The 70,634-nt window shown below is 38.4% G+C and overlaps 1 protein-coding gene and 2 pseudogenes across 2 annotated transcripts in view; all 3 read right to left on the bottom strand.

Moving 5' to 3' along the window:
* Window positions 1-2,617, bottom strand: part of LOC137712970 (cellulose synthase-like protein G3) — a 5,007-nt gene extending 2,390 nt beyond the window's left edge. The window contains exons 1-2 of the mRNA XM_088683848.1: window positions 1,849-2,617; window positions 120-269 (exon numbers count right to left, since the gene is read on the bottom strand). Coding sequence (XP_088539974.1) covers window positions 120-269; window positions 1,849-2,439 — 741 coding nt within the window. The 5' untranslated portion in view covers window positions 2,440-2,617. The remainder of the gene's footprint in view (window positions 1-119; window positions 270-1,848) is intronic.
* Window positions 2,618-43,059: 40,442 nt separating this feature from the next.
* LOC137713783 (cellulose synthase-like protein G3) lies at window positions 43,060-53,971 on the bottom strand (annotated as a pseudogene). The gene is made up of 6 exons (XR_015955572.1): window positions 52,810-53,971; window positions 52,500-52,566; window positions 45,239-45,297; window positions 44,682-45,125; window positions 44,112-44,459; window positions 43,060-43,876 (listed from the first exon to the last, which is right to left on the bottom strand). The product of XR_015955572.1 is annotated as a cellulose synthase-like protein G3 (transcript).
* Window positions 53,972-60,061: 6,090 nt separating this feature from the next.
* LOC137716940 (uncharacterized) lies at window positions 60,062-60,697 on the bottom strand (annotated as a pseudogene).
* Between the last annotated feature and the right edge of the window lie 9,937 nt (window positions 60,698-70,634).

The following is a 70,634-nucleotide window of genomic DNA, read 5'->3' on the forward strand; positions in this document are numbered from 1 at the left end:
ACGGTTACTTGCAAGATTGTTAATTGCGTGATAAGTTTCAGTTAAAAACAGCTATCTTATGATCATGCATGTTCTAATCACGAGGACAAAGTGCTATATCACTTGAACGAGAAAAACACCTGAATGACAGCAGGATGATCTTGCCGTGTAAATCCATCTGTCCATTTGCTAAAAGCTTGAATTTCCCGTTCTCCAGTTAGATATTCCTGGTCGACTTTGCCTCTCTCCATTACATTGTTTACCTTCACTTTCATGCCTTGGTACATAATCTTGTGCCATGATTCAGAAGAACATGTAATTACTTAATTAATTAGCTCTTATTGTGGTGGGATTGATAATTTCGATCCATAAAGTAAACCCATTTACACAAACCGGAAAAAAAAAAGTATTGATATGTGTACTCACCTGTTCTATTTTCTCACTTGAATTTATAATTTAAATACAAATGTCAAATCAATATAAAAAAATAAGACAGGTAAGTGGTTTAGTATACCAAAAAAAAAAGGCTGAGTAATCTTGAACTCTACATTGCCCGTGTAAACGATGTTGGTTGTTTATGCATGAAAGGGAAAGGGAACAAAGGTGACAAACAAGTATTTTCTCCATATTAGCTGAGGCCATGGATGGAGGGAGGTAAGGCCCAGTAGGGGCACATGCCCCCTCTCATCTCTTTTTTTTTTCATTACAAATTATTCAATTAATCATTCTTTTTTTTTTTTTTTTTTTTTTTTTTTACTTTGCAGATTATTCAATTAATCATATTAAAATAGTGAAAATCCTCTTTTAATTTTTAAATGCCCCTCCGTCTTGTATATTTTTCTTACACATTAATGTCTAAATCTTGTTGAGTTGCATGTATTTGGTTAATTAGTACAAATGAGCATTAGATTGTCAACAATTAAAGACAAAATTAGACAATAGAGTAATAAAATTAGGCATTTTGTAATTAATTTTTTCAGCATTTGTAAAAGAATTAGCTTTATTTATCCAAAAAAGGAGCTCAAATTTTTTAAGCTGTCCCCTCTTAGTTAAATTTCTGACTTCGTCCCTAGCTGATGCGTGTTTTATTTTCTTTACCGATAGCTCACATAAACAAAAATTAAGGAGATTGATACGCATGATGAGAATCGCAAAGGGAGAATTATTATACAATACATGCCCCACCCTTTTTTCTTTTTCCTGTCTTTGTCCCTATATGCCTTATAAATACATATTATCCCTCGTCGCTATCCTGCTGAGTATATAGATGGGTACGTAATGTGTTGGGTTTCTATAGGCTTTCGAAGCACTCCTTTTAATTTAGGAAAAGGCTCGATTCTTCTTCAAAGTTACCTATGCTATGTTTGGATAAGTAGTTAAAATCAAATTTAAATTAAATTTTGAAGAAATCAATGTGTTGCAAATTTATGGAGAAAGTTAATAAATAACTAGATGCAACACATTAGCGAGAACTTTAAAACGACAACTTTCAAGGTCTCATAAAAGGCATTACTTTGAAAGTTTTTTGTGTAGTCTTTTTGTGGTACATTTTTTGGTCAAGTTTAGTATATTTATAGTGCTTGAGTAGTAACTTAGTAATCTTTAAGTGCATGGTTCATTAGTATCCTTGGAGTGCATTTTTAACAATGATATATGTTTTTGAATCTAGAAAGTCCCATCCAAAGTTATCATCCCTGACACTATATATGGTCTAGGGATGATTAGAAATTAAACATTATAACTTAAAAGAATATTGTCACGTGTGTGTGTGTGTGTGTGTATGTATGTATGTATGTATGAACTGTAGCTGAACATACTTTTAGCTAATAGTTTCGGAAAATTGATATATATCACTAGAATTTTTTTTACCTTTATCTTCTCGGCTTCAGGAAACCGAGAATGATCCGTTTCAAAATAAGCTTCCGGGCAGCGTTCCACTATGTTGTTGTTCCTGCAGAAAGGTAGCCAGTGGCTTGCAAATTTGGCAGCCTCCATGAAAGCAAAGAGAGTCAGAGCTGAGCCGCCATCGTCTGAAACATACACTGATACCTTCTCGGTTGGATAGTCATAAGCCATGACCGATAAGGCTGTGTTCACCACGTTCATTGGTGGCTCCTTGTAGGGATCAGCTGTGCATATGAACACGTCCAAAGCAGGAAAATCAGGTTCTTCAACAACCCTTTTCAGGTTTTCGGGGAATTCAGTGCGATAAATTGGTTTCATGCGCAAAGATTGTGTAGTGGTGTACATGAAAGCAAGAAGAGTGTCGGAGATGAGGAAGGTGAGGGTGATGAAGAAAGACGTAAGGGTTGTGGAGTGGAGGAGGGAGAGTGTATGGCGATAGAGCAGGGCTAAGATGGCACTAAAGTGAACCACCACGAATACACGGTTCGTGGTAGTTCGAAGAGAGGGCTTGTAGGTGTGAAGTGGTGGGAGCCCATCATGGGTGGTGGTGGGCATGGTGGTGCAAGTGGAAACTCTTTGAGTTTGAGCTTTCCCTGTATTTTGGAACTCTTAGGTTATAGGCATGGCATTAAATTTATGGGAATAGGGTTTCCTATAAATGATTAAGGTTTTTAGTCTTTGGCACGTAAATAAAGATTTTGTTGTTTTTTTGGTGCTTGGTAAATGGTAATCTGCCAATCTCTATCTACTGCATACTTGTATTACTGTTGGGACTTATTGTTGTCCAAACCAATAAATAGATATAGATAAAGCATTTCTCTATCAACCGACTAGTTCTTTCTTTCCTTAAATTAATAAGGAGAAATTAGGTTCTCATCATTGCTTTTGCTACTCCATTGATTAAAATCCTATTCCTTTTCAATTTTTGATCAAGGTTCTTGGGTATTAATAACATTATTAATTATTTCAATAATAAAATATTTTTTGTTGTAGGCCTATTTGATTGAGTGATCTAGGGTTAGAGAGAGAGAAGGGTGCGGCAAGCGTTAGGAAAAAGAGAGATTGATTTAATTGTGAGGTGTGTTTGATTCACTCCATTGTGCTTTTATTTATAGTAGTTGAAAGGGTAAAACCTTTTCCTTTAGGATTACAACATTCAATAGGTAATCTAATCCTAATAGGAATATATAATACTTTCCCAGATTCCCTAGGATTTACACAATCACATTCCTATTCTAAATATGACTGCAACACTCCCCCTTGAGTGTGTAAATACTCAACAAACCATCGCATCAGATCTTCAGCAGATAAAGTAGAATAGTTGATGAAGTCATCAGCACAATGGGTGATCGTGAGTCTCAAATTTACTTTGAAATATGCATTTGTAAAAACTCACAAAAACCTTGCTATGGTAAAATCCAAGATAGGCAAAACCCATAGACTAAGGAGAAAAGTAAGAAAATATGCATAATGTCTAAAACACTCGTCAAACTGGACGAAGGTAGTGAACTCAACGGAGTATGATCATCCCAGGATGGGTGCCTCATTAAAACCTAGTTAGGTAGCAAAAATTCAGTGGGAAAAATGCTCCTAATTGTAGGGAAAAAGAGTACATTAAGATCATGTGAGTATGCTTAAAGATACTCTCCCTGAGTTAGACATAACTTCTAAATAAGAGAACTACAAGTGATTCAACTCAGATAATTTATGCATACTGATTCCTAGGACAAGGTTCTAAAATGTAGACTTGGGCAATGACTTGGTAAAGAGATTGGCCAAGTTGTCTTGGGAACAAATTTGCTTGACTTCAATGTTCTGATGCTGCTGCTGGTGGTGTGAGTAAAAGAACTTTAACGCTATGTGCTTGGTGTTGTCTCCCTTGATGTATCCCTTCTTCAGCTGCTCGATACATGCTGCATTGTCTTCAAAGATCGTTGTAGGAAGGTCAACGACTGATGTAAGACCACTAGTGCTTCGAATATGTCCCATAACTTCTCTCAGCCAAAAACACTCACGCGATGCTTTATGCAGGGCGAGAATTCAGCATGGTTTAGACGAAGTCGCAACTAGCGTTTGCTTGGTAGTCTTCCAAGATTAGTGGTGTCTCTAACGGTAAAGACATAACCCGTTTGAGAACGTGCTCTATGTGGGTCAGATAGATATCCAGCATCTGCGTAATCAACAAGGCAAGAATCAATCTGAGGACCATAAGGGGCGGCAACACTCAAAGATTTGCGGGTATAGAACAAGCCCAAATCCGTTGTACCCTTGAGGTAGCGGAAAATGTCTTTAACACCATTCCAGTGTCTGCGTGTGAGCGCATTGCTGTATCTAGCCAATAGATTCACAACGAAAGAGATGTCAGGTTTAGTGCATTGAGCCAAGTACAATAAAGCCCCAATTGCACTCAGGTAAGGAACTTCGGGTTCCAAAATCTCTTCCTCATCGTCATTTGGACGGAAGGAATCTCGTTTAGCATCTAGAGTTCGAACGACCATGGGTGTACTCGAAGGCTTCACTTTATCCTCATTAAAACTGCGCAACACCTTTTGGGTGTAGTTCGATTGATGTACCAAGATTCTATCCGAACAATGCTTGATCTCCAAGCTGAGACAATATCGAGTTTTCCCAAGATCCTTCATCTCAAATTCCAATTTCAAGTGTGCAGCAATTTCCTTAGGCTCTTTGGGAGTCCCAATGAGGTTCATGTCATCGACATAAACTACAATGATTGCAAATCCGGAATGTGACTTCTTTATGAACACGCATGGGCATAGTTCATTGTTTATATAACCCTGACTTGTCAAATATTCACTCAAACAGTTATACCACATCCGCCTAGATTGTTTTAACCCGTAGAGTGACCTCCTCAACCTAATTGAGAGAATGTTCCGTGGTTTAGAACTATTTGAACCAGTCAATGGAAGTCCTTCTGGAACTTTCATGTAGATTTTCGTATCTAGATCCCTATAGAGATATGCGGTTACCACGTCCATAAGCTGCATATTCAGTTTTTTGGAAACTACCAAATTGATTAGGTAGTGGAATGTTATAACGTCCATTACGGGGGAATACATCTCCTCATAATCAATCCCAGGGCGCTGAGAGAAGCCTTACGTTATGAGGCGTGCTTTGTATCGCACTATTTCATTCTTCTCATTACGCTTCCTCACGAAAACCCACTTGTAGTCAACAGGCTTCACGTGTGGTGGTGTAGGAATGATAGGTCTAAACACTTACCGTTTCGCAAACGAATCGAATTCGACCTGGATTGCTTGTTTCCAGTTTGACCAATCGGTTCTACGGCGTCATTCATCGACGGAACGTGGTTCAATGTCATCGCTAAGCATGATGTCAGTAGCTACTGAGTACGAGAATGCATCGTCGACGATCATCTCATTCCTATTCCAAACCTCATCCAATACTGTGTAGTGGACCGAAATCTCACGATTCTCAGAAGGTCAGCATATTTCATCTGAAACATCACCGTAATCTAGAATAACCTCATGTGTTGAAACGGATGAGTGAGCGATGGCCAGATTCAAACTAAGGTCACTAGTTGGTGCCATTTTCCTCTTCCGGGGTTGTGAATCCTTTAAACCAGGGGGTCTGTCACGCTTCAAGGTCGAAGCAGATGATTGCCTAGCCGCTGATGTACCTTGCCGTGTGGAGGGTGCGGCCTCCCCACCTTCAGGGACAATCTGGCCTTCCTAGACGGGCAGTTGACGTACGCGGGGTACATTTATCCTTGCAGGTGTGTTTACAGTGGGTGTATGTGATCTTGTCACCTTTGCTAGATCATTAAAAGCATCCGGCATGCTTTGAGCAATGATCTGAAGATCTATAATTCGTCGCACCTCAGTTTTAGACTGGGCAGTGCAGGAATCTAAATGAGACATAGTGGGAGCATACCACGACAATTTACGGCGTTCTACGAGAATGTTAGCATGATTATCTCCTTCTAACGATGGGAATACCGTCTCATCAAAGTGACAATCTGCAAAATGTGGGGTAAAGAGATCTCTTGTCAAGCGTTCTAAGTATCGAACAATTGATGGCGAATCATAACTGACATAGATTCCCATTTTTCTCTGAGGACCCATTTTGGTACGTAGTGGTAGCGCTATTGGCACATAAATGGCGCACCCAAACACCCGTAAATATGAGACGTTAGGCTCGTATCTAGTGACCAACTGTAACAGTGAATGTGGTTGGGTAGCGGTGGGCCTTAGGTGGACCAACATAGCTACGTGCAATATTGCATAGCCCCAGGCAGATACCGGCAGTTTGGTTCTCATAACCAAAGTCCGAGCTATCAATTGAAGGCATTTTATGAAAGCTTTTGCCAGGCCATTTTGGGTGTGAATATGGGGTACAAGATGTTCTACATTAATCCCTACTGACATGCAATAATCGTCAAAGGTCTATGACGCAAACTCTTCAGCATTATCCAGTCAAATCGACTTAATCGGATAATCAGGGTGGTGAGCCTTTAGCTTAATGATTTGAGCTAGAAGTTTAGCAAACGCAGTGTTGCGTGTGGACAACAAGCAAACATCTGACCATCTTGTCGATGCATCAACCAACACCATAAAATATTTAAATGGTCCGCAGGTTGGTTGGATAGGTCCGCAAATGTCCCCTTGAATCCTCTGAAGAAATTTAGGGGGGCCGTGAATAATCTTTGTATAGGAGGGTTGAATATTCAACTTCCCTAAAGAACTCACTTTGCATGGAGGAACTCCAACATAGGGATGTAACTTATGCTCATGAGAAGATTTGAAGATACGGCGCATCATGTCACATCCAGGATGTCCCAAATGGTCATGCCAAAGCAATAAAGTGTGCTAGAACTCAGGCATAGGGCCGACCATACTGTGGGCTTCTATGCCGCGAATGGTTGTGATGTACAACCTACTCGGCAAGCGTTCTAACTTCTCGTGAATATGCTTCTGGCCATATTCATATGAAGTGATACAAAGAAATTCAAAACCATGATCTTCAGTGGTTTCAAGATGATATTTATTATCTCGAATATCTCTAAAACTCAGCAACGTTCTTCCGGAACGTGGAGAATAAAGTGCCTCTTTAATGGTCAGAATTGTACCATTAGACAACATGATACGTGTCTTTCCGTATCCTTCAATCAGGTTGGATGAGCCTGAGAGAGTTGTCAAAGGAGCTTTCTTGGGTATTAAGTTAGTAAAATAGCGTCGTTCACGCAAGATGGTGTGCGTAGTTGCACAATCTGCCAGACAACTAACTTCCCCACTAGTCATACCTAGAAATAAATTGATTGAATTGGTCAAATGCATAAGTCCATTCATTCAATTAAGAAATTCAAGAGAATAATATCCATTCAAATAACAATCCATAATTCAAAACAAACCAAAACCAAACAAATTATTCCAAATAAATAGAAAAGTTGTTCAAAATTAAACCATAAACCTAGCAAATTAGGGGGGTAAGGCCGGCCACTCCTAGTGGGTTTGGCCACTAGGGGTAAACACCCTAAAAACATGTCTAATTTATTCATCCATAAGCGCTAACGCCTCTTGAAAATCCGATATCTCCATGGATGTAGTTGCATCTTCTGGATGATCCACATGTGCAAAGTGAGACTTACGACATGAATGATACTTGGCAATAGCCTTAGGGGAAGCTCGGCATACGCGTGACCAATGATCCTTTGATCCACAATGATAGCAATGTCCAGTTCAGTAGAAGCAGCCTGAACGGGAGCTTTGCCTTGTTATTGAAGTTTGGGACCTTAAGGGAAAGTGGTGGATGCTGTTGGGTCGCAATTTTTCCCTTAGGTGCGGCACTTTATTGACCGTAGGCCTGTGGTTGGGCTTGCCGCCCATTGCCAACACCACAACGATTCTTTCGTCGCTTATGGCTGCTAGAATAGGTCACATGCGCTTCAGGCGAGTCGTTTGAGCTAGTGGGTTGAGCTTGATGATTCTTCATCAAAAGCTGGTTCTGCTTTTCAAGAAGCAAAACAGAGATCAAATCCAAAAACTTGGTGAATTTCTGTGCCCTATATTGTTGATGTAGGACAATATTGGTGGCATGGAAGGTTGAATAGGTATTCTCTAGGAGATCTGATTCGGTTAGTTCCACTTTGCAGAATTTCAACAAAGAACGGATCCTACAAACTTTAGAGTTATATTCATTCACGAACTTAAAGTCTTGGAAGTGAAGATGCTGCTAGAGCAAGCCAGAGGGTACGTGGGTCCTCCTTAGCTAGATACTCAGTCTGCAATGCATCATGGATGTGTCTTCGAGTGAAGATCATTGCAGTAGCCTTCTAAGCTTCGTCAATAGGTTTGTCGGCAATAGGTATCTCGATGGTGGCTCTAATGCCCTTTGCAATGAGATGAGCTTCACGTCTTGAACCCACTTTAGATAGTTTCTTCCAGATACTTTTAAAGCGGAGAAATCGAGCTTGTTCAAGTTCGACATGTCCCTAAAACAGAGGGAGAAAATGTGATTAGTCATATGGTAAGCCATAGACATGTATCGTAGAATATACAGGTTCTATAAACATGTAGTGGTTTAATTTATGCATGAAAACTACGGGTTTCATGTGGTATGTTTTGAATGAAAACTTCAGGTTTCAAAGGCACTAAATTTGAAACTGCAGGTTCAATTTAGTTTCATGAATGATTAGTTCATAATGAGAGGTTCCTGCAAGAAACACAGAATGCAATATACTAAGTGTAGTGGATTTGAGTTGTCTTCGGGAACTCAAGTGTGAGAGCTTCGTTACTACGAAAGTATGTGACAGTTCAAAGTATAAAAATAAATTATTGAATCATTAATGTCCAAAAGTGATCTTTAGGTCGATAATTTTGGATTCATTATCAGATTAATGGACTGCAAGTCACTTTTAATTAATTCAATAAATCGGGCCATACAGGGTCGATTATAGAAGCTAAATAATATTAAAATAATATTATTGGATCGAAAATAAAGCCCCAAAAATAATATGGGCTTAGTGCCGTGGGAATAGGGCACGGGTTGGGTGCCTTAAATATAAGGCGAGGCCCAAAAAGGACCTTGGGGTGGTCTGTAGGCCACGGTGAAGGAAGGAAACCCCAACCACAAGCTGGGTTTCAAAATTGGACCGTGAGCGGGGGATGGAAACAAGCCCAGCATACGTTGGCTTGTGGGTGAGTATGCGGGAAGGCCCATCAAAGATTGGGACCTGGGTCTTGGGCACAGGAAGCTAAGCCTAGAGCATGGGCTAGTTGCTGATGATGCAGGCCGTGACACAGGGGGCCCAACAAGCTAAACTTGCGGGCTGTGGACCAAAAACTAGGGCTGCAGGCCCATGGTTGTGGAGCAGCAAGCCCTACAAGGGTTACACAAATAGTCCAAAGGCATCAGGGTGATGCCATCGCACGGTGAGACCAAAAACATACCCAATTTTCGAACCTAGGGTTTCAGAAAAACCCAAATTTGCTTCTAATTTAATTTTATATTTTGACTCACAAATTCCACATAACAATTTAATTGTGCAATGCATGAAACAAATATATATATTGACAAATATATGAACATATACAATATATATATATATATATATATATATATATATATCGAAAGGAAAATATAAATATAGAAGGGTTCATGCATCATGTGGAATGTTTTCATACTTCGTGGACGTTTCAAATATCTTTCTTTATTTTAAGCGTACTTGATTAGCAGAAAACGAATAAGCCTTTGAATGTGGTGGACGATAGTCTCCTTCTACGATACGTCAATTCCTCAACTTTTGGCAAGAGCGTGCTGATAACATGTTGTAGGCCTATTTGATTGAGTGATCTAGGGTTAGAGAGAGAGAGGGGTACGACAAGCTTTAGGGAGAAGAGAGATTGATTTAATTGTGAGATGTGTTTGATTCACCCCATTGTGCCTTTAGTTTGTACCCATTTTTAATTTGTAATTCTTTTTTAACTTGTCCCAATTTTCTTTTCAGTTTTAATTTGTACCCATATATTAATTTCTTTTTGTGCCCATATTTTTTAATGTTTATTTGTATTTGTATCCATATATTTTTTTTATTTGCACTTTTTTATTTTGCTAAATGTACCCATGCTAATTATATGTACCCATTCATGTAAAACTTTTTAATCTTAAAATGTAGTCATTCTTAAATATATCGATTTGTTTTATGTAAAATGTACCCTTCAATTTTTTTCTAATCCGTTTTTAAACTTATATGGGTACATTCTTTTTTCTTTGATTTAAAATGTATCCATATTTTTGAAAGTTTATTTGTATTTGTACCCATATATATATATATATATTTTTTTTTTTATTTGTACTTTTAATTTTGCTAAATGTACCCATGCTAATTATATGTACCCATTCATGTAAAACTTTTTAATCTTAAAATGTATTCATGCTTATACATACCAATTTGTTATATGTAAAATGTACCCCTTTTTTTTATATATAAAATCTATTCAAAATTTTTCTAATCCATTTTTAAACTTATATGGGTACATTTTTTTTCTTTGATTTTAAAATGTATCCATGTCAAGTTTAATCGAAGAAATTTATTAATGTTATTAAGCCTAATATCTTTTTTTTATTTTTTTTATTTTTTTGTGATTTTGAAGAATGTACCCATGTTTTTATACAAGAATTTTTTTGGTTAATTTTGATGAATGTACCCATGTTTATATATACACACACACACACACAATAGTATATTTATATTTTAATATTTTTAATCCCACAAATTATGGTTTTTTTATTTAAAATCTCATTTATATTAACAACTAAAATTTCTAATTTTTAATTTAAAAAATATAGTAACGTACGTAGAAATAAATTATCACATTAATTTTAGGGACCTCGATCAAAAATAAAAAACCAACAAGGTTTCAATCAAAGAATATTCATAACTAAGAACTGCATTCAAAGTCTCCCAATTAATAATCATGAGGGCGAATCAAAACAATATTAAATGAATTATACTCAAACTTAATTAAGAAATTAGGGTTAGCTCAATGGTGAGAGTCGTTACAGTGATAGGTAAGAATACTCTAGAAATTCCGGTTTAAAATCCTGTTTTTGTTGTGGCCTATATTTAACTAATAGGGGAAGGGGGCCAGCGGCACAGATTAGGGTTGTGGAGAGGAATGTGTGTTATTCTTCCTACGTAGTGCCTTTATTTATAATAACAAGAGAGAGAAGAAATCATTCTCCTCTAAGGAATACAAGTCCATATAGGAAAGAATAACTAGAATTAAATCAAATCAAATCTAGGATTTACACAATCACACTTAAACTAGAAGTTTACAACACTCCCCCTTGAGTGTGTAAATACTCAAGTAGATTCGACATCATGTAGAGGTTGAGAAAATCGACTCGTCGACACTGATTCCAGGAACATGCTATTCTTAATAAGGTAGGAACTTGCATAAGGAAGTAAGTCTTACAAAAAACCCTATGGCTATGGTAAAAACCCGCGTATGGACAAAATCCATAATCTAAGGAAAAATGCGTGAGAAATACAAAGTCAAATGAAACGTCTACGGGACATCATCAGGGATATGATCAACCGAAGGTGGGTGCCTCGTTAGGTAGCAAAAACTTAGTGGGAAAAATGCTTCTAATTGTAGGGAAAAGAGTACATTAAGATCAAGCAAGTATACTTTAGGATACTCTCCCTGAGTTTAACATAATTCCAAAGAAAATTAGCAATGTTACAACTAAAAAATTTTAAGCATACCAATTCCTTGAACAAGCTTCTGAAACCTCGCCTTCGATAGTGATTTGGTGAAGAGGTCAACCAGATTTTCTTGTGAACGGATTTGCGTGGCTTCAATCTTCTGATGCTCTTGTTGTTAATGTGAGAAGAAAAACTTCGGCGCAATATGCTTGGTGTTGTCTTCTTTGATGTAACCCTTGTTGAGCTATTCGATGCATGTTGCGTTGTCTTCATAAATCGTTGTTAGGACATCAACGATGGGGTAAAGATTGCAGAAGCTTCGACTATGGCCCATAATTGCTCTCAGGCAAAAGCATTCCCGAGTTACTTCATGCAATGCTAGAATTTCAACATGGCTAAATGAAGTGGCAACTAAGGTCTGTTTAGTTGACCCTCAAGAGATTGCGGTGCCACCAAAGGTAAAGACATAACCCATTTGAGAGCACGCCTTGTGCGGCTTAGATAAGTATTATGCATTGGCATAACCAACAAAGCGAGAATCGACTCGAGATAAGGGGGTGTGACATCACTCGAGAATCATAGGGATAGAACAAGCCCAAATTCGTAGTACCCTTAAGGTAGCAGAAAATGTCTTTAACAACAGTCTAGTGTTTGCGTATTGGTGCATTACTGTATCTTGCCAAATGATTAATAGCGAAAGAGATGTCGGGTCTAATGCATTGAGCTAAGTACAATAAAGAGCCTATCGCACTTAGATAAGGAACTTCAGGCTCCAAAATTTCTTCATCATCCTCCTTTGGGTGGAAGGGATCTCGTTTTGCATCTAGAGATCGAATGACCATAAAAGTACTCAAAGGCTTCACTTTATCCTCATTAAAGAGGTGCAACACCTTCTGGGTGTAGTTCGTTTGATGTAATAAGATTCTATCCAAACGGTGCTCTATCTTGAGACTAAGACAATATCAAGTCTTTCTAGATCTTTCATCTCAAATTCCGACTTTAGGTGCATGACAGTTCTTGCGAGCTCTTCAGGAGTTCCGACAAGGTTTATGTCATTGACATATACTGCAACAATCGCAAAACCAGAATGTGACTTCTTAATGAACACACAAGAGCATAGTTCATTGTTATATCCTTGACGAGTCAAATACTCACTCAGATGGTTATACCACATTTTTCTGGATTGCTTCAAATCGTAGAGTGAATGCCTTAGCCGAATTGAGAGGTATTCTGGGGTTTGGAAATATTTGATCCAGTCAATGTAAGTTATTTGGGAACTTTTATATAAATTTTCGTATTAAGATCCCTATAGAGATACGTAGTTACTACATCCATCAGTTGCATACTTAGTTTTTCAGAAACTACCAAGTTGATAAGGTAGCGAAAAGTAATCACATCCATAACGAGTGAATAAGTTTTGTCATAGTCAATCCCAGGGCGTTGTGAGAAGCTTTGTGTAACAAGACGAGCTTTCTAATGCACAATTTCATTCTTCTCATTATGCTTCTGAACAAAAACCTACTTGTAGCCAACGGGCTTCACATGTGGAGAAGTAGGAGCTACAAGTCCAAACACTTTAGGTTTTGCAAGCGAATCGAGTTCGACTTGGATTGCTTGTTTCTAGTTTGATTAATCGGTTCTACATCAACATTCATGAACGGAACGGGGTTTAATGTCATCGTTCAACATAATCTCAGTACCTACTGCATATGCTAATACATCGTTGACGATCATCTCATTTCTACACCAAACATCATCCAAGCTAGCATAATAGATCGAAATCTCATGATTCTCGAGAGGTGGATTCGTCTCTTCAAGGATGCTTCTATAATCTAGAATTTCCTCATGAGTTGGATAGATTGAGTAGGCGACAATCGGATTCACGGTAGGCTTTTTAGGTGCTTGTGTCGTTGGTTTCCTCTTCTGGGGGTGTAAATCCTCTGAACCAAGAAGTCTGCCACGCTTGTGTGTAAAGGTAGATGATTAGCTAGCCGCTAATGTATGTGGATCGCCAAAGTTGGCGTCCCAGGCCTCCAGGAAGGAAGTCCGTCGTACATTTGGTACATCCATCTTTGCTGGAACATTTGCAACTGGAATATGTGACCTTGTCACTCGCGCTAGATCGGTGAAAGCATCTGGCATGCTTTGAGCTATGTTCTGAGGATCTAATATACGTTGCATTTCAGTTTCAGACTGAGTGGTGCGGGGATCTAAATGAGACAAAGTGAGAGTCATCCATGATAATTCACATCATTCATCAGGATCGTTGACGTTCTTATCTCCACTTAAAGATGGGAAGACTGTCTTATGGAAATGACAATCCGCAAAACGAGCGGTAAACAAATCGCTTGTCAAAGGTTCTAAATAATGAATAGTCGAAGGAGATCATATCCAACATAAATTCCCATCCTTCGTTGAGGCCCTATTTTTGTATGTAAAGGCAGCAGAATCGGCATATAGATCGCATAACAAAAAACACGCAGATGCGATATGTTGGGTTCGTATGCGGCAACCAATTGAAGAGCGCTATATGGTTGGGTTGCAACGACCCTTAAGCGGACCACCATGGTTGCATGCAATATTTCATGGCCCCAAGCAGCGATCAGGAGCTTGGTTTGTATGACCAACAATCAAGCAATCATTTGTAAGCGCTTAATGAATGCCTCTGCCAGGCGTTTTGGGTGTGAACATGAGGTACTAGATTTTCAACTTCAACCCATCCGACATGTAATAGTCATCAAAAGTTTTAGATGTGAATTCTCCAGAATTATCCAATCGAATATATTTGATGAAATAATCAGGGTGGTGAGCCTTGAGCTTGATAACCTAAGCCAACAGTTTAGAGAATGCAGCGTTCCTTGTGGACAACAAGCACGCGTGTGACTAACGTGTGGAAGCATCAACTAAAACCATAAAATATCTAAATGGTCCGTATGGAGGGTAAATCAGTCCACAAATGTCCCCCTAAATCTTTTATAGAAAAATAGGAGGATTCGAACGAATCTTGTCATAAGAAGGCTTAATAATAAGCTTTCCCATGGAGCAGGTTAGATATGTGATTCCTTGAATCGAACCTAAACTTCAGGTTAGTGGATACCCATGTGATGATTTGAGGAAACGGCGCATCGCTATTCGTCCAGGGTGTCCCAAACGATCATGCCAAAGTGTAATTTTGTGCGTGGTCCCAGAGGTAGGGCAGGCCACATAATGGCTTTCTGTAGGGCGCATGGTCGTAGTATACATACCATTCAGGATACACTCCATCTTCTCTAGAATATGCATCTGGCCATATTCGTAGGAAGTTATTCACATAAATTCAACTTCGTTTTCTACATAGGGTTTTAGCGTGGTAATTATTATCTCTAATGTCCTTAAAACTCATCAACGTTTTTTCAGAACTCGGAGAATAAAGTGCCTCATCAATGGTCAAAATTGTACCATTGGAAAACATTATACATGCCTTACCGTATCCTTCGATTAGGTTGGATGGGCCTGAGAGGGTTGTTAGAGGTGCATTCTTAGGTATGAAGTTAGTGAAATAGATGCGTTCATACAAAACGGTGTGCGTGGTTGCATTATCTGCCGGATAACTAACTTCCCCACTAGTCATACCTAGAATGAGAATTAATTTGAATCGATCATATTCATAGAAGTTCTAAAAACAAATATGCATTGAAAATAATTTTAAGTATTCAAGGATGGTAATTAATTAAAAACTTAATATCCAAAAATAAATCACCAACAAATTATCCAAATATAAAGGAAATTTGTTCAAAATTAAACCAAAAAACAAGGGAAGGTTCGGCCACTAGGTGGAATTCGGCCCCAATATCTAAATTTCAACTAGAAAAATAGTTTATGTCTAAGATTCTAATCTTCTATAGGGGCAACAGCCTCTTGAAAATCAGAAACCTCCATCTTGGTACTCTCTAGTTCGTCCACTTATATAAAGTTTGATTCAAACTTCTTACAACGAGAATGATATTTAGCTATAACCTTCTAGGGAGCTTGGCAAACACGAGACCAATGGTCATTTGAACCACAACGATAACACATATCCGCATTTATGGTTTCAGGTGCTTTGCCCTTATTCTTGAAGTTTGGGGCCTTGGGAGCGAGGTTAGGGCGTTTCTAGGCTTTGTTTTCTCTCTTAGATGTGCCTTGGCTCTGTTGACCTTAATGGGGTGGCTTCTGGCCGCCCTTAACACGCCTATTTTGGCATTTTGGTTGTTTATTTGTGCTATAGTGTGATTTAGGCACGACAATCGCCCCAATAGATCTAGCTTGATGATTCTTCATCAACAACTGATTTCGTTTTTCAGCGAGAAGTAAACCAGAGATCAAATCCGAAAATTTAGCTAACTTATGAGCTCTATATTGTTGCTACAGGACAATATTAGTAGCAGAGAAGGTCAAATAGGTCTTCCCCATGAGATCTTCTTTAGTCAAGGTCTTGTTATAGAACTTGAGAAGTGATCGGAATCGACAAACTTCAGAATTATATTCATTCATAGACTTAGAGTCTTCGAAGCATAAATGATGCCAGTTATGTCTTGTTTCAGGTAAGAAGATGTCATTTTGGTGATCAAAACGATCAGCCAAAGTGACCCATATTGCTCGTGGATCCTCCTTAGCAAGGTACTCGGTTTGCAATGCATCATGAATATGCCTTCGGATGAAGATCATTGCAGTGGCTTTCTCAGCTCCGCCAACTGGGTTGTCCGTCTCATCTTCAATGGTGGGACGCAAATTCTTTGCAGTAAGGTGGAGCTTCACATCTTGGACCCACTTGAGGTAGTTTATTCCAGAGATCTTAAAGCGGTAAAGTCGAGTTTGTTCAAATTCGACATCTTCCTATCACCAAATAGATAGACAAGATGTGGTTAGTGTAATGGATAAGAATATCAATCCATTCACATAGGAGTAAAACATTCAGGTTCTAATAGACATGTATTGGTTTAAATTCGCATGAAAAAGCTTCGAGTTTTCATGGGTGATGTTTTTAAGGAAAACTTCAAGTTTTCAAACAAAAACTTCAGGTTTCGAAATAATTATAAACTTCAGGTTCATATGTTCTTGTAGACAAACACAAATATATATACAAAAATATGCAACAATAAAATATGCAAATAGAACTTTAGATCTATAGTTATAATTGAAATAATTATTTGGACTTTAGGCCAAATTTAAAGTGTGGGTGAAAAAATTATAAAACCCAATTTGTCTAAAAAATTAAACAATAAAACTCGGGGTCCAAAAACATAGACCAAAACCCAAGAGTGGGTTGAGCAAATTTGTACAGTCGTCTAGGCCCAAAAATTGGGCTTCGATAAACACGGGCTAATTAGGCCTCAAATAGAATGTGGGCTGTAAGCCTAATAGCAGCAAACGGGTTGCAAGAAACCGAGTCCAATAAACAGAGGCCTAGATGGGTACTAATCAGGTGCAGCGTGGTATAGGTGCACCGGTTCACTAGCTGCAGGCTGAGATCGCATGTATCGCGGGTGCAGGGACACCATAGCCTTCATGCTGGTGCCATGTGTTGGGTCGAGCCATGGTCTTGGGCCGATTCAGTCATGAAAAGTTTTTTTTGCTTTTTTTTTTTTCACATGCTGAGAGGGTCAACCCAATTGGGCTTGGTGTGGTCACCGAGAACAAAGATCCGCGCCGTCGCTTCAGGTGGCCGTGTTCTGGTCAAAAAACTCGAAACGAGTTGTGATTTTTGACATGGAACCTAGATGGTGTGACAGAGAAGGTCTTGACGTCCTAAAACCAAAGAAAAACCTAGGATTCAAATTGGGTTTTCGAAATCCGGGGAAATTCATACGAATCTCGACCAAAAACAATGTCAGCGATGACTGAAAGTCGTCGAGGATGGCAGCCGTAGTGGCTGGGCATGGCTGCAGGCCATGCATGTGACGCCGTGAAGCATCGGGGTTTTTAGGCTAGGTTCCAGAGGCTTAGAGCTTCAGGCTTTGGCTGTGGCACGAGTTTGGGTTCGAAGAACCCTAGAATTTTTTTTTTCCTTATTTCCATATTATAATTCAATGTATATTAACAAATAATTTGATGCATGAGCATATATAGGATGCAATTTGGTAGAAAAATCTAGAATTTTGACACAATCATCTTGAAAGGCACACGAACATCCTCCAATTGGAATTGCTATCCGTTTGATCACTTTTTGCTTCAGAGGAAGTCAAATGTCCTACATTGAAAATATAATCCAAAGTATCAAAATTCTACCGAAATAACCAATAAATTAATTCTAAGATTAGGGTAAAATATAAAGTATAATATCGACTCATCACAATTCATGGCAAATATCAAATTCACATCATTCAACAATTAAGGATATAATGCATACACAATTTATGTAAAATCTAAAATTCAAAAAACGTACAATTGGATCATCCATTATGGTGAATGTTCATGCTATCAGGGCTGCAAAAACATCGAGATAAAAACTACTGTTTTGAAAGAACCTGATTGCGTGATGATATTGATGAACTGGTTTGATGCAAAAAAATTTCTTCAATTTCGGCTTTCCATCTCCAATGCTTGTTTCATGTTTAACACAAAAATTTAAATTGAATCAATAAAAGTATATGAATCAATAAAATTAAAATTTAATCAATTAAAAATAATTGAAACGTAATACTCCCCTGATTGAAGATGAATAATTTTCACGTTAGATTTCTAAGCGCAGCTGTAGGAGCATGCTGATAACATGTTGTGACCTATATTTAACTGACAGGGGAAGGGGGCCGGCGACAGAAAGATATGTATTTGTAGGGTTGTGTAGAGGAATATGTGTTATTCCCTATATGCAATGCCTTTATTTATAGTAATAAGAGAGAAGAAATCATTCTCCCCAAGAAATACAAGTCCATATAGGAAAGAATAACTAAAATGAAATCTAATTTAAGATTTACACAATCACACTTAAACTAGAAGGTTATAACATTTTTGTAAATAAAAAGGTTTTATCCAAATTATACTTTGTCAGGATAAAATGTTAGCTCTTGACTTTAAATTGACTAATTAATATGGTCTTCGTTCTCTTATTACGTGAGCCATACATGCATTTTCGTACGCAAAAATGCATGAGTCACACAGAGCTGAACCTTCAATACCATTTTATTTTGTTTATTTAGGGTTACATCTCCTGACTTCCAGATAATATCAAATAACATCTATATTCCTAAGGAAAAAGAAATAACACATATGCTTTGTTTTTTTTTGTTTTTTTTTTTAATTTTTTTTTATTATATTTTATTTTATGAAGAAATTGGCTGAAACTTCTCAAAATTATCTAGGGTTTTGGCCCTTTTTGGTATGATGCATATCACTACTGTATATACAACATCAAATACCAATAATTCAAACCAAAGACCTGGCAAGATAAATATAGAAATTAATGACAGTTCGTGAGGATGGAGGCAGTTTAGGCCCACTGAGGGTAGCTACTCCACTAAAATTTTCCGTGGAGGAAATAAATCAAGATGCTTACATAACTTCAATTTATCATAATTAAGTACTTTAACTGATTAGTTGAAAATTTTAAATAATATTTATAATAAGCTATCATTATAAAAAATTGTCTACAAGTTGGGCTAAGAAAATTTGAGAAGAAAAGAAAAACAATAAAAATATAGAATAAATTCTACTATCATGAATTTTTTTCTCAAGTCTGGAGGTTAAGGTCTCTCCTACTAAAGGAAATTTTTATCTCCGTCCCTGACTGATTAGGAAGAAAAGTTATACACAACTCATATATATTTGGAATTTTAGAGATTTGCTAATGCTACTTCGTGGCATATTGTATTTGGAATTTTGTTGAATTCTTCGCAAAATATATTAAAATCCAGATCTAGCAACTAAAAACTCGAAGTACATCGGATTATTATAAACGTTCCGACAGTTTCATCCTTGTAAATTGTATATGTAGAAAATGAAACGAATTATTGATGATTGATGAATGATGTATTGCAGGAAAAAAATTGAGTGTCTCGGGAATACAGTCAAACAATTGGTTGATTTTTTTTTATTTTTAAATATTCAATTACGTACGTGTATTATGACAGCTGTATCGAGCCATATCTTTGGCACACTGAAAAAATCTCTCCTACTGTAGTGTCATGGCCAAAAAAAGAGAGAGAGAGAGAATGGGAAGTAATGGATGCTAGTCGTGGGTAGCTAAGCATGACTTATTTTGTTGGCTGTTAGAAATTTCAGCAGAAGATAATATCATCAACTTGAGCTCATAACAAGAAATTTCAGATCTGTATATCTCTATCCATCTATATACATAAGATTCCATTGTGCATTGGAAAATGGTAAACCTCCTCCCAAGTCATTTGCTCCTATTGTATCAATCGACCTCACATAATTTGGACCATTCTCAGAAATGGACACGATGTTAGCATAATACATTGCTTTTATTTAATTAGTGCATGTTAGCGTGATATTGACAATATTAGTCAAGCGCATGACTTTCTTTCTGGGCAATATTCAAGAACGTATGATAAATATCTAAATTTGTGGGCCGAGTGATTAAAAATTTATTAATCATTGGATTTGTTATTAATATAAACTAGGGTGGAAGGTTAATTTAGTTTCTGAATTATCACTGAGTGAAAATTACGTTCATAAGATATTTTTTTTTTTTAGAAAAATCAGTCTTTAAATTATAAAAATTTGCTAATTATATCCCTAATATTAGATTCGAAGCTACTATATTCAATTTTCCGTCAATTTAAGTCATGTTGCTTGCATGTGATGCACATTGGAGGGTAGATTGGTAATTTTCTTATAAAAAAGGTATATGGAGTTAACTTTGGAGGGCAAATTAGAGGTTGGATTCTCAACCTTTATGAAATGTTAAGGACATATGACGAGAAAACGACGGTATTATATTCTAAAGTATGTTAAGTGACTTAAGTTGACAAAAAAAATTAGATAGAATAGCTTTAAATATAATAGTAGGGATGTAATTAGCAATTTTTAATGAATTTATGGATTTATTTTACCGAAAAATAATTCAGAAATCTAATTTTCACTGAGATGATAGTCAGAGACTAAATTGACACTTCACCCTATAATCAAAATTTCAAGAGAGAAGGGTATCCCGCTGATTCAAATGCAAAACAACCTTTGGCACTTAGTGAGCGTTTGTAAAAATTCGGTTACTTGATATTCAAGATCGGAATTCCTTGCTTTGCCTTGGTTTTTTTTTTTTTTTTTTTTTTTCCCTCTAGACCTTACAATTTTCTTATTAAACGACACATCATGTGAAGCAACATAAACAAAAATTACTATGAAACGTCGTTTGCCAAATTTAGACCCACATGAACAAATAATCCAATTCTCGTTTTTGTACGTCGGCTATATTAGATGAGGTCTAATGATTTCTGAATATACATGTCTGTGGCAGAGTGGTACTGCTCCCACTCGCCAGTCCTCCATCAATTATTATTAAAAATAATTTCCGCACGTCGTCTTTCTTCTTTCTCACATTTGCTTAATTTCTATTATTTAGTACTCTTTTGTTTTAATCAATCGAGAAGTCTGGATGAACTAGAGTGTACTAAAATAACTTTTTGTCAATTATTGAACAAGACAAATGGCGGGCGGGCCGATTTGATGGCGGCGTGAACAATTGGACATTGCTCAATTTAAGGCGATAGAAATTGAACTGTGATAGCAATGTGACCATATCTGTCGTTTTAAAAATTGGCCATCCTCAGCACACGGTACAAACACAAAAACAAGAGGACGTGATGTCGTTTTTTCACGCTACGTTGTATTTTGGTAGTTTTACCTTGAAATGATTAGTTAAATATAAAATATCTAATCTGAGGGAAAGTGAAAAGTTGTTTAGAAAGAGGAATATTTCAGACATCCTAGCTTAATTAAGAATATTTGAGTATTTTTGTATAACTTTTTTTTTTTCTTTTTGTTTTTGGTTTTTTGAAAAAAAGGGGACAACTGATGGCAAGCCATGATTATCCACATCTTACGAGGACCGGGAAGACTTACAGAGGCATTTCATTGTATAACTATCATTTTGGAGTAGCTTCCAGCGTACGAAAATTAGATCTCTACCGACAATTTGAATGACCTATTAAGTTTTTAGTTTTTTTTTGTTAAGGGAAGGATAATAATGAATTAGATGATCAAGCTACACATAAAACTTGGTCATTGGTTTACCAAGGTAGCTTTACTCTCCAAACCCGCACACAATATTAAAAAAGAACCAAGACCTCAAGAATTAGCTATCAACTACAAAATTAGTTTACTTCCTTTTCGTCCAGAGCGATTAGAAATGGTTAACTCCCCTATAGAAAAACCTCTCTGTCCACTATTTCTGAAATTTTATTAAATAAAAAAAGAACAAAAAAAAAAAAAATACAAGTGAGGGGACGAAGCCAAAATCCGCGAAGAAAAGAACAATACAACATCAAAAAATGAAAACTGGATGAAGAAAGAAGAAAAATTCCTCAAACTACAATCCCAAACCAAGCCAAGGAAAACTGTTTATAAATCACTAGATGATCAACTCCATAATTAACTAAGCAATTTGTCACTTGAAGTTGTGATACATATTAATTTGAGAAGCGGAAGCCAGGCAAGCTAGCAAAGTCTGAAAACAAAGCAGCATGAATTACCAACTTAGGAGAGTCATGCCAAACTAAATAAGGAAAAGATAGACCTATGTTAGCAAAGTTATCTGCAACAGCATTCCCTTCCTGAAAGATGTGTGAACAACAAAAATTCATCTAATGAATGCGGGCCTAAAAAGTAAATCATTGTGTGCGAAGAAATCAATGAGGATCAAATCATCCAAACCGAGAATATAAGCAATACTAGAAGAGTCACTTTCCAACCAAAGACACGCCAACCCCTCTGAAAAGAAAATTTTACAATAATAATAATTCTATAAAGTGCAGCAAAAGAAAAAATTGTGATGACCAATACCATGACAATCCCTAAAACGCCCAACAAGCAGCAGGATCAGGATTTTCCTTCGACAAACGATCTATATTAAGTTTAATCCAAGGATACCGAGGATGAGACCATAACATAGGAAAAATAGTAGGGGCCTTGAGAGAAATATGTTGAATCCCTAAGAAGAAATTATACAAGTATCTAAACCTTGAGAGTATCTTGTAATAAACCTCTCGCCGTGGACGAGGTCAGAAATAATGGACATGCAAGGATGATGGAAATATATTGAATGACCCTGAAATTAAACTTATTACAACCTTTCTAAACAACTGAAATAGTAAAAAAAGACTTGCAAAGACTCAAAGATTGTGCAACAGACAAGAAAAGCAGTTACGCACAAAAGCATCCCAAAAAAAATAGCCAAAGAATCTGAAACAAGCAAAGATGTACCAAATTAATACGCTAACCACTTCCAAAGTTGCTTAGAAAATTGGTAGCTAGAAAAGAAAAAAAAAAATGAGAAGTACATTCCTCATAAACATGACAAAGACAACAAATGGATGCCAAAGAAGTATCAAGTCGTTGCATTGTAACATCGCTAGGAAGTTTGTCACGAAAAAAAGGCCGAGTCAAAATAGATAGTCGAGACGGAATGAAAGACTGCTATGTAACTTTTGCCCAAGTACAGTCACTATGTCTCATTTGAATTAGATCATAATCAGAAGAGAAGGAAAAATTCCTAGAAAGAGATGGCTTCCTAAATCAATTTGTCATTAGTCGTTGTCAAGGGTACAAGATGATGCAAAAATTCATGAGCTTGAAAAATCTATAATGACCAACTCAAGAAGAATTGTAAAAGAAATGACTAGATATAATGAAGGGCTAATAATCAGCTTGTTCATCCATTTATCAAACTAAAAACAAATTGGTCTTCCATCTCCAATAATCCAACTACTATTAATATTCATAACAAGTACATCACCTTCAAACCACGCTACACAGATGACTACAAATAGACATTTTATTTTGTAACGCATGAGAGAAAAAATTTGGTGAGCAAAAGAACCTCACAAGGAAGAAGATTGTGAAGTAACCCCATCCAAAATTGACCAAAACCGTCAAGTTCAAAGTAGTTAAATAACGAGACCACCTTTAATTTTAGGCCCACACACCATATTCCCTTTAATAATTACCAATTTACGAGAAGCGAAATCTCTAGACCAAATAAAGTATCGTAAAGAGGAGAGATGCTTCAAAAGGCAAGCCATCCACTAATATAATGAGAAACTATACAAAACTAAACTTTAATAAACTGACTGCACTAATTGAACTCATCCAGCCATAGAAAGAAGTTTTCCTTTCCAACCCGAGAGACGGGCTTTAGCCTTATCAACCAAAGATTAAAAGTGAATTCTCCTTGGCTTACCACGAAAAATTAGGACACCAAGATACGTGAAGGGTGCAACACCTAAACGAAGCCCAAAATGTCTGGAGACAAAAGTCAAATGATGAAAAGAGGTGAACCCAAGATAAAAAGTGCTCTTACGTGCATCAATAAATTGTCCAAAAGCATGATCATACTTGATTGAGTGGGCCTGCCAGCGGGCCCCACCTCTGATTTCTAGTCTGCTACTCGCGTCCATGCACGAGTGAAGGCCTGATAGGAGCATATTCATGCGACTTAAATGGCTTGTTCTCGTACATTTACGTTATGTTTCTTTAGTTAGTTTAGTCCTTTATGCTTCTTTTGTGTGTTTTCAGGATAATAAGACGTGTTTGACGAAAGGATGCATTGTGGAGTGTTTTGGAGCACTATTGGGCTAAGGATGGATAGCTTATGCTTGGAGCCCAAGTGTTGGATGAAATTGAAGGCCTTGTAAGCACTTGAGGACACAAAACAATGGCCCTAACCCAATTACATTCACCTTGCCTTGGGCTTAACACAAACACCATTCCTTGCCATGCAAGGGGGAGCAATTTGGGTCCATTTCATGTACTTAAACCCTAGCCCAATCCACAATCACTTCAAAGCCATGCAAAACCTTTCAACACCCTTTAATCATTCCCCTTTAAGTTATGATTTTATTTCCTAACCCTACATGTATTATTTATTAGCATCTTCACATGCATTCACACACACTTCACACAAACAAACAATTCAATACCGTGCATTTCCACAATCTCATTCAACACATGCATTCCCTTCACATTCACCCACATGCACATTCAATCATTCACTCATGCACCCTTTATTCTTTAATCCAATTCAGCCATTTAATCATTCAACCATGCATCACAAAACACCACTCATTGCACATACCTTCCCCCTCTAATTCACATGCAAAAACCACCAACACATGCACCCATCTACATTCACTTTCTTTTGCCGAGCACTTCCCTTTCATTTCAGCATTTCCCCTTTTCATTTCCACCTTCCCACTTCATCATTGCACCACAAATCAACACATGCACCCTTTAATTCATTTAACACATATAATCATTCAACCATGCCGTGGCCTACACACACATGCATCCTGAAATCCTTTTTGCCGTGCCTTCCCCTTAGATTTTCAGCAACTTCTCTTCATCATTGCACCACAAATCATTCAACAAATGCATCCATAATCATTTCTCCAACCTAGCATTCCCATTCTTTAATCCAATTTCAGCAAACACATGCTTTCCAATCTAGCATTCCCATCATAATTCCACCACCAATTCAGCCACAAAACATCATCATTGCACCACAACATTCCTCCTTTACCGTGGCCTTCATTCCCATTTCCAGCATGCATTCACATGCATTTTCAGCACCTACACATCTCACTCACATGCACATTCACCCCTTTCTCTCCCTATAAAAACCCTTGCATTCATTCATTCAAGGACATCTCATTTCATACACAACACACCACAAACACTTCCATTCCTTCTCTTTGTCGTGAGTTCCCTTGTAATCCAAAAACCATCTTTCCATTTCCATCACTCCTCACTCCATTCCACACTTCCATTCCCCCAAACCAACTATCCTTAGACCTTATGCTACAATAAAGAGGAAGAGAAGAGGGCCTAAACGTTCATACAATTCAAGTTTGAGTTGTTGGAATGTTTAGGTGTTTCTTTGATTTCAATGTTTAATTTTAATTCTCTTTGTTTTGTATGAGGAACTAAACCCCCCCTTAGCTAGGGGGTGATTCGAAATATATGTTTATGCTTGCATTTTGATTTGATTACTTCTAATTGCATTTCATAAGTTGTGGATTCAATTTGTTTAACTATTTGATTGATAACCTATTTATGTATGTTTATTGAGAGTGCACGCTTAATTTTCATTCATGAATATGACGCTAGAATATAAGTGAGTTTCACCTAATCGTTATGAACTTATATTCACAAGTAGTGGAGGTTGCTTATAAACAATCGCGTTAAACGAATTCTTGGCATAAGTTTCATGCGTATTCCATAGTAACGAATGCCTCGTCAACACTTATAATTTTCATAGAGCGTAATGATTCTTGCTTGTATCTCTATTATGCAATCATGTAGGGGATTTGTGGGGAATGTTTTGAATTGTTGTATGCGCTAACCCATCCAATTCAATAACGTTAGGAAGATTTGAAGGTTAATTAGTGCATCACGGTTAACTTGGGGTGTTGAGAATTCATGGTTTATTGAAATGCAATTGGAAATCGTTTTATTATGCAAGTGTAACATATGTGGAGATGAACCCCTTAGCTATTCTATCATCCATTCATTCCATTTTATCATATTCATATTTACATTCTGTTTTAATTAGAATCTGTGCATTAGTTTTAATTTCGTAAAAACTCAATCCCCCTTTACTTTCTTATTCTTTAGTGCTTAGAATCTGTTTAGTTTATGTTTTAAAGCATTTTGAGTTTTTGGTTTGTCTTAGTATTTTAAAGTTTAGTTTTGCATTCTTTGAGTCTAGTATAGTGTTTTAAACTTTGTTTTTACGTTTTTGAGTCAAATCCAAGTGATTAACAATCCCTCATAATCCCCGGTCCAGAACGATCCCTACTTACATACTTACTACAATTGATAAAAGAGAGTTTAATTTGTGTGCGTATAATTTACGCATCAAATTTTGGCGCCGTTGCCGGGGATTAGAAAATTTGCTAATCCCTTGGATTGTTTGTTTCTGTTATGTATTTTAGATTTAGTTTTTTTTTTTTATTTATTTGTGTTTTGTTTGTTGAATTCAAGTACTAGATGGCACTTGATAATGCTTCTCTTTTGTCACAACTCATGGAAAGGTCCCAAATGCAAAGAGTTGATATATTGAATCTTCAATCAAGGAATAACGTGTTTTCCAATACTTACAATTCGGATTGGAGTGATCATTCAAACTCTATGTGGTGGGAACCTCAAAATGCTCAAAAAGGAGGATATTGGCAGCCACCACAACCTCATATTCAATATGCCCAACCAAACTTAAGTTCGTCAATAGATTATAATCAAAAGCTTAACGAATTAATTTGTTTGGTGCAGGGCTCACAAAATCAAGACAATGAGGCTCGACAAGAAGACAAAAGGTTGGACCACTTGGAAAAGAAAATTGGGCAGATCGCGGAGTTCGTAGGACAATTTTGCGACCAAGGCAAACTCCCTAGTTCAACCATTGTAAATCCGAAGGGAGAATTTGAAGCACCTTTGCTGGAAGCACTTATTGCTCCTACGCCATCTAATTCAAGTAAGGTTGTTCCAATTAGTTCTAACCCCATTCCACCTAATATCCCTATTCCTTGCAGGTTCATGAATTCCAAGGAAGAAGAAAGTGAAAAAGACATCTTGGAAGACCTTCCAAAGGTGCAAAGTAGGGAATTTCATGAATTCATCAAAGAGGATATACTTGAGACAACAATGCCCAAAGAAGTTGAATTTGATGACATTGGACAAGTCATCACATGCAATCTGGCCAAGTCCAATATCCCTGAAACTTTCAAAGGAGTGGTGTTTGTCATTGAGTTCTTGTCAGACAAAACAAGTAAGTCATTTTTTTCAAATTCCATTACATTTTATACTAACTTGTTGTTTTTTATGAATCAGGCACCTACATTAGAATTCAAACCAATGCCGGTTCACTTCAAGTATCACCTTCCATTCAAGGACCAATTCCATGCCGTTTGATTTTATTTATGTTAAAAAAAAAAAAAAAAAAAAAAAAAAAAGGAAGAAAGATACTAAACATGGAGAAAGATGGAGCCTTCACAGAGGATGTTTACGTGAAGCCCCACTACGAGGTGTCGAAGCAGAAGGAATAGAAGCGGACGGCATAGGAGCGGAAGGCATAGAAGCAGGAGGCATAGAAGCGGAAGGCATCGGAGCTAGAGCATTCCAGGCCTCAATACTTGGCCAAACGCTGGATGACCCAGGAAAAAGGTGCCTCTGGAGATAAGACGCAAGCCTTTGACGGTCACTGTGAATTCGACCCTCAGATTCTTGCAGCTCATCAAGCTTCCTCTTCATGCTCGCCGAATAGTTATTTGCAAGCACATGCAAACTTCTATTCTCGTACTTAAGCTGTTTAATTTCCTGCTTAAGACTTTCCACCTCTGCCATCAACGATTCCACCTGACGGGAGCGGGCAAGCAGGCGTAGGCCCATGTTGGACACAGAGCTCGCACACTGAACACTAAGTGCGAGGGACTCTTGAACGGCCAACTCATCGGACCGTCCTGACAGCAGCCTACTATCTTTTGGAGTGAGGAGGTTCCTAGCTACTATTGTAGCTGTTGTGGCGTCCTGCATCACAGAGTCTTCACCTGAAAGAGGACCGTTAGAAGATAAAAAATAAGGGCGCCATACATTACCTTGACGGGGCGCAACCGGATCGCTGCTGAGACTCAAATCTAAGCTAAGGTTCGATGAGTTTGCCATTTTTTTCAAAAGTATTCAAAGAGAAGGGGTGGATGGAGTTAAATTTCGAAGGGCCGGAGACGATTTTCAAGAATGGGAGATCTTCAGAGTGTGCATGTTGGCGGTGATCGATAGCTCTATAAAAAGCCAAGGCGACGCGTCCACCGATTCAAAGGGCCGGATTTTCCAGCGTAAGTTAGGCGACGCTCCCTCGGCTTTTCAGAAAATGCGTTCAACTTTGTCAAAAGATTTCTGACAAAGCTGAAAACACGTGGAGGCCATCATCGCAACTACACATCTTTAGCCGACAAGCGCAAAGTTCGGCGACGCTTTCTCTGCTTTTCAGAAGACGCGTGCAGCTTTGCCAAAAGGAGCCGCATCTGCACTACCACGTGTCGTTCAGAAATCGAAGGGGCGTCGTTCAGAAATCGAAGGGGCGCCTGCTCAGAAATCGAAGAGGCGTATTCAAAGATCGATGAGGCGCCACTATTTCAAAAAACCGGATTTGCGGGATCAAAACGTTTGTCGACAAGGGTAAAAAGTACCACCACTTGATATTATCTCTATATATGTCGACCTTCGTCTTTTATGGCAGGGCAAACCTGAAGAAAATGCCCAACTCTCCCTCACCTCAAAGCCTTTCGAAATACTCAATTCTTTCTTCTTCCCCAAATATGATACCAGATGTTTGGAGTACAGATGACCCAGGAGGAAACAGCACAACAAATACATGTGCTGATTCATTCACCGCTTCTTCAAAAGCAAAGGTATCTCATATCATCAAGGTCAAAAGCAAAAGTATCTCATATCATGCTCTTTCCCTGTCTTTTTCTTTGTCCTTGTTCTTACTCGCATGGCAAAGTAAAAGAAGCAATCAGCCGGCACTTGGAGTCAGTCTTCCGATCTGGAGCCAACTGCCTGGAATCTATTCCTGATTGCTTACCTAGCGTTGCTCTCGAGTAGTCATCTTCAACGGTTGATACACTTCCAGAGAAGGGACCACTCCTGCAAAGATTGAACAAAGAAACAGATAAAAGGGATAAGCTCAGACCTTCGGGGGAGACCAAAAGAACCATCCTGCTGCCCAGTTCAAGAAGTAGCACAAAGGAAAATCAACGATGGGCAGAAACCAGTTCAAGAGTAAGCCTGTGGAATCACCAAGATCAAGCCTCAATGCAATCACCAAGGAGAAGAGGGAATTTACACTCCATAACCAGATTTGCGTCCCTAAACTCTTATCTTTGTTAATTACATTCTGCCATGTTTAGTATGTTTAAGTGCTTTTTGTGTATTTACTTATGCTTTGTGTGAATCTATGCTTAAAACATTGAGGACAATGTTTGATTTAAGTGTGGGGGGGTAACTAAGTATGTTGATGCAAATTCGTTGAATTTTATCACCCATAACTTCAAGTGTTGTTCCTTGCTGTTTTAAATGTTTTTAAGGTGTTTTTAAACTGTTTTAGCGTGTTTTGTTGTATAACTCCGAAAATCACATAAAAATTTGAAAAACATTTTTTTTTGAAAAGCCCAAAAAGAGTGTTTTGAGTTGTTTTTGTGTCTTAGGGAACCTTCCAACGTTATGATGAGGATTTGGTTTGTAATTGCATGACTGTTAAAAAGAGTTATAAACATGGATGAAAGTTTGATTTACTCTTGGTATATGCTTAGTTATGGTTATAATGTATGACTTCACATGCAATTATAAAAGAAAAATTCGTTTTTGTAACATGCTTGAAGGAAGGAACTCATAATAACGCTACATCCCTGTGAGACTCGAGCCATCACCTTCTTTGGAGAGTTATATTCTGTGATTCTTTGTTTTCTAAAGTTGTTGCATGATCTCATTATTCCTTGCTTGGTTGCTACTTAGAATGCAATTGTATCATGATAGAACTAAATGCTAGAACTTATATCCGTTTCATTCAAAGCATGACATTGAATTGCATAACATATATCAAGATGAAGTTGTGTAGTTGCCACCATAGCCAAATAGCCTTACTTCCCATATTTCGTATATATTAGTTTTAACCCCGTTGAGCCTCGTTTAGCCTATTTTCTTTGCTAACCACATCACCCCTTACCTAGCCTAGAGTAGGACTTTCCTATACCCTTGTTCTTAAAGTATAGTGAGCATGACTTAAATGAATTCCTTTTGAGTTACATTATGCAAGGAAATAAGTGTGGGGGAGTAAAAGTTTGTTCTTACGTTTATATTTATGTTTTGAGATTCAAAAGAAAAAGAAGAAGAAAAGAAAAAGAAAAACAAAAAAAGGAGTGAAAATAAGTAAGAATGAACTCACGAGCGTTGATGGTTGAAGAAAGGGTCCAAAAAAAGTTGAATATGGCCCTAAGTTTTGTGTAATTCCCCCTTGGGTGATCAAAGTTGACTTCTGCATTCTAAAGGGAATTCTAAGTGCCTAATTCAATACTTTGCTCACTATTGCTTAAAGAACGTTTGTTATCCTTACCTTTCATTTTTAGCCAATTACCCCAAGCCCCATTACAACCCGTGACTTCAATCTTGAGTGTTATGTGTTTCAATTTGTGGAGTTTGAACTTGGTATGAGCTTATGGTGTCACTGGTTCTCGCATCTAAGTAGGAGCATTCCATTCATGAGATCATATCTAAACATGCTTATTAACTCCAGAAATTGCTCTCTTTATGATACATATATGTGAGTGTTCGTTTTCATATTTACATCAATCTTCTCACATGTAACTAGATTAGGGTGTGTAGTCAGAAAATCTGAGTGAAAATTGAGTACATATCTTGTAAGGAATTGAGCAAATTCTCTAAAGGCATGTTACTACATTCAAAATATAGTTTTAAATGCTTAATTGTGAATTAGTATGTGGTGACTATGATTAAGTATGTACTTAAGTGTAAAGATAACCAAAATCTGTGGGAATAATGATTTTTAACATGTCATGTGCATTGGAAATCCCTGAGGCAACGTTGGAAGGTTTAAGATTGTGTTTGGTTTGTTTCGTTTCGTTTTATTTTGTTTTTCTGTTTTGCTCGAGGACTAGCAAAAGCTAAGTGTGGGGGTATTTGATAGGAGCATATTCATGCGACTTAAATGGCTTGTTCTCGTACATTTACGTTATGTTTCTTTAGTTAGTTTAGTCCTTTATGCTTCTTTTGTGTGTTTTCAGGATAATAAGACGTGTTTGACGAAAGGATGCATTGTGGAGTGTTTTGGAGCACTATTGGGCTAAGGATGGATAGCTTATGCTTGGAGCCCAAGTGTTGGATGAAATTGAAGGCCTTGTAAGCACTTGAGTACACAAAACAATGGCCCTAACCCAATTACATTCACCTTGCCTTGGGCTTAACACAAACACCATTCCTTGCCATGCAAAGGGGAGCAATTTGGGTCCATTTCATGTACTTAAACCCTAGCCCAATCCACAATCACTTCAAAGCCATGCAAAACCTTTCAACACCCTTTAATCATTCCCCTTTAAGTTATGATTTTATTTCCTAACCCTACATGTATTATTTATTAGCATCTTCACATGCATTCACACACACTTCACACAAACAAACAATTCAATACCGTGCATTTCCACAATCTCATTCAACACATGCATTCCCTTCACATTCACCCACATGCACATTCAATCATTCACTCATGCACCCTTTATTCTTTAATCCAATTCAGCCATTTAATCATTCAACCATGCATCACAAAACACCACTCATTGCACATACCTTCCCCCTCTAATTCACATGCAAAAACCACCAACACATGCACCCATCTACATTCACTTTCTTTTGCCGAGCACTTCCCTTTCATTTCAGCATTTCCCCTTTTCATTTCCACCTTCCCACTTCATCATTGCACCACAAATCAACACATGCACCCTTTAATTCATTTAACACATATAATCATTCAACCATGCCGTGGCCTACACACACATGCATCCTGAAATCCTTTTTGCCGTGCCTTCCCCTTAGATTTTCAGCAACTTCTCTTCATCATTGCACCACAAATCATTCAACAAATGCATCCATAATCATTTCTCCAACCTAGCATTCCCATTCTTTAATCCAATTTCAGCAAACACATGCTTTCCAATCTAGCATTCCCATCATAATTCCACCACCAATTCAGCCACAAAACATCATCATTGCACCACAACATTCCTCCTTTGCCGTGGCCTTCATTCCCATTTCCAGCATGCATTCACATGCATTTTCAGCACCTACACATCTCACTCACATGCACATTCACCCCTTTCTCTCCCTATAAAAACCCTTGCATTCATTCATTCAAGGACATCTCATTTCATACACAACACACCACAAACACTTCCAGTCCTTCTCTTTGTCGTGAGTTCCCTTGTAATCCAAAAACCATCTTTCCATTTCCATCACTCCTCACTCCATTCCACACTTCCATTCCCCCAAACCAACTATCCTTAGACCTTATGCTACAATAAAGAGGAAGAGAAGAGGGCCTAAACGTTCATACAATTCAAGTTTGAGTTGTTGGAATGTTTAGGTGTTTCTTTGATTTCAATGTTTAATTTTAATTCTCTTTGTTTTGTATGAGGAACTAAACCCCCCCTTAGCTAGGGGGTGATTCGAAATATATGTTTATGCTTGCATTTTGATTTGATTACTTCTAATTGCATTTCATAAGTTGTGGATTCAATTTGTTTAACTATTTGATTGATAACCTATTTATGTATGTTTATTGAGAGTGCACGCTTAATTTTCATTCATGAATATGACGCTAGAATATAAGTGAGTTTCACCTAATCGTTATGAACTTATATTCACAAGTAGTGGAGGTTGCTTATAAACAATCGCGTTAAACGAATTCTTGGCATAAGTTTCATGCGTATTCCATAGTAACGAATGCCTCGTCAACACTTATAATTTTCATAGAGCGTAATGATTCTTGCTTGTATCTCTATTATGCAATCATGTAGGGGACTTGTGGGGAATGTTTTGAATTGTTGTATGCGCTAACCCATCCAATTCAATAACGTTAGGAAGATTTGAAGGTTAATTAGTGCATCACGGTTAACTTGGGGTGTTGAGAATTCATGGTTTATTGAAATGCAATTGGAAATCGTTTTATTATGCAAGTGTAACATATGTGGAGATGAACCCCTTAGCTATTCTATCATCCATTCATTCCATTTTATCATATTCATATTTACATTCTGTTTTAATTAGAATCTGTGCATTAGTTTTAATTTCGTAAAAACTCAATCCCCCTTTACTTTCTTATTCTTTAGTGCTTAGAATCTGTTTAGTTTATGTTTTAAAGCATTTTGAGTTTTTGGTTTGTCTTAGTATTTTAAAGTTTAGTTTTGCATTCTTTGAGTCTAGTATAGTGTTTTAAACTTTGTTTTTACGTTTTTGAGTCAAATCCAAGTGATTAACAATCCCTCCTAATCCCCGGTCCAGAACGATCCCTACTTACATACTTACTACAATTGATAAAAGAGGGTTTAATTTGTGTGCGTATAATTTACGCATCAAGGCCACGCACCAAGCTCAAAAAAAACAAATGGGCGGTCTCTTGGTCAGTCGATTTTAGGCTGGCTTAGGCTGGATGCCAGTCTTGGCTAAGTCCCAGCCTATTTTTTCCACTGAGTGCTGGCCTGTTTTGCTTCCGGTGGAAGTGCTTTAAAAGCTTGAATTTCCCACTCTCCCGTTATATGTTCAGGACTAACCGTGCCAATCTAAATTACATTGTTTACCCTTACTTTCACGCCTTGGTACATATCGTGTGCCATGATTCAGAACATCTAATTAATTAAGCCAGTATTGTTGGTTGCTCCACAAAGTAATCTCATTGATCTAATCGAATAAAAAAAAAAAAGCACTAAATATAAAATGATGTTGATCAATTCGTCATTATTCCAAAAGAAACTTTGGCTCCTTTTTTTTTCACAAGTAGGCATTTTTATATCTATATCAATTGCAATTTGACATGTGTGTTAATTTTTTATTTTTGTATTTTTAATCAGTTACTTATGGGTATGAAAAAAATTGTTATTTGCATAAATAAAAGAATAGTCAAGCAATGACCATGTTAGTATTATTTAGAACGTTTTTTTAAGAAAAATACGATGTTTCATTCATTGAATAAAAGACATTACATAGATCCATTAATGAAAAGTTTAGCCCCAAAGGGTCTTTGCAAACTAGAAAAGGAATTACAATTAAATATAACCAATTACAAAACAATAAGTGGACTTCAAGCACTTCTTCAAAAGCAAGCTCACCAAAAACCGGAAAATACAAGAATCAATAGAACATCTAAGTTTCGTATAACACATTATTTTGCTATATATATTAATATCTACATAAATTTCAAGGCCGACCTTAGAGGTATGCCAGTGCAGCCACTGTACAGGAAAAGGTTCCCAGCATAGGTAGTATTTCATGACAAATAAGTTTTAACAGCTTACTGTTCTCCTACCAACTGTTTGGAAAATATGATATGCTAATCATATGCATACGTATATTTGACAAACATAAATATGGTAAAATAACATTTATTAACATATATACTGGCTATTACGTACCTTGATCTTCTCAACCTCAAAAAACCGAGAATGATTGGTAGCAAAATAAGCTTCTGGGTTGCACTCCACAATCCTGTTCTTCCTGCAAAAAGGCAACCAATGACTTGTATATAGAAACTGAAGGTTACTGTTTCATTCAATATCCAGAATAATTATAACAGATTTGTTATATATAGTCTGGAACCATCAAAGGGACCAAGAGAAAGCTTGGATTGAAGATATAAGAATTTGTGTCAAGACAAAGACTTTGTATGAATGTTTGCTAGTTAATCTTGACTACAAACGTATTGAATCTTGATAAGTCGAGCAAGAACAAGTTCACGAATGTAATGGTAGTCAATTTCGATGTGTTTAGTTCGGGCATGAAAAACAGGGTTAAAAGCTAGAAAGATCGCAGAAATATTATCAATTCAGAGATGAGGAATCTGTGGTAATGAAAGACCAATATCTCTAAAAACTTTACATATCCATGTGATTTTTGTAGAAGTGTGAGCCAAAGACCGGTACTCAGCTTCAGTTGAGGATCGTGCAACTGCGGACTGATTCTTGGCACTCCAACTAATCAAATTAGAACCAAGAAAGATACAATAACCACTGGTGGACCTTCTGTCAAAGGTACACTCTCCCCAATCGGCCTCAACTTACACAGTAAGATGCAAAGTTCCTAGTTTGGAGACCATAATCCATGTGTAAGAGTACCTTTAAAAATGGAGAATCCGTTTGGTAGCTTGAAGATGAAAGTCTCGTGGAGCATGCATAAATTGGCATACTTGGTTAACCATAAAGGAAATGTCTGGTCGAGTCTAGGTAAGATCTTGCAAGGCACCAACGATGGATCTATACTCTGTGGGGTTAGACAACAGTGAACATTTGTGATCGAGCTTGGCTGTGCCTAAAGGAGTGGAACAAGGTTTATGAAGAAGGTTAAGTAAGTACTAGCCTTGATGTGGAAATATGCCTTCTGAAGATCTATGCATCTTAAGTCCTAAAAAGTAGTGTAACGGACCCAAATCTTTGACTGGAAATATAGTGCTTAGTTTCTAGATAAAATGTTAACAGAGAGTGGCATTAAGACCAGTGATTAAAATGAACATATATAAGAATGATAACCAAGGTTGGAGTTTTTAAGATAAAAATAGAAGCATCAGAGGATGATTGCTGAAAACCAAAGGAATGCAACACTTGGAATAATCTGTCAAACCAAGCCCTGGGAGCCTGTTTAAGGCCATAGATGGACTTTCTAAGTATGTAAACATGATTTGGGAAAGATGGATCACTGATCCCAGGAGGTTGCTACATAAAAACATCTTCTTGTAGATTCCCATGCAAGAAGGCATTACTTATGTCTAATTGGTTTAAAAACCATTGAAATTGAGCTACAAGGAACAATAAGATTCTGATGGTAACAGGTTTAGCAACAGGGCTAAAGGTTTCCTTATAGTTAATTTCATCTTGTTGATGAAACCTTTTTGCAACGAGCCGAGTCTTGTATCAGTCGATAGAACCATTAGGATCTTTCTTAATCTTAAACACCCACTTACAACCAACAACATTTTGATTTGGAGATAACGGAACAAGAATCCAAGTTCCTATAGATTGCAAAGCATTAAACTCTTCTTGCATGGTAGATCTCCAATGAGCATGCTTTGAAGCTTGCAAATAAGTAGATGGAACAAAGTCTATGGAAGAATGAAAGGGGATGTTTAGTTGCTGAAAAAGCCTTTGGCTTGAATATCCCTGCTTTTGACCGTGTAATCATAAGGTGAGTATTTGGTGCAATGAAGAGGACAATGAGGTCAATAGTGGGAGCAATATTAAAGTCAATAATAGCTACTGGTGAAGCAACATGTGAATCAACAGTTGGTGCAGGGGAATTATCATGTGCATCAACAGACTGAACATGTAAAGTAGCAGCATTTGAATTAGCATTGGAAACACTGTGGATAGAGGATAGTGAACCAACTCGAGAACCAGCATTTGAATTAGTTGCTGGAATAGTGAAAGATGCCTCGGACCTGGAAAAATGAGGAATGGTGAACTGAAAATCCATTTGAGAAGTATCAGGGATAGATACAGGAGATATATGAGCTGCACTTGTGGGAGAGAACTGAGAGTGATGAAAGGGAAAAGTAGATTCATCAAAAACCACATGACGATGTATATATACCCTCTAAGTAAATGGATCCAAGCATCGATACCCGTTATGTTGGAGACTATACCCCAAGAACACACAATACTTACTCTTGCTATCCAATTTTGAAATTATATAAGGCTTAAGCCAAGGGAAACAACTACAACCAAACATGTTCAGTTAATATAATCAGGTGGAGTGTGAAACAATAATTCCTAAGAAGACTACAATATGCAAGAAAGAAGGAGTCTATTGAAGTAAGTCGCAGTGAAAAATGCCTCCACCTAGAAAACATGAGGAACATTAGAAGCAACCAATAAAGTTTGAGTAGTGTCTACAAGATGACGATGTTTCCTTTCTACATAACTATTTTGTTCAGGTGTGTGCGGACAGCTAAATTGATGAATAATGCCATGTGTTTTGAGAAATGACTGTAAATCATTACTAGTAAATTCACCCCCTGAATCTGAACGAAGAACTTTGATTTTATTGCTAAAGAGATTTTTTACATAACTCTTAAACTCAACAAGTACAGAATGCACTTCAGATTTTGACTTTAAAGGAAAGAACCAACTGTATTTACTAAAATCATCAACGATCAACAGATAATACCGATAACCATTCACTGACATAACAGGAGCTGGTCCCTAAAGATCACAATGTAAAAGTTCTAAACAAGAAGAGGAATAAGAACTAATAGTACTAAACGATTACTTGTGACTTTTTGTAAGAACACAGTTGGAACAAAAGAAATCCACTGAAGTGCTTCCTTGAAGAGCAAGCTTATTATATGAAAGAACATGCCTGAAGATGGATGACCAAGTTTGCTGTACCATACTCAAACTGATGCTTTGACACTTATTAAGGCAGTAGATGAAGTAGCATACGATGGAGATGACCGAGTTGAACATTGCAGGGGATAGAAACCACCCTAAACCGGTCCCTGCAAAAGCGTCTTCCCCGTAGAACGATCATTTACAAAGGATCCATCAGAATTAAGTGTCAAAGAATAGTAATTATCCTTGAGAAATTGATATGCAGAGACTAAATTATGCTGCATTTGGGGAACATGAAGAACATTTTGTAGTTTAAACGTGGCAGATGGAGTGTGTAAAAAGGAAGAACCAAGGTTATTCATGTTAAAACATTTACCATCACCAATGTAGACCTTGTCTTCACCACCGTAAAGTGTAGGAGATGAAATGTTAGAAATATCATTGGTGATGTGTGAGGTGGCACCTGAATCAATAATCTAAGAAGAAAAAGGCTTTGATGAGAAATGAGCACACATAACAGCTAGTTTGGCAAGAGGAATTTTGCCAAAGATATCCGAATTCATTCGATCAAAACAATCAATAGCCTCATGACTGCTTGATCCACATATTTGACAAATAATACCATGGGAGCGTTGAGATTTTCCATGAGAGCCTTGATTGTTACCACGAAAGTTGTTACCTTTGTAATTTCCACGATGTCCATGAGCATTGCCTCTGTAAGTTCCTCTATGATTGCCTCTGTAATTACCACGATAAGGTTGGGACTAAACAACAAAGGCTTGATGGTGCAGTGGTGTAGGCAACAGAGGAGGCTGTGATTGAGCAGCAAAAGCATGAAAAGGTTCTGTAGTGCTAGATAAGGCAAGTTTCTTCCTTCGAGACATTGACAACTCTTTGGTGAATAGTAGGCCGTGCAATTCATCCAACGTTGTGGTTGAGATATGAAGGAGAATGAAATTAGTGAAGGACTGGAATTCATCAGGTAAACCAGCCAGTGTAGTAACAATTAAGTCCCGATCAGTGACCAGAGCACGGGCGGCCATCAAGGCATTAGAAATTTCCTTAATTTGTTGAAGATAATAAAAAATCGACTGTAAACCTTTTTGAATTGACTGGAGACAAGATCATAATTGATGAATGTGAGCATCTGAGACTCCTCCAAAATGTTGCTCAAGCTTGAGCCATAGATCCTGAGATGATGAAATGCCGACAGTGAACATAATCACTTTTTAGACATAGTAGAGTTCAACCAAATCAGAAGGTTCTGATCTTTCTCATACCAGATCTCAAATGCAGGATTGAGAAATCGATCGGGAAGAAGAGGCAGTGGACAGACTTCAGTAGCATCAATGATGCTAAGAAACTTATATTTGCGCAGAATGGGAGCAAATAAAGCACGACATGGGAGATAATTGGAGTGTTTGGGCTTGATTTGCACCATGCTTCCAATGTTTTGGATCATAAAAGAGGTATACGAATTCGAAGAGAACGACGAATTTGAGGAATTAGGGTTTGGAGCTTGCACCGACTCACTTGGAGAAGACGAAGTAGACGTTGACGCCATTAACAAATTGCAATGAGAGAAATACCTATCGACTACACAAAGGTTGGGATAGAAGAAGAACAATGAAGAATTTCAGCAAGATTGATGAAGAAAAATTAGAGATTGGGAGTGAGAGCAAAGAGGATCGAGGGAGAAAGAGCTGTGAGGCGAGACGAGCTTGATACCATATAGAAACGGAAGGTTACTGTTTCATTCAATATCCTAAATAATAACAACAGATTTATTATATATAGTCTTGAGCTTTTCTATCAGATTGCACTAAGATTGCACTAATACCCTTAACTAAAATAACAATTTACAGCAATGACACTAACAAACTCTAACGAACTCTTACCATCACTTTGATGACCATACTTTAGCTTCTTTATTGCAAACTTGGCAGCCTCCATGAAAGCAAAGAGAGTCAGCGCCGAGCCCCCTTCATCCGAAACATACACCGAAAGCTTCTTCAATCAGATTGCACTAATACCCTTAACTAAAATAACAATTTACAACAATGACACTAACAAACTCTAACGAACTCTTATCAGTACTTTGATGACTATACTTTAGCTTCTTTATTGCAAACTTGGCAGCCTCCATGAAAGCAAAGAGAGTCAGCGCCGAGCCCCCTTCATCCGAAACATACACCGAAAGCTTTTCTGTCGGGTAATCATGAGCCATGACCGACAGGGCCGTGTTCACCACGTTCATTGGTGACTCCTTGTACGGATCGGCAGTGCATATGAACAAGTCCAATGCAGGAACATCCAATTCTTGTACAACCCCTTTCAGGTTTTTCGTCACGGTATATTGGTCGGCATTCCAAAACATATACTGTGTGGTGGTGAACATGAAAGCAAGAATAGAGTCAGAGACAAGGAAGGTGAGGGTAATGAAGAAAGATGTTGCGGTTGTGAAGTTGAGGAGAGAGAGTGAACGGTGATAGAGAAGGGTTAAGATGGCACACGAATGAACCACCGCGAATAAGCGGTTTGTGGTGGTTTGACGAGAGGGCTTGGACGTGTGGAGTGGGAGGTCGTCATGAGTGGTTCTCATGGTGTGTGTTTGCTGCTATGTCACACGCATGGGAAAGAGTTTTAGTTATAGGGCTTATACCAGATAGATCTGAATATATTAACAAAGCATTTCACGGTACATGCATATTCCAAATTCCAATTTTATGCTAGTCAAGCATATGAATTATTGTTTTGGCAAGACAAAAATCATTCTTCGGGACATGTGTTTAAGTGGTAAAGAAAGACTAGAATTCGACTTGATTTTCTCATTTTTCAAATTGATGAACTTATAAGTATTATCGTAAAAACAGATTCAGTGTATTATAATAGTGGTAGGCGATAAAATTATAATAATAGTGTATAACAAACTTGATACTTCTAGTTCAATTTATTTTTATTTTTTTTCATATCAATAATTTTTTTAAATGTTATGTATTACCGCACTGCAACTTGAATAACTTGCATATGATAAAGTTAATATTTTATAATTGAAAAATAATTAAAGGTTAAATTTTTTCATGGTCCTTATAGTGACACTGTATTTTTAATGTGACCCCTATAGTGAAAAAGTTGTTAATTAAATACTTGTGGTGAACTCCTTTAGCAATTAAAAGTCCAAATCAAAACTTATGTTAGTATTTTGTTTTAAAACGTGGTTAAAATCGTCATTTTAAACAATTGGCACAACTCATAAGCCTAAATCATCTATCCTATGAGTTCTCTAATAACTTCCCATTTCTCAATGATCATCTATGTAATATGTGGACAACCAATGAGGGATGGTCATAATAAGGTTTATAAGTCGTTTTCAGATTTAATTGAAGAGAAAGAAGAAAGATTTCGTGAAAGGCGTATAGATGATCATTTAGAAATGGGATTTCATACACATACAATTTGCACGGCTTCTTAGTTAAGAGAATTGTTTGAAATGATGATTTTAACCACGTTTTTAATGAAATACTAATAGAAATTTTGATTCGCACTATAATTGTTAACGAAGTTCACCATAAATATTTAACTAATAATTTTTTCACCACAAAGATCACATTAAAAATAGGGTAAAGTACAAAAAACTATCTCAATTATTGGTGTCACGACATTTTCGTACCTCATCTTTTAAAATTAACAATGTCATACCTCATCTTTAGAATTTGGTCCAATGTTATACCTTCCGTTACTTGGCCGTTTACCTTTCAGTTAAATGCTGACGTGGCTTGATCCGGATCCCACTTTCTATTAAAAAATTAATAAAATATTATTAAAAACTAAAAAAAAAAAAATATATTAAAAGAAAAGTAAAAAAAAAAAAAAAAAATCCCACTTTCCTCCTCCTTCTTCCTCCTTCTTCTTTTGCAAATTTGGGTTTTTTTTTTTTGTCTTCTTCTTCTTCCTCCTTCTTCTTCTTCTGCTTCATCTTCTTCCTCCTCCTCCTTCTTCTTCTTCCTCCTTCTTCTTTTGTAGATTCGAGTTTTTTTTTTTTTTTTTTCTTCTTCCTCCTCCTCCTCCTTCTTCTTCCGCCTTCTTCTTCTTCTTCTTCTTCTGGGTTGCAGATTCGAGTTTTTTTTTTTCGGTTTTTTTTTTCCTCGTCTTCTTCCTCCTCCTTTTCTTGTTCTTCTTCTTCTTCTTCTTCTTGTTCTTCTTGGGATGCAGATTCGGTTTTTTTTTCTTCTTCTTCTTCCTCCTTTTTTTCTGGGTTGCAGGAAAGGGGGCTGGAAGGGAGAAGAAGATGAAGATGGGGGAGAAGAGAGAGAAGAAGGAGGTGGGGGGGGGGGGAAGGGTACGAACAGAAGGTTTCTTTTTTTTTTTTTAACTTTTTATTATTATTTTAATATTTAAAAATTATTAAATGATTTTTTTTAGTTTTTAATAATATTTATAATTTTTTAATAGAAAGTGGGACCCGGATCAAGCCACGTCAACCTTTAACTGAAAAATAAACGGCCAAGTAACAGAAGGTATAACATTGGACAAAATTCTAAAGATGAGGTATGAAAGTGTCGTGACATCAATAGTTAAGGTAGTTTTTTATACTTTACCCTTAAAAATAAAGTGCCACTGCAGAAACCACGAAAGAAATTTGGCCCTAATAAAAACATTATAACATAAACGCTTTGTTAATACTACATAACGACTACATTGGAAACTTACTTTTCAAACCCTCAAACCCTACACCTCTGAGTGCACCCCATAAAATATCATTTATGTTTCCTTTTTCAGTAAAGTTATTCACAAAAGTAATAGAATAATCAAAATCTGTTTTGCAGTCGTGGGCGACATTTCCCTATGGATATATGTAAATCCGATTGGACCATATGAAGTTATAGGTGTATTAGATTCAAATCCTCATCATCAACAAATTATTTAAACGAAGATAGGGTCTGATTTCATGAGTGTGTGTTCTCACGTCGCGCTCCCTCCAACTTGGCCATAGCTTTATCATTTAATGATGAGGATGTTGGTGGAAGGCCTCATACAACGTGCAGCACTGCATATGAATCACTGCTTTTGGAATTTTGGAAAATGAACATTATCCTAAATATTGTTCAACCCATGTCATCTTAGCAATATGCAAACTAAAATGTCTCTTAAACTATCAGACTATTATAAAATGTGTATTATCAAATTCATCGTGTGTTAATATAATTTTTTCATCGTTTCTGATAAATATTAGTCTAATATATAATACATTCACCATAAACTTTGAACAACGCATGGCCTACTTAAAGGAAACCTAACACAATGGACGGCAAGTGGTCCAAAATACAAATTTTATTTTGCAAATTGCAAAAGAAGATTGGTGGAGTAGATAGTAGAACACCAAGAAATCTGTGGGGCAGAGAAAGCACAAAACTGCCTTAGACCCCTAAGGCTAAATACTCTTTTGAGGGTGTGATCATCATCAGTTCCTCAGAGTGACATAAACCACTACGTAAAGAGCAAATGCCAAAATTGTTGAAACCAGACTAGTTTTTATAGGAATTTTTCCCTTATCATTCCTACTGATCATGGCTTCATAGATTGGTATGCAATTCACTATGCCAAATCCAGCTATAAACATCTGCACAAACAATCCTTCCAAGCTACCGCCATCTCGGAAAATCTCTACATGGCCCCAAGCAAAGGCAGCCAGGTTGACAATGGCAGCCACTGTAAGTGGCACAAAGAAGGGAGATGAGACTCCAAACTCCATCATGCCTTGTTCATATCTTTTGCTTTGGTCCTCATCAAGGACTTTGCTGGTCACATTAAACCCATGTGTGGAAATGCCTAAGGACTTGAGAAAGTACTCAACGAATCCAAACGCGAAGCTTGAGAGTCCCCTAATCATCCACATTCTCTGGTTATTCCACCACTTAAGGAATGTTCCTCCAGATAATACAAAATCAATGAGTTCTTCACCATAGGCTCCAAGGACAACAAACACATACAAGAGAAACCATGGATCCGAAACCTGCAATAAGCACTTAAATCTTAGTTTCAAAAGTGTAGCACGTCTTGTTTGACCAGGAACACTTGCGCAAGATCAGACCCGAAATATTGTCATTATATCAATTTGAATGAATTGTGTATAGTTCTATTTAAATGTGTGGTATGAAGTCACAAGGTTAAAACAAAATAAGTCTGACAATAAAATATTGTACAATTTTCTCAAGACAACAAACTAGTAAAGGGTGAGTGTGCATTACCTTTGGAAATAGGGTGATCCCATTGAGGAGCGCTAGCTGCGGGACGAAGGCATATGTGGTGATGGGAATGGCCCAGAAGGCCCAAAAAGCATAATAGGCGAAACCAAGGCCCATCAGAAAACCCATGGCCCGAACACCGTATGTGACTGGACTATATTTTGAGAAAGCTACCTCAAGGAGGCCTACGGCCCATCTCTTGGTTTGATTCAACGCATCAAGAAGGTTGATCGGGGCATCCCCTAAAAATGCTGCCCTCTTTGGATTGCAAAATATAGCATTCCATCCCTCGCAAAGTAGGATATAACCTGTGAAGTAGTCCTCCACGAGTGAGCCATATCTTGCTCCCATCTACACAATTTAACCAATTTCATCTATCAGGTTTCAAATTACGATGTCATAATGTCATTGATTTGTAAGAAAAATGGGAGTTGTTAATCACGCTCCTGAAAGTTCATGTTTCACTGCTGAATGATCGAGCTAACTACAAGGAACGTAGGATGATTTTTTTGAAGTGTGAACAACGGTTCCCTGATTAGAAGATACATAGCACTAATTAGCTTATTTACATACCTTATGTCCCCAAGTGCTATTGTTCTCATAGTTGCAAGATGCAACATGGTTTGCCAATTCCAAAACCTCTGGATTCTGAAGGGGCTTGTCAACTACATTGTTAGGGTGTAGTTGGGGAATTTCTGGTGGTATAAGCTCTGACGGCCCTCCGAAGAATGCTCGTCGGGAGAAAAAGCATCCAGTTCCTACATAATTTGGTCCTAATAGCCCATCGAATCCCTATGGGTTGATAATGAACAGATGCCTGAACTCACTTGCATATATGTCAGTCTTGTTGATTCCTTGAAAACGTTGAGGGAATTGGACATACCCTACTTTAGATCGAAGCTTAGGATCTGATAGGTAACATAGAGCGCGAAGTGGCGTATCAGGATTATTGGAGTACATATCACAGTCTAGGGTTAAGACTATTGGAGCATTGGTCATGGTAGCTGAAACTCGTAGCTTTGTAACACAACATCAAAAGATAAACAAATTAGTTAATTTGTTTATTAATGTGGAAAATTAATTAATAAAAAGATGATTAATGAGAAAACCAGCTAGGGTTTTGAGCTTACAAGGGCATTAAGTGCACCAGCTTTGAAATGGTGGGGTGATGTCCTGCTTTTTTCTCTAGAGACGTGTAGACATCGAAATTTCAGTAAAACAAATGTTCACCAATGCATTAAAGTTTTGACGTGTCAAGGCATACATGGCATACGCCACGTGTTGTACAAATTGTACACATGGCGTTCTTCGTTAAATCCTTATTCAAGATCAAGCCCCGACGGCCCTTGAAGAAAGTGTTCATCGTTCATCCTAAGATCAAGCCCCAACGGCCCCTTGGATCAACAGCACAAACAAATCCACACAACCATCTTTCAAGATCAAGCCCCGACGACCCTTGAAGAAAGTGTTCATCGTTCATCCTAAGATCAAGCCCCAACGGCCCCTTGGATCAACAACACAAACAAATCCACACATCCAATCGTTCTTCAAGATTAAGCCCAAAAGCCCTTGAAGATCCGCTCATCCATCAACCTTCAAGATCAAGCCCAAAAGCCCTTGAAGAAATCCACACAACCATTATTCAAGATCAAGCCCCGACGGCCCTTGAAGAAAGTGTTCATCGTTCATCCTAAGATCAAGCCCCAACGGCCCCTTGGATCAACAACACAAACAAATCCACACATCCAATCGTTCTTCAAGATTAAGCCCAAAAGCCCTTGAAGATCCGCTCATCCATCAACCTTCAAGATCAAGCCCAAAAGCCCTTGAAGAAATCCACACAACCATTATTCAAGATCAAGCCCCGACGGCTCTTGAAGAAAGTGTTCATCGTTCATCCTAAGATCAAGCCCCAACGGCCCCTTGGATCAACAGCACAAACAAATCCACACATCCAATCGTTCTTCAAGACTAAGCCCAAAAGCCCTTGAAGATCTGCTCATCCATCAACCTTCAAGATCAAGCCCAAAAGCCCTTGAAGAAATCCATACACCCATTCTTCAAGATCAAGCCCAACGCCCCTTGAAGATCCGTTCATCAACTGTTCATCCTTAGATCAAGCCCCGACGGCCCTTTGGATCAACAACTCATCCACAAACCTACACCCTACGAAGATAGAATAAGAGGACTAAATTTGAGAGAGATCGTAACCCCAAAATCATAAACACAAAAATATTATTTTGTGCCACGTTATTCTGGTTTCTTGTTTCAAGGAATCTTTCGTGTTCACAAATTTGGCACGCCCAGTGGGACAATCTCTACCTCTCATCTCTGTCTCCGTTCAAGATATTCAAGCACAGTCCATGGCTTCAAACAAAGAACAAGTCATGACTATCGGCACTACCTCCATTGAAAAACAGCTGGTTCAGATGAAGGAAACAGTTGCAAGGCTGATAAAGACTGCAGAGGAGAAAAACTTGCAAACCGCCGGACTCATCAACCGTCTGGAGGCACAGCATGGCGTCAAAGTGAAACCAAGCTCTCTTCCAACTAAGAAGACCGAAGAAGGCTTTAACCCAAATGCCTACGAATTTATGTCAAAGGCTAGGCATGACTTTGCTTCCTCTTCAAATCTTGGAAAGAAGGTTTCAAACACCGTCAATGACAAAGATCGTGACCTCACCGAGACTCAAAAGAAGTTGAAGGAGCATGATTACGGAGTTGACAACAACAAAGCTGGACTTGGCTTCACACCAAATGCACTCGTGAAGATTTCAAGCAAAGCGAAAAACGCTAGCGCTCAATACATCAGCGTGAGCATTGAACAAAATCAAGAGGAGCCTAAACCTTCTATTCGAGTGTCAGTCTTCGATAGGCTGAATCATTCAAAACCCAGAATTTCGGCACTTGATCGTATTGGTGGGCAAGACCGAACTTCCGTCTTCAAGAGGCTTAACGCGCCAACATCCCAAAGCTCTGTTTTTGAAAGGTTGTTAAAGCCTAAAAAACAAAGCAACACAGCTATCTCTGCTCTGCGACGATCAGCTTCGGAAAGATTTGAAGATAATGAGAAGCCTTTTGGAAAGAGGAAGACAACACCAAAGGAAGAAAAGCTCGATGGGTTAGCAGAAAAAGGCGACGTTCGAAGCTTGATTCCTTCAAGGATGAAGCGCCAAGCAATCCTGGAGGTCGACACAAAAGGACCACTGAAGGTAAAGAGGCGCATCATCGTCCACACTGACAAATCTTCATGCCAACAAACCCAAGAGAACGGCACTGAAGATGAAATCCCTAAGAAAGATGTCACTTCTGGCTCTTTCGACTCAAAGTCTTCACCTCGACTGTTGGGGGCATGCTCCAAGTCAAGTGAAATTGAAGGATGGACTCATGTCACTCCGAAGAAACTGCACGAGAAACATATGTCTTCTCCACAAGTGCACCAATCGGAAAGGGAGCAAAGCAGCTACTGTCAACCTTCAAAGCTACATGAAAATGTTGAGGATGATGAAATTACAACACAAAGATCGTTCATGCGGGATCTTTTCTTCCTCGAAGACGTCTTCAATTACTCGATCAAGGCTCCTTGCTATGAAGATTGTGAGGAATGCAGTTCGAAGATCGCTTCGAAGAAATTGGACAAGCAGCAACCATCTTGTCCACAAGTTTATCAGTCGAAAAGGGGGCAAAACAGCTCTTGTCAACCTCCAGAACAATGTGAAAGTGTTGGAGATGATGAAATTTCGACACAAAGATCGTCCATCCCCATCACAATGTGCGACCTCTTCCCAGAAGACTTTTTCAATTACTCGGTCATGGCTCCTTCCTATGAAGATTGTGAGGAATGCCTCTCTAAGATCGTTTGACAAATTCAAAAAAAAAGCTCCTCGTTCGCACGAGCATAAAAGGCGACAACCAACGCTCCTCGTTCGCACGAGCATAAAAGGCGACAACCAATGCTCCTCGTTCGCACGAGCCTAAAAGGCGACAACCAAAAGCTCCTTGTCTGCACGAGTTGAAACTGCAAACGACACCACAAGCTCCTCGTTCGCACGAGCCTAAAAGGTGACACCAAACGCTCCTTGCCTGCACGAGCTGAAACTGCAAACGGCACCAAAACGCTCATTGCCTGCACGAGCTGAAACTGCAAACGGCACCAAAACGCTCCTCGTTCGCATGAGCCTAAAAGGCGACAACCAACGCTCCTCGTTCGCATGAGCCTAAAAGGCGACAACCAACGCTCCTCGTTCGCACGAGCATAAAAGGCGACAACCAATGCTCCTCGTTCGCACGAGCCTAAAAGGCGACAACCAAAAGCTCCTTGTCTGCACGAGTTGAAACTGCAAACGACACCACAAGCTCCTCGTTCGCACGAGCCTAAAAGGCGACAACCAACGCTCCTGGTCCGCATGAGCATAAAAGGCAACAACCACAAGCTCCTCGTTCGTACGAGCCTAAAAGGCGACAACCAAAAGCTCCTTGTCTGCACGAGTTGAAACTGCAAACGACACCACAAGCTCCTCGTTCGCACGAGCCTAAAAGGTGACACCAAACGCTCCTTGTCTGCACGAGCTGAAACTGCAAACGGCACCAAAACGCTCTTTGCCTGCACGAGCTGAAACTGCAAACGACACCACAAGCTCCTCGTTCGCACGAGCCTAAAAGGTGACACCAAACGCTCCTTGCCTGCACGAGCTGAAACTGCAAACGGCACCAAAACGCTCATTGCCTGCACGAGCTGAAACTGCAAACGGCACCAAAACGCTCATTGCCTGCACGAGCTGAAACTGCAAACGGCACCAAACACTCCTGGCCCGCAAGAGCATAAACTGTGTACAGCAAAATCATCATCAAAACCATCACTCATTTGAACTACGTTATGACTTGATCTCTTCTTTGGAAGAGTACGTAGGCAACTTGAAACTTCAAAACTTCAAGTACAGTCACATCAAAATAAATAAATAAATGTTTCATTAAAGAAAGTCAATTTTATTACAAAAGGAAAAAAAAAAAAAAAAAAAAAAAAAAGATGGAGCTTTCACAAAGGATGTTCACGTGAAGCCCCATTACTTGGCAAAACTCTAGAAGCGGAAGGCATCGGAGCAGAAGGCATCGGAGCGGGAGGCATTGAAGCTAGAGCATTCCAGGCCTCAATACTGGGTAGAACGCTGGATGACCCAGGAAAAATGTGCCTCTGGAGGAAAGCCGCAAACCTTTGACGGTCACTTTGGATTCGACCTTCAGATTCTTGCAGCTCATCAAGTTTCCTCTTCATGCCCGTCGAATAGTTATTTGCAAGCACATGCAAACTTCTATTCTCGTGCTTAAGCTGTTTGATCTCTTGCTTAAGAGTTTCCACCTCCGCCATCAATGATTCCACTTGGCGGGATCGAGCAAGTAGGCGTTGGCCCATGTTGGACACAGAGCCTGCGCACTGAACACTGAGAGTTAGGGACTCTTGAACGGCCAACTCATCGGACCGTTCTGAAAGCAGCCTACTATCTTTTGGAGTGAGGAAGTTCCTAGCTACTATCGTAGCTGTTGTTGCATCCTTCATCACAGAATCTTCACCTGTCAAAGGGCCATTAGAAGATAAGAAAGAAGGGCACCATACATTTACCTGACGCGGCGCACTCGGATCACTGCTGAGACTCAAATCTAAGCAAATGTTAGACGGGTTAGCCATTGTCAAAAGGTTAAAAGAGAAAGGTGGATGGAGTAAAATCAGAAAGGGCCGAAGACGATTTTCACAAACGGGCGATCTTCAAAGTGTGCATGTTGGAGGTAATCGATACCTCTATAAAAAGCCAAGGCGACACGACCACCGATTCAAAAAATCGGATTTTCCTGCGTGAAGTTCGGCGACGCTTTCGCGGCTTTTCAGATAACGCGTTCAACTTTGTCAAAAGATCTCTGACAAAGTTGAAAACACGTGAAGTTTATCATCCCAACTACGCGCCTTTGCCAACAAGCGTGGTGACAGAGCCGCACCCGTGACTATTTTTTTCGAAGAGGCGCTCGCTCAGAAATCGAAGAGACGTTTGTTAAAAAATCGAAGAGACGTTTGTCGACAAGGGTAAAAGAACATAACTACCACTTGCTATTGGGAAATCCCTATATATGTCGACCTTCATCTTTTATGGCAAGGCATACCTGAAAAAAAAAAATGCCCAACTCTTCCTCACCTCTGAGGGCGCACTCCCAGCAAAGCCTTTCGAAATACTCAATTTTTTCTTCTTCCCCAAAGAAGATACCAGATGCCTGGAGTACAGATGACCCAGGAGGAAACGGTAGATTGAAGTATGTGGAGACAAACACAACATATATATGTGCTGATTCACTCGCTGCTTCTTCGAAAGCAAAGGTATCTCATATCATGCTCTTTCCCTATTTTTTTCTTTGTCTTTGTTCTTACTCGCATGGCAAAGTGAAAAAACCAATCAGCCGGCACTTGGAGTCAGTCTTCCGATCTGGAACCGACTGCCTGGAATCTATTCCCTGGTTGCTTACCTAGCGTTGCTCTCGAGTAGTCATCTTCGACGGTTGATACACTTCCAGAGAAGGGACCACTTCTGCAAAGGGGAGCAAGTAAGGCAAGTGAAAATGATACATTAAAGCATGTGGAGACAAGCAACAACTGCATATGCTGAGCTATCCTCTAACCCTCTTCAATACGAATTGGAGAGATTGAACAAAGAAACATAAAAAAATGAGTAAAGCTCAGACCTTCAGGGGAGACCAAAAGAATCTTGCTGCCCAGTTCAAGAGTAGCACAAAGGAAAATCAACGATTGGAGGAAACCAGAAAATCTTCCAATCGAACTCAAGATCAAGCCTCAATGGCCCTTGAAGAAATTTCCAGCCCAGTTCAAGACTAAGCCTGTGGAAAATCAACGATTGGAGGAAACCAGAAAATCTTCCAGTCGAACTCAAGATCAAGCCTCAATGGTCCTTGAAGAAATTTCCAGCCCAGTTCAAGACTAAGCCTGTGGAAAATCAACGATTGGAGGAAACTAGAAAATCTTCCAGTCGAACTCAAGATCAAGCCTCAATGGTCCTTGAAGAAATTTCCAGCCCAGTTCAAGACTAAGCCTGTGGAAAATCAACGATTGGAGGAAACCAGAAAATCTTCCAGTCGAACTCAAGATCAAGCCTCAATGGCCCTTGAAGAAATTTCCAGCCCAATTCAAGATCAAGCCTCGACGGCCCTTGGGTTGACATCTACATTAAGGGACTTCAAAACGCATCTTCTACACGTGACAAGCACATGTCTACGACGCGCCTTGAAGTGGGGGCATTTGTAGACATCGAAATTTCAGTAAAACAAATGTTCACCAATGCATTAAAGTTTTGACGTGTCAAGGCATACATGGCATACGCCACGTGTTGTACAAATTGTACACATGGCGTTCTTCGTTAAATCCTTATTCAAGATCAAGCCCCGACGGCCCTTGAAGAAAGTGTTCATCGTTCATCCTAAGATCAAGCCCCAACGGCCCCTTGGATCAACAGCACAAACAAATCCACACAACCATCTTTCAAGATCAAGCCCCGACGACCCTTGAAGAAAGTGTTCATCGTTCATCCTAAGATCAAGCCCCAACGGCCCCTTGGATCAACAACACAAACAAATCCACACATCCAATCGTTCTTCAAGATTAAGCCCAAAAGCCCTTGAAGATCCGCTCATCCATCAACCTTCAAGATCAAGCCCAAAAGCCCTTGAAGAAATCCACACAACCATTATTCAAGATCAAGCCCCGACGGCCCTTGAAGAAAGTGTTCATCGTTCATCCTAAGATCAAGCCCCAACGGCCCCTTGGATCAACAACACAAACAAATCCACACATCCAATCGTTCTTCAAGATTAAGCCCAAAAGCCCTTGAAGATCCGCTCATCCATCAACCTTCAAGATCAAGCCCAAAAGCCCTTGAAGAAATCCACACAACCATTATTCAAGATCAAGCCCCGACGGCTCTTGAAGAAAGTGTTCATCGTTCATCCTAAGATCAAGCCCCAACGGCCCCTTGGATCAACAGCACAAACAAATCCACACATCCAATCGTTCTTCAAGACTAAGCCCAAAAGCCCTTGAAGATCTGCTCATCCATCAACCTTCAAGATCAAGCCCAAAAGCCCTTGAAGAAATCCATACACCCATTCTTCAAGATCAAGCCCAACGCCCCTTGAAGATCCGTTCATCAACTGTTCATCCTTAGATCAAGCCCCGACGGCCCTTTGGATCAACAACTCATCCACAAACCTACACCCTACGAAGATAGAATAAGAGGACTAAATTTGAGAGAGATCGTAACCCCAAAATCATAAACACAAAAATATTATTTTGTACACGTTATTCTGGTTTCTTGTTTCAAGGAATCTTTCGTGTTCACAAGACGTAAATTAGGTTTGACATCAGATGACCTGTGATGTCTCTGTCTTTGCTATGGTCCAAAAGAACCTGCTCATAATTCACAACATTCATATGCATGAATATTTGGTTGCTCATAAGTTATGCACTTCAGTTAAAAACAACTATCTTATGATCGTGCATGTTCTAATCAGGATTTATGTTAGCAGCATAAACGGTTGCTTGCAAGATTGTTAATTGCGTGACAAGTTTCAGTTAAAAACAGCTATCTTATGATCGTGCATGTTCTAATCACGAGGATAAAGTGCTATATCACTTGAACGAGAAAAATACCTGAATGACAGCGGGATGATCTTGCCGTGTAAATCCATCCGTCCATTTGCTAAAAGCTTGAATTTCCCGTTCTCCGATTAGATATTCCTGGTCGACTTTGCCTCTCTCCATTACATTGTTTACCTTCACTTTCATGCCTTGGTACATAATCTTGTGCCATGATTCAGAAGAACATGTAATTACTTAATTAATTAGCTCTTAATGTGGTGGGATTGATAATTTCGATCCATAAAGTAAACCCATTTACATAAACCGGAAAAAAAAAGTATTGATATGTGTACTCACCTGTTCTATTTTATCACTTGAATTTATAATGAAAATATAAATGACAAATCAATATAAAAAAATAAGATAGGTAAGTGGTTTAGTATTCCCAAAAAAAAAAAGGGCTGAGTATAACGATGTTGATTGTTTATGCATGAAAGGGATAGGGAACAAAGGTGACAAACAGGAATTTTCTCCATATTAGCTGATGCGTGTTTTATTTTCTTTATCGACAGCTCACATAAACAAAAATTAAAGAGATTGATACGCATGATGAGAATCGCAAGGGGAGAATTATTATACAATACATGCCCCCCTTTTTTTTTCTGTCTTTGTCCCTATATGCCTTATAAATACATATTATCCCTCGTCGCTATCCTACTGAGTATATGGATGGGTACGTAATGTGTTGGGTTTCTATAGGCTTTCGAAGCACTCCTTTTAATTTAGAAAAAGGCTCGACTCTTCTTCAAATAGTTACCTATGCTATGTTTGGATAAGTAATTAAAATCAAATTTATATTAAATTTTGAAGAAGTCAATGTGTTGCAAATTTATGGAGAAAGTTAATAAATAACTAGATGCAACACATTAGTGAGAACTTTAAAACGACAATTTTCAAGGTCTCATAAAAGGCATTACTTTGAAAGTTTTTTGTGTAGTCTTTTTGTAGTACATTTTTTGGTCAAGTTTAGTATATTTATAGAGCTTGAGTAGTAACTTAGTAATCTTTGAGTGCATAGTTCATTAGTATCCTTGGAGTGCATTTTTAACAATGATATATGTTTTTGAATCTAGAAAGTTCCATCCAAAGTTATCATCCCTGACACTATATATGGTCTAGGGATGATTAAAAATTAAACATTAGAACTTAAAAGAATATTGTCGTGTGTGTGTGTGTGTGTGTGTGTGTGTGTGTGTGTGTGTGTGTGTGTGTATGTATGTATGTATGTATGTATGTATGTATGTGTGTGTGTATGTATGTATGTATGTATGTATGAAATGTAGCTGCACATACTTTTAGCTAATTCTTTCGGAAAATTGATATATATCACTACAATTTTTTTACCTTTATCTTCTCGGCTTCAGGAAACCGAGAATGATCCGTTACAAAATAAGCTTCCGGGCAGCGTTCCACTATGTTGTTGTATCTGCAGAAAGGTAGCCAGTGGCTTGCAAATTTGGCAGCCTCCATGAAAGCAAAGAGAGTCAGAGCTGAGCCGCCATCGTCTGAAACATACACTGATACCTTCTCGGTTGGATAGTCATAAGCCATGACCGATAAGGCTGTGTTCACCACGTTCATTGGTGGCTCCTTGTAGGGATCAGCTGTGCATATGAACACGTCCAAAGCAGGAAAATCAGGTTCTTCAACAACCCTTTTCAGGTTTTCGGGGAATTCAGTGCGATAAATTGGTTTCATGCGCAAAGATTGTGTAGTGGTGTACATGAAAGCAAGAAGTGTGTCGGAGATGAGGAAGGTGAGGGTGATGAAGAAAGAGGTAAGGGTTGTGGAGTGGAGGAGGGAGAGTGTATGGCGATAGAGCAGGGCTAAGATGGCACTAAAGTGAACCATCACGAATACACGGTTCGTGGTGGTTCGAAGAGAAGGCTTGTGGGTGTGAAGTGGTGGGAGCCCATCGTGGGTGGTGGTGGGCATGGTGGTGCAAGTGGAAACTCTTTGAGTTTGAGCTTTCCCTGTATTTTGGAATTCTTAGGTTATAGGCATGGCTTTAAATTTATGGGAATAGGGTTTCCAATAAATGATTAAGGTTTTTAGTCTTTGGCACGTAAATAAAGATTTTGTTGTTTTTGGTAAATGGTAATCTGCGAATCTCTATCTACTGCATACTTGTATTACTGTTGGGACTTATTGTTGTCCAAACCAATAAATAGATATAGATAAAGCATTTCTCTATCAACCGACTAGTTCTTTCTTCCCTTAAATTAATAAGGAGAAATTACGTTCTTATCATTCCTTTTGCTATTTCATTGATTAAAATCCTATTCCATTTCAATTTTTGATCAAGGTTCCTGGGTATTAATAACATCATTAATTATTTCAATAATAAAATATTTTTTGTTGTAGGCCTATTTGATTGAGCGATCTAGGGTTAGAGAGAGAGAGGGGTGTGGCAAGCTTTAGGGAGAAGAGAGATTGATTTAATTGTGAGGTTTGTTGATTCACCCCATTGTGCTTTTATTTATAGTAGTAGAAAGGGTAAAACCTTTCCTTTAGGATTACAACATTTAATATGTAATCTAATCCTAATAGGAATATATAATACTTTCCCAGATTCCCTAGGATTTGCACAATCACATTCCTATTCTAAATATGACTGCAACACTCCCCCTTGAGTGTGTAAATACTCAACAAACCATCGCATCAAATCTTCAGCAGATAAGGTAGAATAGTTGATGAAGTCATCGGCACAATGAGTGATCGTGAGTCTCAAATTTACTTTGAAGTATGCATTTGTAAAAACTCACAAAAACCTTGTTATGGTAAAACCCAAGATAAGCAGAACCCATAGAATAAGGAGAAAAGTAAGAAAATATGCATAATGTCTAAAACACTTGTCAAACTGGACGAAGGTAGTGAACTCAACGGAGTATGATCATCGCAGGATGGGTACCTCATTAAAACCTAGTTAGGTAGCAAAAACCCAGTGGGAAAAATGCTCCTAATCGTAGGGAAAAAGAGTACATTAAGATCATATGAGTATGCTCGAAGATACTCTCCCTGAGTTAGACATAACTTCTAAATAAAAGAACTACAAGCGATTCAACTCAGATAATTTACGCATACCGATTCCTTGGACGAGCTTCTGAAATGTAGACTTGGGCAATGACTTGGTAAAGAGATTGGCCAAGTTGTCTTGGGAACAGATTTGCTTGACTTCAATGTTCTGATGCTGCTGCTGCTAGTGTCAGTAAAAGAACTTCGACGCTATGTGCTTGGTGTTGTCTCCCTTGATGTATCCCTTCTTTAGCTGCTTGATACATGCTACATTGTCTTCAAAGAACGTTGTAGGAAGGTCAATGACTGATATAAGACCACTAGTGCTTCGAATATGTCCCATAACTTGTCTCAGCCAAAAACACTCATGCGATGCTTTATGCAGGGTAAGAATTTCAGCATGGTTTAGATGAAGTCGCAACTAATGTTTGCTTGGTAGACCTCCAAGATATAGTGGTGTCTCCAATGGTAAAGACATAACCCATTTGAGAACATGCTTTATGTGGGTCAGACAGATATCCAGCATCTGCGTAACCAATAAGGCAAGAATCAATTCGAGGACCATAGAAGGCGGCACACTCGGAGATTTACGGATATAGAACAAGCCCAAATCTGTTGTACCCTTGAGGTAGCGGAAAATATCTTTAACACCATTCCAGTGTCTGCATGTGGGCGCATTGCTGTATCTAGCCAATATATTCACAGCGAAGGAGATGCCAGGTCTAGTGCACTGAGCCAAGTACAATAAAGCCCCAATTGCACTCAGGTAAGGAACTTCGGGTTCCAAAATCTCTTCCTCATTGTCCTTTAGACATAAGGGATCTCGTTTAGCATCTAGAGTCCAAACGACCATGAGTGTACTCGAAAGATGCTTTATCCTCATTAAATTGACGTAACACCTTTTGGATGTAGTTCGATTGATGTACCAGGATTCCATCCGAACAATGCTCGATCTCCAAGCCGAGACAGTATCGAGTTTTCCTAAGATCCTTCATCTCAAATTCGATTTCAGGTGTGCAGCAATTTCCTCAAGCTCTGAGAGAGTCCCAATAAGATTCATGTCATCGACATAAACTGCAACAATTGCAAATCCGAAATATGGCTTCTTTATGAACACGCATGGGCATAGTTCGTGGTTCACATAACCCTGACTTGTCAAATATTCACTCAAACGGTTATACCATATCTGCCCGGATTGTTTTAACCCGTAGAGTGACCTCCTCAACCTAATTGAGAGAGTGTTCCATGGTCTAGAACTATTTGAACCAGTCAATGGAATTCCTTCTGGAACTTTCATGTAGATTTTCGTATCTAGATCCCCATAGAGATGCGCGGTTACCGCGTCCATAAGCTGCATATTCAGTTTTTCTGAAACTACCAAACTGATTAGGTAGCGGAATGTTATAACGTCTATTACGGGGGAATACGTCTCATCGTAATCAATCCCAGGGTGCTGAGAGAAGCCTTACGCTACGAGGCGTGCTTTGTATCGCACTATTTCTTTCTTCTCATTATGCTTCCTCATGAAAACCCACTTGCAGCCAACATGCTTTACGCGTGGTGGTGTAGGAACGATAGGTCCAAACACTTAACGTTTCGGGAATGAATCAAGTTCGACCTGGATTGCTTGTTTCCAATTTGACCAATCGGTTCTACGTCGGTATTCATCGACGGAACGTGGTTCAATGTTATTGCTAAGCATGATGTCAGTAGCTATTGAGTATGAGAATGCATCGTCGACGATCATCTCATTCCTATTCCAAACCTCATCCAATACTGTATAGTGGATCGAAATCTCACGATTCTCGGGAAACCGGCATGTTTCATCTAAAGCATCATCGTAATTTAGAATAACCTTATGCGTTGGAACAGATGAGTGAGCGATGGTCGGATTCAAACTAAGGTTACTAGTTGGTGCCATTTTCCTCTTCCGGGGTTGTGAATCCTTTGAACCAAGGGGTCTGCCACACTTCAGGGTCGAAGCAGATGATTGCCTAGCCGCTAATGTACCTTTCCATGTGGAGGATGCGGCCTCCCCACCTTCAGGGACAATCCGGCTTTCCCAGACGGGTAGTTGACGTACGCGGGGTTCATCTATCCTTGCAGGTGTGTTTGCAGCGGGTATATGTGATCTTGTCACCTTTGTTAGATCATTAAAAGCATTTGGCATGCTTTGAGTAATGCTCTGAAGATCTATAATTTGTTGCACCTTAGTTTCAGACTGGGCAGTGCGGGGATCTAAATGAGACATAGTGGGAGCATACCACGACAATTGGTAGCGTTCTACAAAAACGTTAGCATGCTTATCTCCCCCTAACGACAGAAGACTGTCTCATCAAAGTGGCAATCCGTAAAATGTGCGGTAAAGAGATCTCCTGTCAAGGGTTCTAAGTATCGAACAATTAATGGCGAATCATAACCGACATAGATTCCCATTTTTCTCTGAGGACCCATTTTGGTACGTAGTGGCGGCACTATTGGCACATAAATGGCGTACCCAAACACCCGTAAATGCGAGACGTCAGGCTCGTATCTAATGACCAACTGTAACGGTGAATGTGGTTGGGTAGCGGTGGGCCTCAGGCGGACCAACATAGCTACGTGCAATATTGCATAGCCCCAGGCAGATACCAGCAGTTTGGTTCTCATAACCAAAGTCCGAGCTATCAATTAAAGGTATTTTATGAAGGCTTCTGCCAGGTCGTTTTGGGTGTGAACATGGGGCATAGGATGACATTAATCCCTACTGACATGCAATAATCGTCAAAAGTCTGTGACGTAAACTCTCCAGCATTATCCAGTTGAATTAACTTAATCGGATAATCAGGGTGGTGAGCCCTTAGCTTAATGATTTGAGCTAGGAGTTTAGCAAACGCGGCTTTGCATGTGGACAACAAGCAAACATGTGACCATCTTGTCGATGCATCAACCAACACCATAAAATATTTAAATGGTCTGCAGGTTGGTTAGATAGGTCCACAAATGTCCCCCTGAATCCTTTGAAGAAATTTAGGGGGGTCGTGCATAATCTTTGTATGGGAGGATTGAATATTCAACTTCCATGAAGAACACACTTTGCATGGCAGAACTCCAACATAGGGATGTAAATTATGCCCGTGAGAAGATTTGAGGATACGGCGCATCACGTCACGTCCAAAATGTCCCAAACGATCATGCCAAAGCAATAAAGTTTCCTAAAACTCAGGCATAGGGCCGGCCATACTGTGGGCTTCTATGTCGCGAATGGTTGTGATGTATAACCCACTCAACAAGCATTCCAACTTCTCGTGAATATGCTTCTGGCCATATTCGTATGAAGTGATACAGAGAAATTCAGAACCATGATCTTCAATGGTTTCAAGATGATATTTATTATCTCGAATATCTCTAAAACTCATCAACGTTCTTCCAGAACATGGAGAATAGAGTGCCTCCTTAATGGTCAGAATTGTACCATTAGACAACATGATACGTGCCTTTCTGTATCCTTCAATCAGGTTGGATGAGTCTGAGAGAGTTGTCAAAGGAGCTTTCTTGGGTATTAAGTTAGTAAAATAGTGTCGTTCACGCAAGATGGTGTGCGTAGTTGCACTATCTACCAGACAACTAACTTCCCCACTAGACATACCTAGAAATAAATTGATTGAATTGGTCAAATGCATAAGTATAAGTCCATTCATTCAATTAAGCAATTCGAGAGAATAATATCCATTCAAATAATAATCCATAATTCAAAACAAACCAAAACCAAACAAATTATTCTAAATACATAGAAAAGTTGTTCAAAATTAAACCGTAAACCTAGCAAATTAGAGGGGGGTGGTAAGGCTGGCCACTCTTAGTGGGTTCGGCCACTAGGGGTAAACACCCTAAAAACATGTCTAATTTTTTCATCCATAAGCGCTGACGCCTCCTGAAAATCCGATATCTCTATGGATGTAGTTGCATCTTCTGGATGATCCACATATGCAAAGTGAGACTCATGACGGGAATGATACTTGGCAATAGCCTCAGGGGAAGCTCGGCATACGCGTGACCAATGATCTTTTGATCCAAAATGATAGCATATGTCCAGTTCAGTAAAAGCAGCCTGAATGGCAGCTTTGCCCTTGTTCTTGAAGTTTGGGACCTTAGGGGTGAGTGGTGGACGCTGCTGGGTTGCAATTCTTCCTTTAGGTATGGCACTCTGTTGACCTTGGGCCTGTAGTTGGGCTTGCCGCCCATTTCCATGACCACGACGATTCTTTCGTTACTTATGGCTCCTAGAATAGGTCGCATGCGCTTCAGGCGAGGTGTTCGAGCCAGTGGGTCAAGCTTGATGATTCTTCATTAAAAGCTGGTTCTGTTTTTTAGCAAGAAGTATAACAGAGATCAAATCCAAAAACTTGGTGAATTTTTATGCCCTATATTGCTGCTGCAGAACAATATTGGTGGCATGAATGGTCGAATAGGTCTTCTCCAGGAGATTTGATTTGGTTAGTTCCACTTTGCAGAATTTCAACAAAGAACGGATCCTACAAACTTCAGAGTTGTATTCATTCACAGACTTAAAGTCTTGGAAACGAAGATGCTGCCATTTGTGTCTTGCTTCAGGCAAGTATATGTCTTTTTGGTGATCGAAACGATCAACCAGAGCAAGCCAGAGGGTGTGTGGGTCCTCCTTAGTGAGATACTCAATCTGCAGTGCATCATGGATGTGTCTTCGAATGAAGATCATTGCAGTAGCCTTCTGAGTTTCGTCAATAGGTTTGTCGGCGATAGGTATCTCGATGGTGGCTCTAATGCCCTTTGCAGTGAGATGGAGCTTCACATCTTGAACCCACTTTAGATAGTTTCTTCCAGATACTTCTAAAGCGGAGAAATCGAGCTTGTTCAAGTTTGACATGTCCCTAAAACAGAGGGAGAAAACGTGATTAGTCACATGGTAAGCCATAGACATATATCGTAGAACATACAAGTTATATAGACATGTAGTGGTTTAATTTATGCATGAAAACCACGGGTTACATGTGGTATGTTTTGAATGAAAACTTCAGGTTTCAAAGACACTAAATTTGATAATATACTAACTAAAATTAGTTCATAATGAGAGGTTCGTGCAAGAAACATAAAATGCAACATACTAACTAAGTTTACTGGATTTGAGTTGTCTTCGGGAACTAAAGTGTAAGAGCTTCGTTACTACGAAAGTATGTGACAGTTCAAACTATAAAAATAAATTATTGAATCGTTAATGTCCAAAAGTGATCTTCAGGTCGATAATTTTGGATTCATTATCATATTAATGGACTGCAGGTCACTTTTAATTAATTCAATAAATTGGGCCATATAGGGTCGATTGTAGAAGCTAAATAATATTAAAATAATATTATTGGATCGAAAATAAAGCCTAAAAAATAATATGGGCTTAGTGCCGTGGGAATAGGGCACGGGTTAGGTGCCTTAAATATAAGGTGAGGCCCAAAAATGACCTTGGGGTGGTCTGTAGGCCACGATGAAAGAAGGAAACCCCAGCCGTAAACTGGGTTTTGAAATTGGACCATGAGGGGGGGCATGGAAACAAGCCCAGCATACGCTGGCTTATGGGCAAGCATGCAGGAAGGCCTAGCGAAGGCTGAGACCTGGGTCTTGGGCACGGGAAGCTAAGCCCAGCGCATGGGCTAGCTGCTGATGATGCAAGCCGTGACACAGGGAGCCCAACAAGCTAGACTTGCGGGCTGTGGACCAGAAACTAGGGTTGCAGGCCCGTGATTATGGAGCAGCAAGCTCTACAAGGGCTGCGCAGGTAGTCCAAGGGCATCAGGGTGATGCCATCCCACGGTGAGACCAAAAACATACCCAATTTTCGAACCTGGGGTTTCAGAAAAACCCAAATTTGCTTCTAATTTAATTTTATATTTTGACTCACAAATTTCACATAACAATTTAATTGTGCGATGCATGAAACAAAAAAAAAAATATATATATATATTGACAAATATATGAACATATACAATATATATATATCGAAAAGAAAATATAAACATAGAGGGGTTTATGCATCATGGGGAATGTTTTTATGCCTCATGGACGTTTCAAATATCTTCCTTTATTTTAAACGTACCTGGTTAGCAGAAAACGAATAAGCCTTTGAATGTGGTGGATGATAGTCTCCTCCTACGATGCGTCAATTCCTCAGTTTCTGGCAAGAGCGTGTTGATAACGTGTTGTAGGCCTATTTGATTGAGCGATCTAGGGTTAGAGAGAGAGGGGTGCGGCAAGCTTTAGGGAGAAGAGAGATTGATTTAATTGTGAGGTGTGTTAAATTCACCCCATTGTGCCTTTAGTTTGTACCCATTTTTAAATTGTAATTCTTTTTTAACTTGTCCCAATTTTCTTTTCAGTTTTAATTTGTACCCATATATTAATTTCTTTTTGTGCCCATATTTTTTAATGATTTTTTGTATTTGTATCCATATATATTTTTTTATTTCTACTTTTTTATTTTGCTAAATGTACCCATGCTAATTATATGTACCCATTCATGTAAAACTTTTTAATCTTAAAATGTACTCATTCTTAAATATACCTGTTATATGTAAAATATACCCTTCAATTTTTTCTAATCCATTTTTAAACTTATATGGTACATTCTTTTTTCTTTGATTTTAAAATGTATCCATGTCAAATTCAATCAAAGAAATTTACAAATGTTATTAAGCTAATATTTGTTTTTTTTTTGTTTTTTTTTTTTGTGATTTTGAAGAATGTACCCATATTTTTAAAAGTTTATTTGTATTTGTACCTATATATATATATATTTATTTATTTTTACTTTTTATTTTGCTAAATGTACCCATGCTAATTATATGTACCCATTCATGTAAAACTTTTTAATCTTAGAATGTACTCATGCTTATACATACCAATTTGTTATATGTAAAATGTACCCCTTTTTTTTTATATAAATATATAAAATCTATTCAAATTTTTTCTAATCCATTTTTAAACTTATATGGGTACATTCTTTTTTCTTTGATTTTAAAATGTATCCATGTCAAGTTTAATCGAAGAAATTTATTAATGTTATTAAGCCTAATTTTTATTTTATTTTATTTTTTATTTTTTATTTTTATTTTTTGTGATTTTGAAGAATGTATCCATGTTTTGATACACGATTTTTTTTGGTTAATTTTGATGAATGTACCCATGTTTATACACACACACACACACACACACACACACACACACAATAGTATATTTATATTTTTAATATTTTTAATCCCACAAATTATGGTTTTTTTTTTATTGAAAATCTCATTTATATAAACAACTATAATTTCTAATTTTTAATTAAAAAAATATAGTAACATACATAGAAATAAATTATCACATTAATTTCACGGACCTTGATCAAAAATAAAAAACCAACATGGTTTCAATCAAAGAATATTCATAACTAAAGACCGCATCCAAAGTCTCCCAATTAATAATCATGAGGGTGAATCAAAACAATATTAAATGAATTATACTCAAACTTAATTAAGAAATTAGTGTTAGGTCAATGGTGAGAGTCGTTACAGTGACAGGTAAGAATACTCTAGAAATTCAGGTTTAAAATCCTTTTTTTGTTGTGGCCTACATTTAACTAACAGGGGAAGGGGGCCAGCGGCATAGAGTAGGGTTATGTAGAGGAATGAGTGTTATTCCTCCTACGCAATGCAGTTATTTATAGTAACAAGAGAGAGAAGAAATCATTCTCCTCCAAGGAATCCAAGTCCATATAGGAAAGAATAACTAGAATCAAATCAAATCAAATCTAGGATTCACACAATCACACTTAAACTAGAAGTTTACAACACTCCCTCTTGAGTGTGTAAATACTCAAGTAGATTCGACATCATGTAGAGGTTGAAAAAATCGACTCGTCGACATTGATTCTAGGAACATGCTATTCTCAATAAGGTAGGAACTTGCATAAGGAAGTAAGTCTTACAAAAAACCCTATGGCTATGGTAAAAACCCGAGTAGGGACAAAATCCATAGTCTAAGGAAAAATGCGTGAGAAATGCAAAGTCAAATGAAACGTCTACGGGACATCATCAGGGATATAATCAACCTAAGGTGGTGCCTCATTAGGTAGCAAAAACTTAGTGGGAAAAATGCTCCTAATTGTAGGGAAAAGAGTACATTAAGATCAAGCAAGTATACTTTAGGATACTCTCCCTCAGTTTAACATAATTCCAAAGAAAATTATCAATGTTACAACTAAAAAATTTTAAGCATACCAATTCCTTGAACAAGCTTCTGAAACCTCGCCTTCGATAGTGATTTTGTGAAGAGTTCGGCCAGATTGTCTTGTGAACGGATTTGCGTGACTTCAATCTTCTGATACTCTTGTTGTTAATGTGAGAAGAAGAACTTCGGCGTAATATGCTTGGTGTTGTCTCCTTTGATGTAACCCTTCTTGAGCTATTCGATGCCTGTTGCATTGTCTTCATAAATCGTTGTCGGGACATCAATGAAGGTGTAAAGATTGCAGGAGCTTCGAATATGGCCCATAATTGCTCTCAGGCAAAAGCATTCCCGAGTTACTTCATGCAAGGTGAGAATTTCAACATGGCTAAATGAAGTGGCAACTAAGGTCTGTTTAGTTTACCCCCAAGAGATTACGGTGCCTCCAAAGGTAAAGACATAACCCATTTGAGAGCACGCATAGTGCGGCTCAGATAAGTATTATGCATTGGCATAACCAACAAAGCGAGAATCGACTCGAGATAAGGGGGTACGATATCACTCGAGAATCCATAGGGATAGAACAAGCCCAAATTCGTAGTACCCTTAAGGTAGCAGAAAATGTTTTTAGCAGTGGTCTAGTGTCTGCGTATTGGTGCATTACTGTATCTTGCCAAAAGATTAATAGCGAAAGAGATGTCAGGTCTAATGTATTGAGCTAAGTACAATAAAGCGCCTATATCACTTAGATAAAGAACTTCAGGCTCCAAAATCTCTTCATGATCCTCCTTTGGGTGAAAGGGATCTCGTTTTGCATCTAGAGATCAAACGACCATAAGAGTACTCAAAGGCTTCGCTTTATCCTTATTAAAGCGGCGCAACACCTTCTGGGTGTAGTTCGTTTGATGTACTAACATTCCATCCAAATGGTGCTCTATCTTGAGACTAAGACAATATCAAGTCTTTTTAGATTTTTCATCTCAAATTCCGACTTTAGGTGCATGACAGTTCTCGCGAGTTCTTCAAAAGTTCCAATAAGGTTTATGTCATCGACATATACTGTAACAATCGCAAAACCAGAATGTGACTTCTTAATGAACACACAAGAGCATAGTTCATTGTTCATATATCCCTGACTAGTCAAATACTAACTCAGATGGTTGTACCACATTCTTCCAGATTGCTTCAAACCGTAGAGTGAATGCCTTAGCCGAATTGAGAGGTATTCCGGGGTTTGGAAATATTTGATCTAGTCAATGTAAGTTATTCGGGAACTTTCATATAAATTTTCGTATTAAGACCCCTATAGAGATACGCAGTTACTACGTCCATCAGTTGCATACTCAGTTTTTCAGAAACTACCAAATTGATAAGGTAGCGAAAAGTAATCACATCCATAACGGGTGAATAAGTTTTGTCATAGTCAATCCCAGGGCATTGTGAGAAGTCTTGTGTAACAAGACGAGCTTTCTAATGCACAATTTCATTCTTCTCATTACACTTCCGAACAAAAACCCACTTGTAGTCAACGAGCTTTATATGTGGAGGAGTAGGAGCTACAGGTCCAAACTTTACGTTTCGCAAGCAAATCGAGTTTGACTTGGATTGCTTGTTTCCAGTTTAATTAATCAGTTCTACATCGACATTCATCAACGGAACGAGGTTTAATGCCATCGCTCAACATAATCTCAGTAGCTATTGCATATGCTAATACATCGTTGATGATCGTCTCATTTCTACACCAAACATCATCCAAGCATAATAGATCGAAATCTCATGATTCTTGGGAGATGGATTCGCCTCTTCAAGGACGTTTCTGTAATCTAGAATTTTCTCATGAGTTGGATAGATTGAGTAGGCAACAGTCGGTAGGCTTTTAGGTGCTTGTGCCGTTGGTTTCCTCTTCCGAGGGTGTGAATCCTTTGAACCAAGAAGTATGCCACGCTTGTGTGTAAAGGTAGATGATTGGCTAGCCACTAATGTACGTGGATCACCAAATTTGGCGTCCCAGGCCTCCAGGAAGGAAGTCCGTCGTACATTTGGTACATCCATCTTTGTTGGCACATTCGCAACTGGAATATGTGACCTTATCACTCGCGCTAGATCGGTGAAAGCATTTGGCATGCTTTGAGCTATACTTTGAGGATATAATATACGTTGCACTTCAGTTTCAGACTGAGTGGTGCGGGGATCTAAATGAGACAAAGTGGGAGTCATCCATGATAATTCGCATCGTTCATCAGGATCGTTGATAGGAGCATATTTATGCGACTTAAATGGCTTGTTCTCGTACATTTACGTTATGTTTCTTTAGTTATTTTAGTACTTTAAGCTATTTTCGTGTGTTTGTAGGTCCAAAGGGCTAAAGGAGCAAAAAGATGCATTTTGGAGACTTTTGGAGCACTTTTGGGCTAAAGGACGGATAGCTTATGCTTGAAGCCAAAGTGTTGGACGAAATTGAAGACCTAATTGGAGCCAAAGTGTTGGAACCTTGTTCTCTTTAGTTTTAGGACATTTAAACCTTTCCTAATCCCAATCATGCCATGCATAACACACATCCATTCTAACACATTGTCATTGCACATGCATTTCCTTCATTAGTTAACCCACATGCACTTATCACTTATCATCACCACATATCATATCACTTAATCACTTATCACTTATCATCACCACTTAACCACTTATCATATCATAACCACATATCATATCACTTATCACTTATCACTTAACATATCATCCACCTACTTCACCTACAACATCCACTTCACCTACAACATCCACCTACTTCACCTACAACATCCACCTACTTCACCTACAACCTCCACTTACTTCACCAACCTCACACACTTACTTCACCTACAAATGACATAGCCATATGTTCCCTCCACTACTCCTATAAATACCCTTGCATTCATTCATTCATGGACATCTCATTTCATACACAACACACCACAAACACATCCCTTTCTCTCTTAGCCGTGAGTCTCCCTTAGAATCCAAAAACCATCTTTCCATTTCCACCATTCCTCATCCATTTCCATAATTCCCCAAACCTCACCTTAGACCTTGTGCTACAACAACGAGGAAGATAAGAGGGCCTAAACGTTCATACAATTCAAGTTTGAGTTGTTGGAATGTTTAGGTGTTTCTTTGATTTCAAAGTTTAAATTCAATTCTCTTTGTTTTGTACGTATGAGGAATGGAAGAGAAGAGTGCCTAAACGTTCATACAATTCAAGTTTGAGTTGTTGGAATGTTTAGGTGTTTCTTTGATTTCAAAGTTATGAGGAACTAAACCCCCTTTAGCTAGGGGGTGATTCGAAACTATGTTTATATTTGCAATATGAATTGATTAACTTTCGTTGGAATTTCATAAGTTGTGGATTCAATTTGTTTAACCGTTTGATTGATAACTTATTTATGAATGTTCATTGAGATTGCAAGCTTAATTTTCATGCATGAATATGACGCTAGAATATAAGTGAATTTCACCTAATCGTTATGAACTTATATTCACAAGTAGTGGAGGTTGCTTATAAACAATCGCGTTAAATGAATTCTTGGCATAAGTTTCATGCGTATTCCATAGTAACGAATGCCTCGTCGATGTTTATGATTTCCGTTGAACTTAATGATCTTTGTTGAATGTCTCTATCATGCGTATTCCATAGTTAGGGACTTTGATTAAGAATAATTTGGTTGTAATGCGTATCCCATTCAATCCAATGAATATAGGGAAATCTGAAGGTTAATTTAAGCGGACCTAATTAACTTGGAGCATTGAGTTTCATAATTTATCGAAAGACCAACTGAGAATCAATCTTGTATGCAAGTGTAACATGTGTGGAGAAGAACCCCTTGGCTATTCCATCATCCATATTTTATTCACATTCATATTTACATTCTGTTTTAATTGCAATTTGTTCATTTAGTTTAATTTTGTCAAAACCTAAATCCCCCTTTACTTTAATGTCAAATTAGTTAGAAATCAATTTAGTTTGTGTTTTTAAGAGTTTTGAGTCTTTTGAACTTGTTAGAATCTGTTTAGTTTATGTTTTAAAGTATTTTTGAATTCTTTGAGTCTAGTTTAGTGTTTTATATTGTTTTTACGTTTTTAAGTCAGTTTCCAAGAGATTAACAATCCCTCCTAATCCCCGGTCCAGAACGATCCCTACTTATACTTATACTACAATTGTCAAAAAGAGGGTTTAATTTATGCGCGTATAATTCTCGCATCAATCGTTGACGTTCTTATCTCCTCTTACAGACGGGAAGACTGTCTTATGGAAGTGACAATCCGCAAAACGAGCGATAAACAAATCGCCTGTCAAAGGTTCTAAATAATGAATACTCGAAGGAGAATCATATCCGACATAAATTCTCATCCTTCGTATCCGGTAACCAACTGAAGAGCGCTATATGGTTGGGTTGCAACGACCCTCAAGCGGACCACCATGGCTGCGTGCAATATTGCATGGCCCCAAGCAGCGATCAGGAGCTTGGTTTGTATGACCAACAATTGAAGAATCATTTGTAAGTGCTTAATGAATGCCTCTGCTAGGTGTTCTGGGTGTGAACATAGGGTACTGGATTTTCAACTTCAACCCCAACCGACATGTAATAGTCATCAAAAGATTTAGATGTGAATTCTCCAGCATTATCCAATCGAATAGATTTGATCAAATAATTAGGATGGTGAGCCCTGAGCTTGATAACCTAAGCCAACAGTTTGGAGAATGCAGCGTTCCTTATGGACAACAAGCACGCGTGTGACCAACATGTGGAAGCATCAACAAAAACCATAAAATATCTAAATGGTCCGTATGGAGGGTAAATTAGTCCACAAATGCCCCCCCTAAATCTTTTATAGAAAAATAGGAGGATTCGAACGAATCTTGTCATAAGAAGGCTTAATAATAAGCTTTCCCATGGAGCAGGTTTGACTTAAGATTCCTTGAATCGAACCTAAACTTCAGGTTAGTGGATGCCTGTATGATGATTTGAGGAAACAATGCATCGCTGTTCCTTCAGCGTGTCCCAAACGATCATGCCAATGTGTAATTTCGTGCGTGGTCCCAGAGGTAGGGCAAGCCACATAATGGCTTTCTGTAGGGCGCATGGTCGTAGTATACATACCATTCAGGATATGCTCTATCTTATCTAGAATACGCTTCTGGCCATATTCGTATGAAGTTCTGCACATAAATTCAACTCCGTTTTCTACATAGGTTTTAGCGTGATAATTATTATCTCTAATGTCCTTAAAACTCAACAACATTTTTTCGGAACTCGGAGAATAAAGTGCCTCATCAATGGTCAAAATTGTACCATTGGACAACATTATACATGCCTTACCGTATCCTTCGATTAGGTTGGATGGGCCTGAGAGGGTTGTTAGAGGTGCATTCTTAGGTATGAAGTTAGTGAAATAGATGCATTTATGTAAAACGATGTGCGTGGTTGCACTATCTACCAAATAACTAACTTCCCCACTAGTCATACCCAAAATGAGAATTAATTTGAATCGGTCATATTCATAAAAGTTCTAAAAACAAATATGCATTGAAAATAATTTTAAGTATTCAAGGATGGTAATTAATTAAAAACTTAATATCCAAAAATAAATCACCAACAAATAATCCAAATATAAAGGAAATTTGTTCAAAATTAAACCAAAAAACAAGGGAACGTTCGGCCACTAGGTGGAATTCGGCCCCAATATCTAAATTTGAACTAGAAAAATAGTTTATGTCTAAGATTCTAATCTTCTATAGGGGCAACAACCTCTTGAAAATCAGAAACCTCCATCTTGGAACTCTCTGGTTCATCCACTTGTATAAAGTTTGATTCAAACTTCTCACAACGAGAATGATATTCAGCTATAACCTTCTGGGGAGCTCGGTAAACACGAGACCAATGGTCATTTGAACCACAGCGATAACACATATCCGCATCTATGGTTTCAAGTGCTTTGCCCTTATTCTTGAAGTTTGGGGCCTTGGGAGCGAGGTTAGGGCATTTCTAGGCTTTGTTTTCTCCCTTAGATGTGCCTTGGCTCTGTTGACCTTAATGGGGTGGCTTCTAGCTGCCCTTAACACGCCTATTTTGGCATTTAGGCATTTGTTTGTGTTATAATGTGCTTCAGGCACGGCAGTCACCCCAATAGATCGAGCTTGATGATTATTCATCAACAACTGATTCTGTTTTTCAGCGAGAAGTAAACCAGAGATCAAATCCAAAGAAAAACCTAGGATTCAAATTTGGGTTTTCGAAATCCGGGGAAATTCATATGAATCTTGACCCAAAACAAGGTCAGCGATGACTGAAAGTTGTCGAGGATGGCAGCCGTAGTGGCTGCGCATGGCTGCAGGCCATGCATGTGACACTGTGAAAGGCATCGAGGTTTTTAGGCTGGGTTCCAGAGGCTTAGAGTTTCAGGCTTTGGCTGTGGCACGAGTTTGGGTTCGAAGAACACTAGAATTTTTTTTCCCCTTATTTCCATATTATAATTCAATTTATATTGACAAATAATTTGATGTATGAGCATATATAGGATGCAATTTGGTAGAAAAATCTGGAATTTTGAACACAATCATCTTGAAAGGC

The sequence above is a fragment of the Pyrus communis genome, chromosome 14 (genome assembly GCF_041283825.1).
Source record: "Pyrus communis isolate YQ-2024b chromosome 14, ASM4128382v1, whole genome shotgun sequence".
NCBI classification, from domain to species: domain Eukaryota; kingdom Viridiplantae; phylum Streptophyta; class Magnoliopsida; order Rosales; family Rosaceae; genus Pyrus; species Pyrus communis.